Raw genomic sequence first — 72,089 nt, forward strand, 5'->3', positions numbered from 1 at the left:
TTTTTTTTTTTTTTTGGCTGTTGTTGTTGTTGTTTGTTTGATTTTATCTTGTTTTTAAGTGACTTTTTATTTTTTAATTCTTATTATTTTTATATCCCTCAATTCCTTATGTTTCTCTTCTTTTCATCCTAGTGTTATTTTAATAGTATTGTTACAGGGTGCAGCCAAGAGGGGGGCCCCCAAATAGGCATTTGAAATGGGGTCCAGAACTTAAAGTGTCCAGGAGATTTTGGGATGTCTCCATACCCCACCCCAGGGTGTGGGTTGGGGGAAGGTACAAATGGAGCAGGGCCATTGAGAGCTGTTTAGCATAGCAAAAGCCTTGCAGCTAAGCTCTGGCGTGGTCATTTAACATATCTACAGCCTTTGGCTGGTTGCATAGATATGTTAAGTAGCTGTGATCAGCTCTAAGACAGGGGAACAGAAGTAACTTCCCCACCCAGAAGTAACTTCCCCATCTAGATGTAACTGGGGGCGGGTCCCCTGCGTTACAGTGCCTGCGTGGGAGCTCAGAGAGGATTGGCTCCAGGACATGGGGCCACACCTGCCCAGATTCATGATGGCAGCCCAGTAAAGCTGGAAGGACACGAGTTCTGGCATGTGAAGCCGAGTGTGGGAGGAATCGGAAATGAGGCTGCAGAAGAAGATTGGCGCGGGGATTTAAAACCCAGACTTGGCGGCCATTGAGGAGGAGAACCATGTGGCTGTGGAGGTGCAGAGAAGATCACGGCCATTGAAGGAGAATCAGGCTGCTTTAGAGAGGAGAACCATGCTGCTTTAGAAAGGAGGAGAACCATGTTGCTTTAGAAGGAGAAGCACGCGGACTTGACGGAGTGTAGACTTCTGCAGCCCTGAGAAGAGAACCACGCGGCCTGGCAGAGTGGGGACCCCCACAGTTTTAGAAGGGGGAACCACCACCTGGCTTTAGCAGAGACCCCGGCGACTCAGCCGAGGGTGCCGGGAACCCAGGGAGATCTCCCAGTAGAGATGGAGGACTAACTGGGAAGAACCAGAGGACTGCCTGAGCCATGGACTTCTATTTCCTTTCCTGAGATACGGTACTCTGGACTGGGCAAAGGGGGAAGGAAGGAAGGACTGTGTCTGTTTGTGGGTGTTTTAAGGGACTTTGGGATTTTGGTAAAGACATTAGGTCACTACTTTAAGTTAGTGTAGCATTAAATAAACATTTCCTTTCCTTTTCATGAATCTCTGGCATTGAGAGACGTCTTTCCTCTGGCGGCGGACATAACGGACCCGGGGCCTTCTTTCAGTAATAGTATATCATCCCAGGCCCCCCTTGTTGTGTGTTCTGTAACAGTATTTTGGTATTATTTTTTCTCTCTGTATAATCTTCTTTGCTTGGCTGGTTATACTGTCATTTGATAGGTTCCCCCTCTTATCTCATTCACAGTGTGTTGATAATTGACTGTCCTTCATTTGTGTTCCATTAGTACACCACTCAAGGTTCTATACTTCTTATTCTTGTTATCTAGATCCCATAGATTGTGCCACATGATGGTTGCTTTAATATTACTGTAAATAAGACCTAGTTCATACAATTGTAAATACTACACAACACCCCTCCCACAACTCAGCCCATTTCGCTATTTCCTCAACTCTATTATTGTGGGGGTTGTCTCTATTCTTTTACACACTACTCCTATTTACTATTCTTTATTCCCACCCTACCTCAGAATCTGACCTCCCACAGCCTCACAACTTGCTAGATCCAGCTAACAATCCTTTCCTCTCCAATAAGAGTCTTACCTTCTTTCCATCCTTTCTAAAATGTTGCTAATGGGGTAGAAGATCACGGTTAACACTATACGTAGCCAAAGGATCTCCAATCTCTTCTCTACTGGCTGCTACTGTGAATATCATAGAATACTGTCTTGCTATCTTAAACCATTTTGCCTTACTCCTCCAACTGATCACAAAAAAGAGTAAGGAGAAGCTGTGAACACCAGGATACATGAAGGAGACTGCACCACTGAATCTCACAGGTATTCTACCACAGAAGTTCACACCATAATCACAGGGAACCAGAACAGATCAAGTTAAGAAACAGAGGCTAACAAGAAGAGTCTCACGAACAATGAGAAGATAAAGAAACAATCCCCAAATGAAGGGAAAGGAGGAAGCCTCAGAAAGAATGCTAAATGAAATAGAGGCAACTCAACTATCAGGTATTGAGTTCAAAACAATGATTATCAGGAAGTTCAATGAACTCACAATGAGCTACCAGAAACTAGAGGGAAGCTACAACGATGTCACTGTAAAACTATATCAACATGAAAAAGGAAATAGAAACTATCAACAGGGCCAAGAGGAAATGAAGAATACAATTTATGAACTGAAGAACAAAGTAGAAGGAATGAAAAGCAGGATCGATGAAGCAGAAGACCAGATTAGTTAACTGGAGGACAAAGTAGAAAAAACCAGCCAGAAAGGGCAAGAAAAGGAAAAGAGGCTCAGAAAGAATGAAGAGGGATTAAGAGAAATGTAAGACTACATGAAATGTAATAATATCTGTATAATAGGGATACCAGAAGGACAAGAAGAAGAGCAAGGGATAGAAAACCTATTTGAAAAAGTAATGATGGAAAACTTCCCTAATTTGATGAGAGAAAAAGTCACACAAATCCAGGAAACACAGAGAGTCCCAATCAAGAGGAACCCAAAGAGGCCCACCTCAAGACACATCATAATTAAAATGGCAAAATTTCAAGACAAAGAGAGAATCTTAAAGGCAGTAAGGGAGAAACAAGAAGTAACATACAAGGGAGCCCCAATAAGGCTAACAGCTGACTTCTCAATGGAAACACTTCAAGCCAGAAGAGAATGGCAGGAAATACTCCAAGTAATGAGAACCAGAGGTCTGCAACCAAGGCCACGTTACCCGGCAAGGCTCTCAATCAAGACAGAAGGCCAAATAAGAAGCTTCCCAGACAAAAGAAGTCTAAAAGAATACACCTCCACCAAACCAGCTCTGAAAGAGATTCTAAAGGGACTGCTTTAAGGAAGGGAAGGAAGGGGGGGGGGGAACACTCGTACATAAAAGACAATGAATAAGTACCTATCAATAATAACCTTAAATGTAAATGGATTAAATGCTCCAATCAAACACATAGAATAGCTGAATGGATAAGAAAAAATGACCCACATATATGCTGCCTACAAGAGACCCACCTCAGGATAAAAGACCTGCACAGGCTGAAAGTGAAGGGCTGAAAACAAATCTTTTAAGCAAATGGACAGGAAAAAAAAGCCGGGGTAGCAATACTCATATCAGACAAAATAGACTTCCAAAAAAGGTCCATAAAGAGAGACCCAGAAGGTCACTTCATAATACTCCAGGGAAGAATCCACCAAGAAGACATAAATATTGTAAATATATATGCATCCAACATAGGAGCACCCAAATACATAAAGAAAATCTTAGAGGACTTCAAGAAAGATATGGACAGCAACACAATTATAGTGGGGGATTTTAACACCCCACTATCAAAAATGGACAGATCTTCCAAACAAAATATCAACAAAGATATTGTGGCATTGAACAATACCCTTGATGAAATGGACTTTACAGATATATACAGAACCCTCCATCCAAAAGAAGCTAAATACACATTCTTTTCAAATGTACATGGAACATTTTCAAAGAGAGACCACATGATAAGACACAAAACAAGCCTCAAGAATTTCAAGAAAATTGAAATCATACCAAGCATTTTCTTGGACCACAAGGGACTGAAGCTAGAAACCAACCCCAAGGGAAAAAATCCAAAACACTCAAAATCATGGAGATTAAACAGCATGCTATTAAACAATGAATGGGTCAAAAATGAAATTAGGGAAGAAATCAAAAGGTTTCTGGAAACAAATGAAAATAAACTCACAACAACCCAAGATTTATGGGACACAGCCAAGGCAGTCCTGAGAGGGAAGTTCATAGAGATACAGGCATACCTAAAACAGACAGAAATATTTCAAACAAACAGCCTCCCTACATCTATAAGAACTTGAGGAACAACAACAAAGGCAGCCCAGAGCAAGCAGAAGGAAGGAAATAACCAAGATCAGAGCAGAATTAAATGACATAGAGACTAAAAGCACAATTCTAAGGATCAATGAATCCAAGAGCTGGTTCTTTGAAAAGATAAACAAAATCGACAAGCCTTTAAGCAGACTCATCAAGAAAAAAAGAGAGAAGACCCAAATAAACACAATCAGAAATGAAAGAGGAGAGATTACAACTGATAACACAGAAATACTAATGATTGTAAGAAATTATTATGAAGAGCTGTATGCCAAGAAATTTGAAAACCTAGGTGAAATGGACAAATTTCTAGAAAAATATAATCTTCCAAAACTCAATGAAAAAGACGCAGAAAGCCTGAACAGACCAATAACAACAAAAGAAATTGAAGCAGTAATCAAAAAACTCCCAACACACAAAAGCCCTGGGCCAGATGGTTTCACAGGAGAATTCTACAAAGCATTTAAGGAAGAGCTAACCCCTATCCTTCACAGACTATTCCAAAAAATCCAAAAAGATGGGAGACTCCCAAGCTCTTTTTATGAGGCCAACATCATCCTAATTCCAAAACCAGATAAAGACACAACAAAGAAAGAAAACTTCAGGCCAATATCACTGATGAACATTGGTGCTAAAATCCTCAACAAAATACTGGCAAACCGCATCCAACAATACATTAAAAAGATCATACACCATGACCAAGTGGGATTCATTTCAGGGATGCAAGGATGGTCCAATATTCACAAATCAGTAAATGTAATACATCACATAAACAAAAGCAAAGACAAAAACCACATGATCATATCGATAGATGCAGAAAAAGCATTTGATAAGGTACAGCACCTATTTATGATAAAAACACTTGGCAAAATGGGAATAGAGGGAGCATTCCTCAACATAATAAAGGCCATATATGAGAGACCTACAGCCAACATCATACTCAATGGCAAAAATTAAAATCTTTTGCACTAAGATCAGGAACAAGACAAGGCTGTCAACTTTCACCACTTCTATTCAATATAGTACTGGAAGTTTTAGCCACAGTGATCAGACAAGAAAAAGAAATAAAAGGCATCCAAATTGGAAAGGAGGAAACAAAACTGTCACTGTTTGTAGATGACATAATAGTGTACATAGAAAATCTTATAGACTCTGCTAAAAAACTGCTTGACCTAATAAATGAATTTGGCAAAACAGCGAGATACAAAGTCAATATCCAGAAATCAAAGGCATTTCTGTACACCAACAATGAAACAGCAGAAGCAGAAATCAAGAAAAATCCCATTTGAAATAGCAAAAAGAAAAATAAAATATCTAGGAATAAACCTAACCAAAGAGGTAAAAGACCTGTATTCAGAAAACTACATAACACTGAGGAAAGAAATCAAGGAAGACACAAACAAATGGAAACATATACCGTGTTCATGGATTGGAAGAATTAATATCATCAAAATGTCCATACTACCCAAAGCAATTGCAGATTCAATGCAATACCTATTAAAGTACCAATGGCATATTTCACAGACATAGAACAAGCACTTCAAGAATTTATATGGAACCATAAATGACCCCGAATAGCTGCTGCAATTTTGAGAAAGAAGAGTAAAGTAGGAGGGATCACAATACCCAACACTAAACTATACTACAAGGCCACTGTAATCAAAACAGCCTGGTACTGGCATAAAAACAGGCACATAGACCAATGGAACAGAACAGAGAGCCCAGAAATAAACCCAAGTCTCTATGGTCAATTAATATTTGACAAAGGAGGCAGCAACATAAAATGGAGTAAAAATAGCCTCTTCAACAAATGGTGTTGGGAGAACTGGACAGCTACGTGTAAAAAAATGAAACTCAAGCACCAACTTACACCATATACAAAAATAAATTTGAGGTGGATAAAAGACTTAAATATAAACCGTGATACCATTAAAGTCCTAGAAGAGAACGTAGATAGGAAAATCTCAGATATTTCACACAGAAACTTTTTTACTGACATGTCCCCTAGAGCAAGGGACATAAAGGAAAGAATAAATAAATGGGACCTCATTAAAATAAAAAGCTTCTGCACAGCTAAAGAAAACAGTATCAAAATAAAAAGAGAACCAACTGTATGGGAAAACATATTTGCCAATGATACCTCAGACAAGGGTGTAATCTCCAAAATATATAAAGAACTTACATGGCTCCACTCTAAGAAGACAAGCAACCCAATTAAAAAATGGGCAAAGGACTTGAACAGACACTTCCCCAAGGAGGACCTACAGAGGGTCCAGAGACACATGAAAAGATGCTCAGTATAAGTAGCTATCAGAGAGATGCATATTAAAACTATAATGAGATACCACTTCACACCAGTTAGAATGGCTATCATAAACAAAGCAACAAACAACAAGTGTTGGAGAGGTTGTGGAGAAAAGGGGACCCTAGTGCACTGTTGGTGGGACTGCAGACTGGTACAACCACTATGGAAGACAGCATGGAACTTCCTCAGAAAACAAAAAATGGATCTGCCTTTTGACCCAGCAATTCCACTGCTGGGACTATATCTTAAGAACCCTAAAACACCAATCCAAAATAACCTTTGTACCCCAATATTCATAGCAGCACTATTTACAATAGCCAAGTGCTGGAAGCAACCTAGATGCCCATCAGTAAATGAATGGATCAAAAAACTATGGTACATTTACACAATGGAATTCTATGCAGAAGAAAGAAAGAAGGAGCTCCTACCCTCTGCAACAACATGGATGGAGCTGGAAAGCATTATGCTAAGTGAAATAAGCCAGGCAGTGAAAGACAAATACCATATGATCTCACCTTTAACAGGAACCTAACAACAAAACAGAAGAAACAGAAGAAACAAGCAAAATATAGTCAAAGACACTGAAATAGAGGACAGGCTGACAGTCACCAGAGGGGAGAGAAAAGGGAATTTCAGGGGAGAATGGGAAGGGTTTACAGGAACAAATTTAAAGGATACATGGACAAAAACTAGGGGGAGGGTGGTAATGGGAGGGAAGTGAGGAGGGATGGGTGGGCGGGCTGGAATGGGAGAAAAAGGGAGAAAACTGTACTTGAACAATGATTAATATAAAATTTTAAAAATTGATTATAAAGAAAATAAAATAATTTTTTAAAAAGACTGTACAATATATGATTAAATGGGGGAAATAATTTTGGCAAAGATTATGATAATAGGCTTTATAAATGAATATGACCAACTTCTAAATCACTGGTTTTCACCCTTGTTTCACATTAGCATCAAATTGGGATACTTTAGAAGGACCTGATGCTTAGATCCCAATCCCAGAAACTCTGATGTAATTTATCTGAGGTGCAGTCTGGGGTTCAGGATTTTTAACAGCTTTTCAGGTAATCCTAATATGCAGGCAAGGATGAGAACCAATGTTTTAGAACAGTGCTTCTGAGGCTTTGCCACTCATACAAATCATCTAGGGACCCTGCTGTACTGTAGACTGATTCAGTAGGACTGGGGTGGGGCCAAGGTTCGGTATGCCTTCCCTTTGCCTATGTGCTGAAATGGAGGCTTGCATAAAGTACTTACAAATAGAGGCCAAAGAAGGAGATGCTATGTACTGCCTGGGAAGAAACTGGATGAAGCCAAATAACTGGTTTCTCTCTAGCCTGAGTATCGGTTTTAGAGTCAAAATAATCTGCTCTTTCCATATCAAAGAAGATCTTTTCTTCCATCAAATTTAACTACCCTTTGGAATGCTCTATCTCTGTAATCCCAGTCTTTGCTACTCCATGCACCAGCTACTACTTTAAACTCAAAATTCCCCCATTATACCAATTCTTAGATTACAGACAGAGTGCTGATCCATCATTCCCAAGACTCTTTAATCTACCAGTTGATCAATCAATCTATATATCAATATCTATTACTTCCTAAAGCCTTTCCTTCTTGCCCCACAAAGATTCCATTATACATCATTGCAATCACTTTCTGGTGAACAGCCTCGTTTGCCCCTCTCTCTGGGTGATGTTCATCCTTAGTTATATCCAACTATTTTTTCCATGTTTGTATTCTCCTGTCTGAAGGTTTCTTGAGAAAATCATACCACTCTGCCATCTGGGCCCACTTTAAATTTATGACACAAACTGAAAATGAGCACTTAGCCCTTCTGGCAATATCACAGTCTTTCCTCAATCCACCTTCTCACTTGCAGAAGATACCTCTGCCCTTCTTCACATTCCTCTAACCACTAATACCCACTTTTTGCTTCACTTTCAGCTGAAGCTCTCAGCTCACGTTTTATTAAGAAAATTGATGTGTTCCTGTAGGAACTACCCTATCATTTTACCCACATACAAACCATCTGCATCTGAATTCATCTTTTGTCTTTACCTCCTGTTAAAAGTATGGAAATCTGTTTTCTTTTCAAAGGCCCATTCCATTCTAATGCTTTGGATCCATTCCTTCATCCTCCCCTATAGTTTCATTCCTGTAGGTATTCCCCTTTTCTCCAACATCAACTATTTTTCCTTCTGTACTACATCATTGCCACCATAATATAAAGTTTTATCTGCCAACACAACATCAACATCAAAAAACTTCCCTTGCTTTACTTGAAACACTTTAACCACCAACCTATTTCTCTTATCTCCCCATCTCTCACCAGCCCCCCCAGAAATCAACCAAGAACAGAAACAAAACCTCAAGACTCATCCCTGCATGTACATACATCTTTTGTTCTTAAACACACTCTGTCTTTATGCCACACTACACCTGAAACTACACTTTCCAGAGGCTCTAATGATTGCCATGTTGCCAAATCCATTAGTTACTTCTGTGTCCTCATATTTGACTGCCATGCAGCATTTGCTATTATTGACCACTTCCTTTCAATTGCAAAACTTTCTTCCTTTGACATCTATAACATCACTGTCTTCCCTAACAGGTTGCTTCTTCTCAGTCTTTTGTTGGCTCTTCACCCTCTGACCAAATTTGAAGTGTTGGAAATTCTTATAGTCTAGTTCTCTATTTGCAACCTTTGCTTAAATAATCTCATCTAGTCCCAAAGTTTTAGGTTTCACATATAAATTCATAACTGTCAAATTTATGTCTCCAGCTTAGCCTTCATTACAAATCAACATATTTGTCTCTTTACTTGACATTTATCACTGAGTACCTAAAAGGCATGTAGACTTAATTATTGTCAGTGCTCTCCAGCCAAAGGCCACTAGGAACACAACTGTAGTTGAATAAATTGGTTTATTACTTGTTTCAGTTAAGAATGCACACTGTGGAGAACCATGGGGCATTGCAGTAAGAGGGTGTTAGGAATTTGGGCTTGTGTTAGATGATTTAGGAAACGGATCAAGGAAGAGGGATTTTGCTCTGGATTGGAAGCTGTGGGGAGGCAGGGGTAACCCCATAATTTGGTATTTTAATAAGTATTATCTAGAAGGACTGAAGCTAAAATTGTAATTGAGGAAGAAACAGCAGTCACTCTATTAGCCAGGATAGGGAAATGTTTGTTCATTTGGGTAGGGGGCAGGCTTGCACAAACATTTGTTTTCGTCTATGTTCAGACATGATTACAGAGTGTTCTGATTCCTGTCTTGATCCATCATGGTCACGAGCGGCCTTGCCTGATGTTGATGTTCTGTGAACGTTTCTTCCCCCAAACGTACCAAGCTCATTTCTGGCTCTGCACTTTATCCTTTACCTGGTACCTCTTTCCCTATAGGCTCCCATCTTGGTGCCTCCTTCCTAGTCACTATCACATCCTTCTTTTGCAGCACTAATCAATATCTGAAATAATATTGTTCATTTATTAATTTATTTATCGTCACTGTAATTTAGTTTTATATAGAAATCTGCCTCATAACCAAGGGCTTAATAAATATACACTGGCTGACTGAATGACACCAGGCTCATTTCTGTTAATACAATGTTAAACAGCCAGCAGTTTCTTTTTCTGTGTTTTTTAATGGAGAAGTAGGGCATTCAACAGAAAGAAGTAAAAGCAGGGAGTTAAAGTGAATCTCGTATGGAGAGTGCCAAATGTCTTGTGCGACCACTGTTATATTGGGATGTATTATGACTAGAGGACCTGAGACCCCTGTTCTTGAATTATCGTCTTTCTTGAAAATTGTGTAGGATAATTAACTTTACAGTTCACTCTACTTTTCAGTGAAGGATTACTCAGGGTTTTATTTCTGTAACCGCTTTTGGCTGGACACTGCCTCGGGGAAGTAACCCAAACCCTTTGCGCAAGCGCCCAGTAGCGTAAATTGGAGCCCGCCATCTTCACACTGCGCATGAGCAACTAGAAGCAGCCGGGCGGGAAGTGTTGCGCAGGCGCGTTTGGCAGACTCACCAAGTGGGGCGCTCTTGGAAGCGGCTACCCAGGCATCTGGGGAGCCACAGAAGTCGTATTCCCTTAAACCGTGAGTTTCCAGTGGCGTTCCACGGCGCGAGATTGTGAGAGATTAGGAATGGATTATGGATCGTGACTTCGGTTTTATCTCAGCGCAGTATCCCTGACACCCCTCCTAGGATCCCGCTGGCCTGCGGCGGGAAAGTCTTGCGCCTGCGCACTAAGCATCCCATACAGTCTCGGGTCTGAGAGTGTAGGTCCTTTCCAGCTGATCTCGCGGTCTGCGCGGCCGTAGGGATCCCATTCATTCCCACTTCCTTTTTTCCTTCCGGCGCTCGTGACCGGTACGGTATGAGTTCTCCATCAGCTTGCATGGGGCTTTGGACCAGCTTCCAGGCGTTCCTTTTCAGTAGACAAACGATTTCCTCCTGTCCTCTTCCTCAGGTCAAACCACTCTTCCCACTAAGGGCCTATCCCTGGCCCCCAAGGGCCAGAAGCCTGGTGCTGGCGCAAGGATGGTTCCGGACACGCACCCGGAGGCTCCCCCGACTAGAAATTTCCCTTAGGGCCCTCCGCCGATATTTCTGGAAGATCAAAGTGAATTAAATGGAATCCTTAAAAACGGCCTAGATTTTTCTTACTTTGGGGGGTTTAACATATGGTTCATTTTTAAATGTTTGCCTCTTTGGGGGCAATGGCATATTTTAGTGCTTGGTTCAGTGAGTGATTTAAACTTCTGTCTTCTCCGGTATTCTAATTTTTACAGCTGCTTTGCTTCCCCTGTGGACATGACCCCTTAGCTGGCATTTTGCATACCAATTGTTTTGTGATGGAGTCGTCTTTGGGAATTCAGGTGGATGAACCCATGGATTTTTCTCCCCTGTCTGACCATTTGCAGGCTGATGGCTCGTTAAAAAAACATGAGCAGAATTCTAAACTATCAGGTATGTATGTAATTTTAAAGATAGATGTACAGGCAATTCTGTAATTTCGATTATTTAAAAAAAACCACACAGAACTTCCTGAATCTTAAAGTGAGTTGTATGTATAAATAAAAGCATTTTTACAAATCATTAATGTTTCCTAAGATCTAGGTTTAGAAATGACATGGATTGTAGTCCAACCATGTTATTTTTACAGAGGAAGTTGCTTCTAAATATTAGTGATTGTCTAAGAATGCAAAATTTTGTTGATACCCAAACTAGAAGTTCTCTCCTTCTAGATCTGTGTTCTTATGTCTACTCACCACATTACATTAAGCTTGGATTTAGAAATTGACATTGGAGGGATTTTCACTGAAGTATTCAAAAGCAATATTCAGTGACAAAAATATATGAAAAGTTTACATCAGTAATAAAGCACTATATCTCAGTGTACATCATGCAATGTTATTTGGCCCTAACCCAGACCTTGAAGTGAGGAGAAGGTCAAATAATTCCTGATCTTAATACACTAAAACATACACCTTTATTCCTGCTCCAGCACAGTGCCTGGGACATAGTAGATATTAAATATTTGACAAATAGAGGAGATCAAGTTAACTACATTTTTTTCTAAAAGGTAGCTAAATTTTCTTTTCCATCTTTTTCTTAAGCATACTTAGTGCTTGTCCAAAAGATATTAATTTTGAGTATTTGTCCATTTGTCCTTATGTATTTATATACACACACATGCATACATATACATACACTACAAAATAGACTTTGACCCTATCCTAGAAAAATAGGATATCACATGCTTTTGATTTCTGACTAAAACTAAACAAACTCCCTTGTCAACATGAGTACCTTTTCTGATGTCCCTATTTTTGGTGATGAAAGCCACTATTACCCCATTTATTTAAGCTTGAAACTTTAGAGTAGTCTTCACCTTATGCTTTGTATTAGCTTCCCATATCCAGTCACTCAAATTTATCTTTTTTTTTAAGTGTGTGGCATTACCCCTTCTTCCCAATCCCACTTCTAACACATTAATTCATTCCCTTACACTTTGCTCTTGAATTATGACAAATTTTCTTACCTAAACTTCCTGCTTTTACCTTTTTTCTATCCTGTAGTGCATCTTGTACATTGCTGCTAGACTAATCTTAAAATGCTACTTTCATCCAATTTCATAGATGATGTCCCTCTTCCCTTCTATTTTCTTGCAATTACCTGTTTTTCATGGTCCAGCTTTCCCTTCTTTCATTTGACACATAATATAGTAATACAGTTGTATTATTTTTCTTGTATTGTTCAGCACTCTGTGTATTTTGTCCCTTGAATTATACTATGAGCTCCTTGAAGGCAGTTAACCCTGTAGTTCATCGTATATGTTGTGCATTAGGCAGAATGTATGAATGGTCCTAGCATTATGTTCAGGGGAAAGCTAGTATTCTGTCACTTATAAGATGTTGAAAAATTTTTTATACGGTTGTAAAAGCTAAGGTTATATCAGAAACATAACTTCGGTGAGGAGAATAAAGCTGACGGGGTCCAGGTATATAACTGTCACCTGATCTAATGTGATTTACTTTTCCTTGATGGAATTACTTTTGAATGATGGGACTGTTTCTATATATTCTCAGAACCTGACAGTCTTCAGCATACATGGCAGGTGCTTGAAAATATTGAATGAATGGTTTAATGCAAGGATATAAAGTAAAATACTTACTACAATGGGTGAATAGCATGGCCCTTTGTTTTGGAGTATTTATCAACTTTTTATAACTTTCTCATAAAAATTATACATCCTTATTGAAGAAAATTTAGAAAGTGTAGAAAACCAAAAGGAAATACTATCATACTATCCAAATATTGCCACCATTGTATATTCCTTTTAACCTCCTGTGCATACAGATATATATACTTAAAAATTTTTTTCTAATCACAGTTGACTTACAATATTATATTAGTTTCAGTGTACAACATACTGACTTACAATGTTATATTACTTTCAGTGTACAACATACTGGTGAAATATTTGTATAATTTAAGAAGTGAATATCCCAGTGAATCTAGTACCCATCTGACACCATAATTCCCTATGCTGTACTTTATATTCCCATGTCTATTTTTTTTAATGTTTACCTGAGGATATGTTCATTGATTTTCAGAGCGAGGAAAGAGAAAGACAGGGGAAAATCAATGTGGGAGAGAAACAGCAATGGGTTTCTTCCATATGCACCCTGACCAGGAATTGAACCCACAACCTACGTATGTGCCTTGACTGGGAATTGAACCCTCTGCCTTTTTGGTGTGTGGGACAATGCTCCAACCAACTGAGCCACCTGGCTAGGGCCATGACTGTTTTTATAACTAGCAACTTTTGGGGATTATAGCCCGCTTATTTTTAGTCTCATTTTTTTGCTTAGCAATATGTACCTTGAATGTGTGTAATTAAATATTCTGCAGCTTGATTTAGGATGACTGCCTATGTTTCACTGCATAGTATACTATAATTTATTTAATTGCTTTTTCTTATTGAATCACCACTAGATTGTTTCCCTGTTAAGAAAAATACTGCAATGAATAAAGTACCTGGTGGAGTATTGGACCAAATGTTTTTTTCATTCTTCTAGGAAGCCTTTAAAAAAAATCCATATTCCAAATTTAGCAAGTGCTAAAGATCTACTCAGTGAAAGAATGAATTATAATGAACTACACACGCATACTAGGTGTCTCTTCCATACTGTCAAACTGTACTGGAACACTTGCTTTCATTGTGTAGTATGCATACTCTTAACCCATGATTCTAAAATTGGTTATAGGTACTACTTTGGTTTGCCTGGAACAGATGTAGTTTATGCTTGTTGTTATAGTATAATTATTATCAGTGCCCATCTTAACTCCCAAGAGTGTCTCAGTTTGGGCTAAATTATATGACCCCCCTAGTTATAGGAAGTATATACATCAGGCAGTACAGGAAGCCCCAGAATAAGCATGATATACATTCCTGGAGTGTCATGGTAATTGAAAGCATTTCATTTATATCATAAATATTTGTTAAATATCTACTATGTGCAAGTACCCTCCTGGATGCTAGGAATAAATTATGCATAAAACAGACAAAAATTAATGCGTGTAATCCAGCGGAAAGAGAAAATAAAAGAAATAGAATGTTCAAAAGTGATGAATGCTTTGAAGAAATTGTAGAAAAGAAGGGGAGACAGGAAGTATTGGGGAAAGCGATTCTGATTTTAAGCAGTTGGTAAAAGAAAGCTTCGGTGTGGTAATATTTGAACTAAGACTTGAAGTTGGTGAAGTAGTGAGCTTTACAGTTATCTGGGGAAGAGTATTCCAGATAGAGTAAATGGGAAGCTCAAAGGCCCTGCGATGGGAGTGTGACTAACGTTTAGGAATAGCAAGGAGGTCATTGTGGCTGGAAGCGATGCCAGTGAAGAAGTGTGAGGAAAGGAGTAGCTGTTTTGCTTTCGTGTGGAGCAAGCTGTGAAACTATTAGTGGGTTTGAGCAAAAAAATGATATGGTGACTTAGTTTTAACAGGATCACTTTGGTGGCTATGTTATAAGACTAGGCCAAAGGCCAACAATGATGAAAGCAGGGAGCATAGTTAAGGAGGCTATTGTGATAATAAAGCCAACTTGGATACATTATGTAGCAGAAAAAACAGAAGCCTAAACCTTCATGTATAAAATACACTTAAATGATTTTTTGTAGCTTGTGGACTGTTTACAGTCTTTCCTCAGTCCTCAAAGTATATATATTTAGCGGTCTCTGCCATTAGTATTTTCTGGCTTTTGACATGAATGTTCTCTTCTGGTGTCTGCTTTCATCTCCTTCAGAATTTGAGGATTTTTTGCATTCATTTTGATTGTCAGGAAGTATTACTGTGGTTTAATAGTGTCAAAGTTTTCTGTAGTAACAAGAAACCTTAATATAAACATATTTAGAGTTTTGTAAAGGTAGGTAAGTACATAGTGAGTAGTTTTATGGAAGCACATTAAGTTTACATAGTCATTCATGTGACTTATTAAATATTCTTATTACATTTTCTTTTAATTTTTAAAAGATTTTATGTCTTTCTTTTTAGAGAGAGGAGGAGAGGGAGAAAGAGAGGGAGAGAAACATCAATTGGTTGCCTTTTGCAAGCCCTCAACTGGCGAGCTGGCTTGCAACCTTAGCATGTGCTCTGACCAGGAATTGAACTGGTGACCTTTTGGTTTGAGTGATGACTCCCAACCCACTGAGGCACACCAGTCAGGGCTTACTGCATATATTTTCTTTCTGGTGATTTTAACAGCTAATCAGTATCTCTAATTGCCAGCTCATGCTTATGCAAGGGGAAATTCCAGAATATGCAACTCATAGGAAAACTGTAGACTCTTATAGCTAGAAAGTAAAGCTCATCTAATCTAAACCCTTTCTTTTACAGGTTAAGAACTGAACACTCTGTGGTTTAATGATAGGAGTTAAATCCAGATTGTTTAGATCCCAGGCTTTCAGGCTTTCTTCTATATCAACGCTGTCCAGTAGAAGTTTCTGTAGTAATAGAAATGTAGAGTAGAATAGAAGTTTCTGTGTTGTCACATGTGGCTAGTGTGACTGAGGAAACTAATTTTTAATTTTATTTAATTTAAATTTAAATTTGAATAGCCACATGAAACTAGGGGATAGTGGCAACTCTGTCATCCTACTACAAATCTTTTGGTGTGGTTAATCATTGTACACAATAACAACACATGCACATAAACACTTCAATACCTTTAATAATAAAAAACACTACAAACAAGGTTCCTAAAATATTTCATTGTATCTAAACATCACTGAGTGTTAGGTACAGCATTTTGTGTAGTACTCAGAAATGCTGCCAGTTGTACTATGGCACATGACTTTCCTATCACCTAGAATTTTTTCTTTTATACTTTTTTACACTTATATACTTATTATTTTATACTTATTTTCTAGTAAAAGTTTTTTTTGGACCTAATTAGACAAATAATTGTATATCTCAGGTATGGACTTAAAAAGGAAAATAGTTCTGGCTGGTGAGGCTCAGTGGATTGAGTACTGGCCGGTAAACCAAAAGGTCACGGGTTCTGTTCCTGGTCAGGGCACGTGCCTGGTTTGCAGGCCAATGTTTCTCTTCCTCTTTCTCCTTTCCCCTTTCTTTAAAAATAAATAAATTAAATTTTAAAAAAATTAAAAAGAAAATAAACTTTCTAGCTGTGTCTCTTCTGGGTCACTTTTTGTATGCTGAGTTATTGATTTATTTTGCCCCTCACAATATTCTCTATACATTACTGTTTCTGAATTTCTTTTGATGAATCCATTTTTTTTTTTTAAGCCATTGTTAATGGGTCCTTAAGAAGAGCCCAGTTGTTTGGAGCATGCCTACATTTGATTTCTTCTTCACCTCTACTGCTCTTCCCTACCACCATTTGGCACATAAGGGATAAATATGAATGTCCTGTATGGCATTTTGGATTTTTTGAGTCACAGACACCTGTTTTGTTAGTTTTGATGCTAGCCAACAATTTTAAGTTCAGAGTTGTTAAACTGTATCTTAGAATCAAAGAAATGTACTATAAAAACTACTATCGAATTGAAAGACACCCATATACTACCTTTCCTGTGGCTGGAATTTGAAGCTGGTTGAAACTGACATTCATTAGGAAAGATTCTAATGGACGCTGGCAACTGTGACTGTTACAAAGCCTACTTTTCCCCCCCAGGCCATGGTTTTGGTTTCTTGAGTCAAGTAGTGTGGTAGCTGATAGTGAGGTAGCTCCTACTGTCCTAGGCTTCATTCTACGTGACATCTAAACTTTAGGGTCTTTTTTTTTTTTACAGCTATCTCTGAATTGCCATAAGGATGGTAATCATTCATCCATTCAACAAATGTGCCAGGCACTGTGCTAAGAGCTGAGTGTACTGTGGTGAATTATATAGACAGGGAACTTTTATTATTGGAATTTATATTCTAGTGGAGGAGTCAGACAGCAAACAAGTAAACAGGGTAATTTCATAGTAGATAAGTATTCCGAGGACAATAAACAGAAAGGTGTGAATAATGGGAGAAATGCTAATTTACATAGGATGTCAAAGGAGACTGACAACTGAGCCAGCCACATGAAATCATAAGGGAAGAGGATTTCAAGCAGAGGGAATAAAATGATATGAGCAAAGCCCATTATGAAGTAATAATGTTGATAACTACTAACAACAATGTGAATTATCATTATCATTTATTTGATATTTACTATGTGCCAGACATTGTGTTAAAAGCTTCTCTTACATTATGCAAGTTAATCCTCACAGTATCTCAGTGGCATGGATACTGTTATGATCCCCTTTTTTATAGATGGGGAAACTAAGGCTTACAGAGATAAGCTGTGTGCTCAAGGAATGCCATACTAGCTGGTAAATAATGGGACCAGAATTTTAACTTAAGCTGTCCATCTCCAAAACTAGTACTCTTAATTACTGTTATATTGCCTCTTGTAATGAAACAATGAAGCTTTTCCAGACCACCAATGAAGCAGAGGAGGGGATTGAGGGTAATTTAAGTAAATTTTCCTATTTTTCTAAGTGGGCTGATATAGTGGAAAGAACATTGAACTAACCTATTTATTCCCCAGCTCTTAATGTTCTCCTAATCTCTCAAATTATCCACTTGTCATCTTCCTCTTTAAAAACTCTATGTGGAAACTTGGATTCTCTGCCTTTCCTTTCCTTGGCCGCATTGAATTTCATTATCTACCCCATGCTACTCTGCCAACAATAATCTATGCCTTTTTCCTTTTCCATGTCTTTGCAAACATAGTTCCTTCCTAAAATAAAATGCCTTCTTCCACATTTTCTACTTGGTGAGTGCTTCAAAATACAGCTTAAGTTTCTTTGTACCTTCCAGAGTATTCATTTTTCTCCCCCCTTCTACCTAGTAATACATGTGTTCCTCTATTATTACATTTCTCATCTTGTATTAAGAGTAGGCATTTAACATCTGTCTCTTCACTAGAGTAAGCTCTTAGAGAACACGGGCTGCACCAAATTTGTTCATTTTTCAAAATATGGCCTTTGCAGAGCATTGTTTAAACACAGTGTTTGTTAAATGAATGAGTCGAGATTTCGGCTATACCTCTGAGAATTTGGGCATTGTGATTTAACTTCCCTGAAAGGGGTTTCTTTGTCTGCAAAATCAGGGTAATAGTTTCTGTTTTGTCAATATCGCAATGCTGTTGTGAAGATCAGAAAAGATAACACATGTAGAAGTGCTTTGAAAATGTCTTTAACTGTTACACTGTGTGGAGTATTATGATAACTTAAAAAGTAGCTAATGCTTGGCCTAGATACTGAAATAAAATCTGATGACTCAAGCATATAAGTTCTCTTTTGTGTCCAATAGTTTTTTTTTTTTTAAGATTTTATTTATTTATTTTTAGAGAGGGAAGGGAGGGAGAGAGAGAGAGAAACATCAATGTGCGGTTGCTGGGGGTTCTGGCCTGCAACCCAGGAATGTACCCTGGCTGGGAATCGAACCTGGGACACTTTGGTTCCCAGCCCACGCTCAATCCACTGAGCTACGCCAGCCAGGGGTTTGTATCCAGTAGTTTTTTACATTCTAGTAGACTTACATTCTCTATTATTGCCTCTCCTTATTTTAACTATCTTTTTGTAAAAAGTTTGTATTTATTTAAAAGTAGCAATTTATTTGCTGTCAAGGGTAGAGGATACTGTTGGTAATAGGACAATTTTTTAAAAAAATATTTTTTGACATTCCCAAAAGTCTTAGTAGACCATCTCTCCAAGGGAATATGGTGAATATATAATATGTAAAACTTTCCCAAGCCGATAATGTTTTATATGCTTGGGGGAAGGAAATAGTTTTTAAGAAGATTGCATTGTGTCCTTGTCATGCCATCTAGTGATCATAGCACACATTGTTTAGTTATTTTTTTTTAGTTTAGTTTCTTCATTGTGTTGTACTGCAGGTAACGGCAATGTATCTGTTAGGATGTTGTAATTCCAGGGTAGTAGAAATTCTGTGCGTGTGATTCTGGGACTTACTCAGTTTTGTCTGTTAGTTCAAGAGGTATATGTGAGTTATAGTGACTTGATGGGCTTTTAATTATTCTATCATGATTGCAAGGCTTCTGCCTGTTTATTTGTAACAATTCATGTTTTAGAATTTATTTAATTGAGTTGTAAGTTAAAGTGTAAAATATTCTCTCATTAATTGTAACTATAAATTCTTTTTTCCTTGGTAGGTGTTAAAAAAGACATTGAGAAGCTTTATGAAGCTGTCCCACAGCTTGGTAATGTGTTTAAGATTAAGGACAAAATTGGAGAAGGTAATTGGGCATATATTTTATTACCTTTTTAACTTTTTTCCCCCTTGGTCTTTTTTCCATGTTTAATTTTGATATTTATTATTATTATTTCTTATTAAAAATATACTCCTTTTTAAAATACTAAGACCATGTTTATATTACTATATTGTTATTAGTAATATAATGGTAACAGCTCCCCCCCACCCTCTGCCCCCAGAAAGAATGACAGAATAAATACAGTAAAATGAACAGTCCTATTTTAATCTTTATACTTTTGTGTATATTACTAATGATAATTACTAAAAATGAAAAACTTAAGGTTCAAAATGGGGAGATTTGATAAAAGCAAGCCAGATTTTTTCCTCTTTCTCTATTGCCATTAGGTAGAATTGTACATTGTAACATACATGAAACCTAAGATGGCAAAATAATTAAAATAAATTGGTATAATATTTATAGGATAGTCAGTATTAACATAATACCATTGATTGAATGAAGGGTGAATCTGGCAGACGGACATGAAGGGAATGAGAAGATAAACGATAATAGAGTTTTTTGATAGTTATGTAGAGAAATGTCTAAATATTAAAAAATTTCCATATACTTCGTTGCTTGCTTTTCACAAGGAAAAATACCAGAAGAGAAAAGTCAGTGGTGGCAGAGAAATTAGATGAGATGATTTGGGATATAAGAAGTAGGTCTTCAAACCATTTTTCCTTCTCTTTTTTGAACACTGACTTAGTGTGCAAAAACTTTTTTCTGGAAAACAGTGGTGCCCTAACAAATTGATAACTGTTTCTGAAATGGGGAGAGGAGGAGTGTGTCCTAAGGCTAAATAAGTTTGGGGACTCTGGTGTGTGTAGTTGTTCCCTTTTGGTTATTCACGATGAACACATTAAAGGCTCTGGAGAATTTTGTAATAAAAAAAATACCATCAATGTTTTTAACTCAGTATTTCTCCAGTTTAATTGATCACCAGATCTTTCATTTTTTCTCTTTAGTTTAATGCTAAATTTAAAAAACCAGGTGTTTTTGTAGTTTTTTTCCCCTAAGACTACTGTCATCTCCCAAATCTTAAAAAAGCAATTCCAAATGACAGTATGACGGAAAAATACTTGTTGGAATGGGTCAGGACATGATGCTAACACACTCAAACATTCACGTTAGAGCTTTGGTTTAATTAATGCTGTATCCCTTACACAAATGAGGACAACTAAGACTATTAAAAATTGAAAATAAGCTGTATTCACAGATGTGTTTGCTCTTTGTGTTCATTGTTATTAAAATATGGGTTCTAAACAGTTTTTATTTTTTTGGCATTGTTTTAACAGTTTTTAAAATCAAATATTGAGAAACCTAATAAATTGTTTTACAGGCACGTTCAGCTCTGTTTATTTGGCTACAGCACAGTTACAAGTAGGACTTGAAGAGAAAATTGCTCTAAAACACTTAATTCCAACAAGCCATCCTATAAGAATTGCAGCTGAACTTCAGTGCCTAACAGTGGCTGGGTAGGTAATTTAAAGACATTTTAATGAACTGCCTGTATATAATTTTTAAGGTTTTTAAGTAGCTACCTAATGGGGATAGTAATGTTGTCCATTAATTAAACATATTCCTCAGTCAGGTGTTTGCAATTTGCTAGTACTTTTCCTCTAACCTTGGAAAGGTTAGTTAAATTAATACTAATTTTGGTGTTGATTTTGCTTGAGGCTGAGCTTGACTTCCTGTTACTTTTTTTTACCATTTTTTTCCCTGATCTTCCTGCCAAATCATAAACCTTGGCATCGTGGACTAGATATTTTTTAAAATGCAGAGAACTCATGTTTCACATCTCCTCTGCTATAGACAGCCACACCTCATCATTTATTTTGAGCAGCAGAATAAATTTTAACTACATTTTCTGGTGTGTCTTTCTCATTGGTCTCTCTGCTAGTTCATTTTTATCAGCATACGGACATGATCAGGCATCTCTTATCCCCCTGTACTGCCACCCCACTTCCAGCTGCTCCATCATTTCTTTGTTCCCCTTGGCAGTTGGACTTCTCAGAAATTATCTCCATGTGCTGTTTTCACTGCCACACCCCCCTTTCGGTGCACTTAGATGTGGCTGCTCTTCTCTGAGCTAAACTAAAACTCCTTTAGGTAGAGTCAACCATGACTTAATTTGGCCAGTTCCCATTTCTGTTCACATGAACTCTAGGCAGTGTTTAACGTAATTGATTCGAACCTGTCTTTTGAGTTCTATACTGTCAAGTCTTTTTTTCTTCCTGCTCTATTTGGACTTTCAATTTCAATATCCTTTGCCAGTTCTTCCTCTGCTACCTGGCCCCTAAATGTTGGAGTTACTAAGTGCTTGGTCCTGGGCTTGCTTCCTCTAGACCCTTCCCTTCCTGGACTCCAGGATCATGTACTTCCACATGACTTTAAATATGCAGTAATGATTCCCATAAGTATATACCTAGACTCAGACATGTAAACTGTGGATTTTTATATATCCACCTGCCTATTTGACATATTCCACTTGGATACCTAATAAACACCTCAAACATAATATGCTGAAAACTAAATTTTAATCCACCTTTGCCTGCTATAAAAAAACCATATTGCAGCAATTGGTATTCACATGCCCATCGAAGTGAATGGCACCACCATTTCTAGCCAGTTGCTCAAGCCAAAAACCTTGTGATTATCCTCAGTTTCTCCATTTTTCTTCTAAACCACATTCAACACCAAGTCTTGGCCATTTTGCCTCCAAAATATATCTAAAAACTTATCCACATTTTTCTTTTTTCTCAACCACTATTTCAGGTAGTAGCCTGCCACTCTTTCCTCCCTTAATCTCATGGTTACAAAACAGCCGGAGTAATCTTTAATATATAAAAATATGTATGTGAGTAATATAAATTGGATACTGTTATTTCAACCACTTAAAATCCTTCAGTGGTTTCCCAGGGTACTTTGAAAAAAAATCCAACCTTGTGTCATCCCAGTCTTCCTACCACCCTCACTATGCTTCAGTTTTTTTAGTTTCTTGCATTTGCCTCAAGGGCTTTCTTACTTCAGGGCCACTACTGCCCATACTGTTTCTTCATCCCAAAGACCTCACAGTGCTGACTCCTCTTCTGAGCCAGAGTGGCACCACTTCAAAGAGGTCTTTTCTGAATTACATTAGATTCTGTTTTTTGTTGTCACAGCACTTTTGATCTCATTTAAAACTCTTATAATCTGTTGTTATTTGTTGCCTTGTTTATTATCTGATGGTAAACTCAATGAGGACAGAAGTGTTCATTTTAATTCACCATTGCATCCCTAATATCTAACATAGTATCTAGCAACTAACAGTGCCCATTAAATATTTATAGAATGAACAAGCTTATTTCTTTGTTTCATCCTTCCATTTATTATAGAAGACAAGAGAATGAGGTGGCCTTCCTAAGGCATGATTGCATACATTCCTATACCTTGAATAAAATCACTTCTTTTTCCACACTTTAAGTATCTCCCTCTACCACTTTTTCTTTCCCTGTACTTGCACGCCAAAAAAAATCTTTATGTGATCTTGCTTCCCTTTCATCTTCCACACTGATTTTTCTTCTTTTCTTTGCCAGATATTTCAGGCAAATTGTCTTTATGTTCTAATTCTTTTGTATTCGCGTTTCCCTCCTTAAATCCTTTTTTACCTCTTCCTTTCCACTTGACTTGCTTTCTGAAAAGTTACTGGTTAATTCCTCTTTGCCAAATTAAAAGCCCCCCCCCCCCCCCCTTACTCTCTTTGACCTCCATGCTGACCACCCCTTCCTTCAAAACTCCTCACTTGGCTGACATCACTGTCTGGGCTTCTGCCCTTTCCTCCTTGCTTTGCCCTCCAACTTGAGTCTTTTCCAAGGTTCAGTTTTCTCTTCTCTAGTCATTTTCACCATTTTATGTATCATTTTTCTGCAGTTAATGTCATTGACTTTTCACTTAAGATTTAGTCCTATATCTAGAAATCTTTATCAACATGATTAGGTCTCGGTTTTGAAACTTCTTTTTCTGATTTCTTTATGTTTTTTATTGGTATTCATGTTTTACTCACTCAGGCTAAAAGCCATGGGAATCAACTTTACCTGTTTTCCTCATCTTCTTCCTCTTCTAATGAGATGCATTGTAGCATAGTGGTTAAAAGAGCATAGATGGAGCAAACTTCCTGGATTCAAATCCTGGCTCCATGGCATACTGGTTTAATGGGGAGCTTCCGTAACTTCTCTGTGCCTCAATTTCTTTAGAAAAAGGGGAGGAAATGATAATCACCATTCTCTTAAGGTTGTTGTGAAGATTAAGTGAATTTGTTAGTGGATGTGAAGTGCTTAGATTCAGAGCTTGGCATATAGTGAATGCTTAATAAATGTTAGTTATTTCAAAATTTACTTATTACTCATACTATCTTATCTGCTACTAATCTTGTTCTTTTTTAAAATTATTTTTAAAATTTATTTTTAGAGAGGGGAAAAGAGGGAGACAGAGAGAGAAACATTGATTGGTCGCCTCCTGCACGCCCCCAACTGGGGACCTGGCCTGCAACCAAGGCATGGGCCCTGACCAGGAATCAAACTGGTGACCTTTTGGTTTGCAGGCTGGCACTCAGTCCAGTGAGCCACCAGTCAGGGTGTTAATTCATTTTCATTCATCTTTTTTTCACCCCTCAATTAAAAATAATTATGTCATGTTTGAATTATTATAGTAATCCTATAAATGGTGATATTTTTGTTTTTAAAAAAATCTTTATCTTGTACAAGTCAGTTAAATATATATACTATCCTATATGATGATAGTTTTAAGTTAGTCTTCTAGCATTATTTATGCATTGCTAGAATTGCATTTTAAAAATACAGGCACAAAGGTTTTGGTTTATTTGACCTTTCCTCTAAAGTTTACTGTGGTTTTTTTTCACTAGGGGGCAAGACAACGTCATGGGAGTTAAGTACTGCTTTAGGAAAAACGATCACGTGGTGATTGCCATGCCATATCTGGAGCATGAGTCCTTTTTGGTAGGTTTTGATACTTCTTGGATTTTTATTATCTAAATATTTGATTGACAAAAATTTATGACCTTATTTATAACTTTATTTTAGGACATCTTGAATTCTCTTTCCTTTCAAGAAGTACGGGAATATATGTTTAATCTCTTTAAAGCCTTGAAACGTATTCATCAGTTTGGTATTGTTCATCGTGATGTTAAGCCCAGCAATTTTTTATATAATAGGCGCCTGAAAAAGTAAGTATGGAAAGTTACCAGAAAATACTTAACGCTTGAATGAGTTTGTGCTGTGGGATCCATCTCCTACGCATAGAATATACTTCAACAACCATGCACAGATTTTTTGCCTGTTTCAGATTTTTGTTGTGGTCGGGGAAGGGAAATACTGAAGAAGATAAAGTATTAGTAAAGCAGTGTACATCATTAGAGGTTCCATGGCTTAGTGGAAATGGTACTCAGTTAAAAGAAACTTAGAAAGGGTCTAGTCCTTTTTGACCTCACATATTTCTTTTTATCTCTGGGCTTCATTTTTGCTTTCTGGTGAGTGAGGGGATTAGACACAACATAGCCAAATTCCTGTTTTAACACTAAGTTCTGTGTTTATATCTTTTATGATGATTATATGTATACATAGAGGCATTGAAAACTTATGTATTGCTGTTCATTCACTGGATCATATTAAGTGTGGTGAGAAGAATAGAACTATAACTTATTTCCTTAGGCCTTTCTACTCCTGAGTTGTATCTTAAATTTTCTTTAATTAAATCAGATTTTAAATCTGTGGTTTTAATTTTTGTCTTTTAAGCTTGTTTAATTAAAAAATATTTGCTATGATAACATCTCTGGCACCTTCAAAGAAGAAAGGATTGTGTTTATATCCTACATTCTTTGTCCACCTTATCAGTATGAGCCACTAGAAAAGACAAAAGATTCATGTGTGTGTGTGTGATATCTTTCCTTAGTTTTTAATTCTCGTTAGCTATTAAATTTTTACTTTGTTTGTAAAATTTATTTTTATTTTCTTTTTTCAAGAACATTATAAGTTCTTGGTCACCAAAAGAATTATAGTTTCTATATGATTGTAGACTGAGTATATTATGATGTTACTAAGCTTTAGAGAACTAAACACTTACTTTTGTTTCTTAGGTACGCCTTGGTAGACTTTGGCTTGGCCCAAGGAACCCATGATACAAAAATAGAGCTTCTCAGATTCGTCCAGTCTGAAGCTCAGCAGGGAAGTTGTTCACAAAATAAATCGCATGTAATCACTGGAAACAAGATTTCGTTGAGTGGCCCAGCAGCACCTAAGGAGGTGGATCAGCAGCCCACCACAAAAACTTCTGTTAAAAGGCCCTACACAAATACACAAATTCAGATTAAACAAGGAAAAGATGGAAAGGTTCTACCTCTTTTATTTCTTAAGTAATAACAGGGTTTCAGAAATGTACTTCTTCAACCAATAGAGGGAGATATAATACTAGGACAATACTTGCAATTTAAAATAATTTTTACATTTGTTAAATAGCAAATTGGTTATATTTTTTCTAAGATTTATAATGGATTATTTTCCTGTTTTATTATTTTTTTTTTGCTTTCCTATTTTAAAACTGAAGTTTACCTGGTAGATTTGTGATGTCTTTGTCATTACAATTACATTATATAACAGAAATGGAAAATAATAAATTTTCCCTGCATGTTTTAAAGTTCAGATTAATTATCTTTTTATAAGAAAGCATTAGTTACAGGGGAAAAATTCTGAAGTGTCTATCTCCATTTTAGCTGCACAGCAAAATATAACATCCATGCAGGTGACTTTTGCATTTTTTTAGTTCTGTATATTGGTGGACTGTGATAACATTGTATGGGTGTTAAGAATTCTGTCTAGACTATTTTCTCCTTTCACAGAAGTGTTTTGGTGCCTGAGAATGACTTGGATGCAGCTGTTTTTGTTTCATGTCACTTAACTCTTTCAAAACTATGGCAGAGTACAGCTGGCAGAAAGTGTTACAGATATAATCCTTATTTTCCTTGTTTTTGTTGGTATTGTAGGATGGATCTGTAGGCCTTTCTGTCCAGCGCTCTGTTTTTGGAGAAAGAAATTTCAATATACACAGCTCCATTTCACATGAGAGCCCTGCAGTGAAAGTAAGTAATGTAGCTTGTTAGTGCATTCATCAGCTAGTCATACACTGAAGAACATTCAGGGAGTGGCTAGATTAGCATTTATTAGGAAATTTTTAAAGTAGAGTGTTGCTTTGGCAGAAGGTATTGCTTACTTTGAGTATCTAGTCAACACTTTTGTCCAGGGTTTTGGGGGTTTTTTTCCAAAAACTTCTGGTAGAATTTTTCATTAGCTCACTAGTGTTGCTCTTTGTCTAAAGGAACATTTGGATCATTAAGGCCTTCCTCTCACTGGCTAGAATGTGAGCTCCCAACAACTAACACATTTCTGACACAGTTGATAGTGTAAAGATGTTTCTAAAGTTTATAAATTGTCACCAATGTTGAATTATTTTAAATTGACTTAAGATATCCTGTCATGGCTAGCTAGCATGAGCAACAAATTACAATTCTCATTTTAGCTGATGTAATTGTGCAGTTTACAGTCCTGAAATGGAGTTAGACACTAGAACGTAACTTATATAAGTCAAATATTTACCAAACTTGGAGTAATTAGTAAATTTTAATACATTCATTCACCAGGAAAACCTAAAATACCTTAAATGTTTTAATAGACAAGTATTTGTTTATAATCCAATAGCACATTCAGCAGTTTTAAAAGTTATGCATTTTGCTCTACTAGCATTTGAAAACATCGTGTTAAGTGTCATGAAAATATAAAATATGACTTTTCTTTTATAGCTTATGAAGCAGTCAAAGACTGTGGATGTACTGTCTAGAAAGTTAGCAGCAAAAAAGAAGGCTGTTTCTACGAAAGTTATGAATAGTGGTGTGATGAAGAAAAGCACCAGTTCTTGCCCAGCTAACCAGACCTGTGACTGTTATGCAACAGATAAAGTTTGCAGTATTTGCCTTTCAAGGTAATGTGCTTTGATGGTGCTGTAAAATCACTACCATGCTGCTAGACAAGATTAGAAATTGCATTGATTTTGCTAGTTGATTCACTGAGGAAAGTGAATAACATGGTCCCATGAACTACACAGGCCCTGACTGAGGAGCAGCACCTTAAAGAGCAAATGATAACTGTTGTCATATATGGTTCATTTGACTGCATGTGCTCTTTGGAAAACATACTTGCCCTTATATTTTGGTGGAGGAATAGTCTTTTTGGAATCTTAGAATTGTACAGTTTTCTTGTTGGTTTAATTTTTTGTTTTCTTTCTTTGTTCCTGCCATTGTAGAATAACCATATCTGAATAATAGATCTCTTCTCCAACTTCCATCTCCAACTCTTTGCCACCTAAATTTTTCTTTTCCTTCAGGACATGGCTTTCTTGAGCCTTTCCTGATTAAATCAATAAATGAATTAATAGAGTATATTAGTGAATAAGTGTATTACTCCAAATAGTGAATTTTCATACCTCTGAATTCCTATTGAATTCTGTTTTTCTATTATGGCTCTTATTATCTATTACCTCTTCTTATACCTGGGAGTGACCTTAAAACCTTTCTGGAATAAGGCCTGGGAACTAGTAGAAGATGGTGGAGAAAGATTCATGGAAGCAAAATTTAGGATATTCATCGCATCGGATTATCAACTTTATAATAAATTCTAATTATATAGATATCAAGGCAGAATATACTATGAACTGAATGGAGAAGTGTTAGTTTTGGTCTTAAATAATTTAACATAACTAGAAAATTCTTCATTTTGTCATTAAGGCGGCAACAGGTTGCCCCCCGGGCAGGCACCCCAGGGTTCAGAGCTCCAGAGGTCCTGACAAAGTGCCCAGATCAAACTACAGGTATGCTGCGCTGGAAATACAGGACCCAAATGAAACCTATATTCTATTTTATGATCTTATCTGCTTATGATTAATATTCTGAGCTCTTCCGCTTTTAATTATGTAAGTGGTTCTACAGTGCAGTATTCACATTTTTAAGGACAATACTGTTTATTGAAGTTTCTAATCCTAATTTTTTAACGATTTTTAATAGATCACATTTTTCTTATCTATTTACAAGATGATTTTACTAGGAATTTTGTTAACATCTTTGTGGGGGAATAAATTGTGTTTAGTAGTCTTTGCTAACCTAAGATTTGGCAGAGTTTTATCTGTTTGCCTAATACCTGAGAACTTTTCTGTGATGTGCATGCAGTTGTGTGTTTCATTTAAATTATTTTTTGTTATGAAAACATAATAGCATTAAAGATGTTTTTGAAAAATAAGAAAGTTGTCATGGAGCTGATACCCAGAAGCATCCTATTGAGTAATGAATCCTACTGTTCACTTGGATTATGGATGTTAAAGAAATGCTTGTATTCATTGTATGTATTCTGTGTTTGGTAGTGATAGAAAAAGTGAGTGAAGGTGTCTGCTTGTACTCTAGTTAGGACACATTGTCAAGTAATCATAAAGTAACCCAGTGAGTGTGGTTAGAAAACTTTATACAGTATTTTAGGGCTACCTAACATTCCTTACCTGAAGGAGTTTTGGGAGAAAGTTTATGAAGAGGGAATCTCTGAGAAGACAGTGTAAATTGGGATGGGCCTGGTGTTGAGGCATGAGCAGAGGAACCCATTAAATAGCACAGGGTAGCCACGTGGGAATCAGAAGTTTAGTGTGGTTAGAATGTAATGCAGAAGTGAAGGAGTGATGAGAAATAGACCTGAAAAGAGGCAGACAAGGTCAAGTCACCCTTGTCCAATGGCTTGGACTATATCCTGTAGGTGTTAGGAAGTTATGAAGGGAAAGAGATGGTCATTTTTCTAGGTGGATTGTTCTGGCATGTGTGCAGAGAGGATAGCTTTTGGAGAGTGGTGGCCTGCAGTGGTCCAAGTGAGAGGATTAAAGCCTGAGTGAGACCATTAGTAATAGGAATGAAAAGAAGAAAGTGAATAATTGGAAATGCAGAGCCTAGTAGATAAGTGGGCATGGGATTTGGGTGTGGGGTAGTCAGGGGAAAGGCATCCAGGATGTTTTTTTTTTTTTTTTTTTTTTTTTTTTTTTTTACGAGAGAACTTTTTTTTTTTTTTTTTAAATATTTTATTTATTTACTTTTAGAGAGGGAAGGGAGGGAGATAGAGAGAGAGAGAGAGAGAAACATCAATGTGCGGTTGCTGGGGGTTATGGCCTGCAACCCAGGCATGTACCCTGGCTGGGAATCGAACCTGGGACACTTTGGTTCCCAGCCTGCGCTCAATCCACTGAGCTACGCCAGCCAGGGCGCATCCAGGATGTTTATCAGACTCTAAGCCTGGGGGACTTGTTAGGTACCAGTAACCAAGATGGAGAGTAAAGAAGCAGCAACTAATTTATAGAGAAGTATAAAGTTGGGGTGTAATTGGTTTGAGATATTTTTGGGATATCCAGATAGAGATGCCTAACAAAATGAAGGTAAATCTTAAACTCTGGGAATTCTGCTTTGGAAATTCATCTGGGGGTTGTCGTTATATAAATGGTAGTTGAAGCCATGAAATGGATGGGCCAGTAAGGGAAAGTGTAAGGGGAAGAGGTTGGAGCTCTGGGGACCTCAGCACTTAAGGCTTCCGGAAACCTCAGAAAGAGTAGGCAGAGGTGCAAAGAGAACAAGGAAAGGCAGGTGATATAGTGGCCAAGGCAATAGAGAGCAAATGTGGTGACACTGGGAGGCCAACAATTAGGAGAGATGTCCCTAAAAGGAAAAAAAAATATTTTTGAACATGAGGCTGAGCTGGTCTTAATTTTAACTGCCAGAATTCTGGAGAATCAAGTTTCTGTAGTGAAAGGGTTAACACCTGGCTGAAGAAAACCTATGACTGTTCAATACTTTTCTCCAAAATGTACCATTTTTACTACTGTGATGTATAATTTTTAAGGAGCATCTAGATTTTTCCCAACATAGGTATTTTTGGATTATTTTGATCTTCTAAAATGTTTTCTAATGATGAACTTTCTTTTAAATTTACCAAGAATGTGCTCTAAGGAAAAAAACCCATTGTATTATGTATTAAAGATATTTCTGAATCCTGAAATTACATTAAAAGCATCTGGGGAACTTTGAAAAAGAATGGATGCCCAAGCTCTACTCCAGAATAATTAAATCAGAGTCTCAGAGGGATTGGGCCTGGGTATCAGAATATTTTTAAGCTTTCAAGATGATTTGAATGTACAGTAAAGGTTGAGAACTATTAATGTAGATGATAACATTTTAGATTTGGGGATTTTTAAAAAGTTTGTTTTCTGTTACAGCAATTGACATGTGGTCTGCAGGTGTCATATTTCTTTCTTTGCTTAGTGGACGGTATCCATTTTATAAAGCAAGTGATGATTTAACTGCTCTGGCTCAGATTATGACAATTCGTGGATCCAGAGAAACTATCCAAGCTGCTAAAACTTTTGGTAAGCAGTTTTATATTATAGAACAAAACAAATGCCTTTGATTCTCTCCTACAAATTACTGTGCTTAATAGATTATTATGAAATTCTCTTTACAGATAAACATTCGTATTCATAAAGTTCTCTCATGTTAGATAGAAATTTTCTCAGATGCTTAAAAATTAATTGCATTGTGTAAGAAAATTTTTCATCACTTCTATGTATCTGATTATTTAATCTTATCAAGCATACAGTGCTACACTTCTCCAGTATTTAAAGTTTAACTGTATAATCTTAAAAGCAGTAAGGAATAAAATCTTAATTCCCTGTAGTTGTGATTTGACTTTATTGCATAAATATTTTTAATACTATTTTTAGACTTATTTATTGTGTCCTTTTAAGCATCGGGTGTTTGGGGACCCGCTTTAAACAATCTTAGTCTATACTAACAAGTAAACTTTTAATTTATAATACTGTGTAATAAGGATGATAAAATGTGTGTTAGTTGTCAGTTTTCTTGGGGTTAGTGTAGCAGAGAAGAAAATGAACAGAACACCTTTACTGATGTAGTTGTGTTGTAAGTATACCAGGCGGGGGACCCCAAAAAACCCCAGAATTATCTTCTGGAGGGCAGGCCCCTTGTGGTGCACACTTACCCCACTAGGTGAGTGTTCTATGAACCTACCTGTATCAGTGTATCAAGCAGCTGGCATTGTTGTGAGAGGCCATGTTAGGCTTCAGTGAATTTTTTTTGAAGACTTCAGTGTGCTTGCCTGTTTTATCATGGGTGATTAATGAGCACACTTGCCCACACCACACTGAGTGTTCAGTTTTTGACCCAAAAAGCCATGCTCCCATGCCCCACCCTCCCTATTCATCCAATCTTGCCCTGAGCAATGAAAAAAGTCCCCAAAGGGAAATGTTTTGCCAATGTGGAAGAGGTTAAACAAATAAACAAACAAATAAAACAGAAGCACTAAAAGGCATCAAAATCCATGAGTTAAAAAACTGTTCTGAGCAGTGGAAAAAATGTCTCTAGGTGTATTGCATCAAATGGAGAGTACTTTGAAGATGACTGAAGTTTAAACATATAACAGTAATTTTTTATAAATAAATTCTGGGTTTTGGGGGTTCCCCTTGGTATATTGGACACGGGAAGTCATCTCCTTAGCTACAAAGTCTTGTAGCTCAAGACTGGAACATACAGTGTACATAATAGGGCACCTGAGAATTATCTCAGCCTTGCTCTGGTCAAAACCCTGAACTCAAATGCCCGCCTTGTGTTTACTCTCCATGCACAATCACATTAATACTTTCCAAAGTGGATGGGTGTGACTGAGTCAGCATGTCACCACACAATATAAAACACCCCTGTGGGACAGAATTTCAATCAACCCATTTCAAGAGTAGCTTGGCTGCTTTGTGCCCAGGCCCAGGATCATCGGGTTTTAATCAGGGGTGCAGTCAGAATGATCTGATTCTGATTCAAGAAATACATATGTTTGGTGAAAGAACAGATGAGTGGAATAACAAATGTATTTCTTTTTTTCCTCTAAAATCAAGTTTTAAAAATTACAAAAAAAGAAAAAGAAGTACATGTGCTTATCTCACCCCATCTGTTCCTGGAAAATATGACTTGGAAAAATATGATACATAGGAAGGATCCAGGCTTGTTAGTTTAAAAACAATTTTTTTAAAAAAGTAAGAGATTTGGACCAAGACCCACTTCTAAGAAAATAATTGTCCCTTAGGTACCAGTGCTGTGGTTTAATTTACCAGACAAGCCTACTGGTGGTTTTAAAGAAAGCCTTGTAATAGAGGCTTATCAAGAAATGTTTCTGCAACAAAGTCAATCCAAAATTACACCTTTATTGCACCTGTAGAAGAAAAATTATTACTTTACCCTCTTCTGTGTCTTCCCACCCACCTTTCTCTGTGGTAATCACCTTAGAGTCGCCTGCATCTATGAGGGTATGGTTGTTTTTGCTTTTTGCTTAATTCTTTTACCTTTTTTACCCTGCACCTGCCCTCTGACAGCTGTCAGTCTGTTCTCTGTATCTCTGTGAGTCTGTTTCTGTTTTGTTTGTTAGTTTATTTTGTTAGTTTATTTTGTTCATTAGATTCCACATATGAGTGTCATCAAATGGTATTGCTCTTTCTCTGATTGGCTTATTTCACTTAGCATAATGTTCTCCAGGTCCATCCATGCTGTTGCAAAGGGTAGATTTTCTTCTTTTTTATGCTGCGTAGTACTCCACTGTGTGAATGTACCACAACTTTTTTTATCCACTCATTTGCTGATGGACACTTGGGCTGCTTCCAAATCTTGGCTATTGTAGATAATACTGCAGTGAACATAGGGGTGCCCATATTCTTTCAAATTAGTGTTTCAGGTTTCTTTAGGTAAATACCCAGAAGTGGGATCACTGGGTGAAAAGGCAGATCCATTTTTAATTTTTTGAGGTATCTTCAATACTGCTTTCCACAGCGGCTGCACCAGTCTGCAGTCCCACCAGCAGTGCACTAGGGTTCCCCTTTCTCCACATCCTTGCCAGCACTTGTTGTTTGTTGATTTATTGATAATAGACATTCTGCTGACAGGTGTGAGGAGATAGCTCACTGTGGTTTTAATTTGCATCTCTCTGATGATTAATGATGTTGAGCATCTTTTCATATGTCTGCTGGCCATCTGTATGCCCTCTTTGGAGAAGTGTCTATTCAGGTCCTTTGCTCATTTGTAAATTGGGTTGTAAAAGAAAATTTTAAGGAAACTAGGGTGAAGTAGTACATACAAGAGAAAAGTGATCATAAATGGAAAGCAAGATTGATACCTTGGAAATTGTATTCTTATATGAGTTTGTTTATTCTCAACTGATTAAGAAAATTTTTATTTACTATTGAATAACTCCATGAGAAATTTTTTAACATGTTTATCAGGGAACACCGAAATATTTTGTTGAAAAGCTAAATCTCCCCCATCTGTAGTCACAGTTATAATGAGGACCAACAGTGGAAATACAGCATCTGACACAAAAACATTCCAGGGCTGGTGTCACCTACCAGGCAAAGGCTTTTAGAGATGTATTGTGGTGGTGCTTGTTCTCCTATTTAAACAGTGATGCTGTGTAGCATCATTGCTTGTCTTAGTTTGGTTGGCATGACTTCTGTAGTTATGTCAGTCAGATCTTAGTATCACTTTTGAATGCAGGACTCAGAACTTTAGCAGTCTACGATTCAAAGAAATGACTTGCCTAAGATTAGCAGTGACAATGCTTCTACTTACTTCTCTTGTGTGTAACCAGCCCCAGTGTTCTCAACCATTAGACCGGGCCCCGTGATAGGTTGTCATTAAGTACCTGTTGAGTTGTGTCAAATAAATTCAAAAGTTGGCTCTGGTCGGGTGGCGTGGTTGGTTGGAGTGTTGTCCCCACACCAAAGGGTTATGGGTTTGATTTCCAGTCAGGGCACATACCTATCCAGGTTGCAGGTTAGATCCCTGGTCAGGGTGTGCACAGGAGGCAACCAGTTGATGTTTCTCTCTCATGTCAATGTTTCTCTCTCACCCACTAAAATTAATAAGCATATTGGGTGAGGGAGGATTAAACAATTTTTCAAAAGGCAAAGTATTTTTTGATTGAATATTTTAGTTTAAATTATTTTCCCTGAATAATGAGTTCATTCTTTGGATATATAAAAAATAACTTAGGCATATTGTATACCTTGGGGAGATGCTGTAACATGTAGTGTTAATTATTTTATTACTTCAGAGTAGCCTATAAACTAAGGAATAAAACTATATGACTCTTCTCCTCTGGCTGTAATTTTCTAGAGAGAATATAAATGATAAAGTAGATTTAAAAGTAAAAACAGATTGGCATGTATTCTCAACCAATGTAGTTTTTGGTAATTTGTTTCTTGTGTCTCGTCCCTGCCTGCCATGCCACCTCTCCTTTCCTCCTGCCTTAGTCCGCCAATCCAGCAGTTAGATCCGAATGTGTACAAGGAACTTCATCTCATCCAGAGCTAGATTAATTAATTGCTTTAACAGTCAACATTGTTAACAAATACCCCAAAAAGGAACCTGTATGCTGTGCTACTCATTTAGAGCCACATTTCTAAGGGAATATAAGGCAAATATATTATTGCCTATTTGCATGCTTAACCTGTTTTTGCCTAATATGAATCCTGTTGGGAAATTGTTTCAAAGACATTTATATATTTAAAAACTGAGATCTTGTTTGTGTATTCATTTATTCAGAAATATTTATTGGGACTTTATGTGTACCAGATGTTATTGCTGAGTCTCTGTTCTCTTAGTACTAAATTCTAGAAGGAAAGACAAACAAATATAACTATCATGTATATCAGTAGTATTGAGAAAGATAAAAGGGGAAACGGAGTGAAGAGGGTGCAGCTATTTTGGATAGGTTGGTCAAGGACAGCACCTGTAAGGATGTGGTATTTGAACAATGATGTGAGAGGCTGAACAATGCCTCTTTGTCCAGGCCAACAGTCATTAATTGAGAACCTAGTATGTGCCAAACTTGTCTAGGTTATGGGGAATCAAAGATAAATACAATGGTTGCTATCTTCAAAGAGCCCACAGCCTACTAAGCAAGACAGGCAAACATTTTATCAATTATAACACAGGATAGCAAAAGTAGTAGATATCTTCACAGGATGCAATAGAAGTTGAAAATGATTAATTCTTTGAGAGGGTGAGGCCTCACAGAGGTAATTCTTGAGCTGAGTGGAGTATCCTGGGAACATGGGGAAGAGCAGGGCATCCTGGCCAAGTGAGGAACCATGTAGTCAAATTCATATAGAAGCTGCAGCTGATTAAAGACTACAGAAGGATACAGAAGGACGAAGCTGGAGAAGTTGGCAGAGTCAAGTGAGTCCTTATCTTAGTAAGTCACTCCTTTGTCTTACTGCCTACCACTTTATGATTTGACCTTCACAAAACACAACTTAACATAGCATGTGGTGTTCTCTTGCATACTCACTATAAATATATCCACAAAGCAATGGTTGGATTTGTGTAATTCATAGGAGAGATACTTCTGGTTTATTCAAATAATATGATACGTGTAAATTTCTCTTTTAGGCAAATCAATATTGTGTAGCAAAGAAGTCCCAGCACAAGACTTGAGAAAACTCTGTGAGAAGCTCAGAGGTATAGAGACTAATGCTCCCAAACTAACAGGTGATACACAGGGATCTGCTCATGACCCAACTGTTTCAGAGAAGACTGACCATAAAGCTTCTCACCTCAAACAAGCACCTCAAGCACCGCACTCAGGAAATTCAGTGTGTAAAGCACACAGAAATGGCTGTGGGGGTTGTTTTGATGCAAACACTACGAATTTAGAAGGCTGGGACAAGGTACCTGATGAAGCGTACGACCTGCTTGATAAACTTCTGGATCTAAATCCAGCTTCAAGAATAACAGCAGAAGAAGCTTTGTTGCATCCTTTTTTTAAAGATACGAGTTTGTGATTATTGGTCTTCATTTAATATTTGCTATTGGGTATTGTGAAGTGGAGTGAAAGAGTTCTTTGTATAACATAAGTTCTTCATTAGAGAGCAGGGTAAGATGGGTAATTTATTTTAAAATTTTAGTATTTGCTCTCTTGGCAGATTATAAACGTAGATTAAGACTACTTGTGCCTGGGATAGTTCTTTGGACTAACAACACGATCTTTGAGTTAGATCTACTCAAGGAGAGTCAGCACTTTAGTTTCACTAATTACTTGTCATCGCCATATGCAGTTTTAGCCTAGTACCTAGGGCTTTAAGGTGCAAGTCTGAAAATTAATGGGTGTGTTAGGGGTTAAATGAGCCAAAAGACTTGCCTTACTGGTTTCTTCAAACAATGAGCTGGTGCATTCCTTTGGAAAACTCAACCTGGTACTGGTACGGTAACCATTCTGTAGGTTAAGATCATTTCCTCTTCTAGGGGCATATATTATACCTGTTATGAACACTAAAACAATGAGAAAATGTTGGGGGGTATCACTTGAATTGAATTTATCCATTTTAAAAAGTATTTTGTGAATTGCCATTTTTCAAAAATGGTTTCTCTCTTTTTTTTTTTTTTTTTTGCCTGCTCTGCCCCCAGCTTACACATTCCCCTTGGAAAGTATATGGTGCTTTTCATAAAGTTTCTGGTGCTTTGTTAAATATTGCATATGTTTACAGTTGGACACTTAAAATAACGCATATACTAGTTGATAATGGGAAGCCATAGGATCAAGGTGAAGATTGATAGTCCAAATTCTTTTTCTCTCAGTGTATGCTTTTTTTTTCTTTTTTACACCATCAAAAGTATAATTAGATAGCTGCTAAAAGGAAGAGTGAAGGCAGAATTGAGAATATTACTGCAGATTTTTCCTCTGCCTAGAGCCCTCCAGATCTCTCTTTTGACTAAGTTGGTCCTGCTCAGAAAAGGTTGATTACTGGAGTCTTGACTAGGATGGAGAGAGACAGATAATGGAGTAGGCAAAGTAGAAAAAGACCAAAGATAGAGGTTTATGTATTACTACATTCCAAAATGATATAGCAATGCTAGCTTATCCAAATTTCTATAGGAAATAAGTCTGAGGATGTGGATTTGTTGAAAAGTTTTCCATTATTAGAAGTCATAGGGTATAAAACCAGCTTAGGGACATATAACATTCATTTTATTTTGAATGTTGAAGTTAGTATGTCTACCTACTCCATTTGGTAAGTATGGTGTATATAATATGTAAACCATTACCATTGACTTGCTGTGTGTTATGCTGTAATCTTAAAAACAAAACAAAAAAAACTAATGTTTTTTTATTTTGTGTGGTTAATAAAGTTATCCTTTTATATATTTTATGTCAGGCTACTCATTTGAAATATAACGTTTTTAAAAAAAGTATTGACTACTGGGGGTATTTCCCTTCTCTTTCTTTTTGAAATTATATTTTACTGATTATGCTATTACAGTTGTGCTGATTTGCCCCCTCCACCCAGCACTCCCTCACTCCCTCAGGCAGTCCCCCCACCACTGTTCATTCACGTCCATGGGTCGTGGTATAAGTTCTTTGGCTACTCCATTCCCTATGCTGTACTTTACAGCCCCATGGCTATTCTTTAACTACCTATTTGTACTTCTTAATCCCCTTACCTTTTCACCCATTCCCCTACACCCCCTCCCATCTGGCAATCACCAAAATGTTCTCCATGTCTGTGATTCTGTTTCTGTTGTTCTTGTTTGCTTTGTTTTTTAGATTCAATTGTTGATAGATATGTATTGCCATTTTATTGTTTGTAGTTTTCATCTTTTTCTTAAATAAGTCCCTTTCACATTTCATGTAATAATGGTTGTTGGACCTGGCTGGTGTGGCTCAGTGGATTGAGTGCCAGCCTGCAAACCAAAGGGTCACCAGTTCAGTTCTCAGTTAGGGCACATGCCTGGGTTGTGGACCAGGTACCCAGTAGGGGGCGCTTGAGAGGCAACCACACATTGATGTTTCCCACTTTTTCTCTCTTCCCCTCTTGAAAAATATTTTTTTTAAAAAAAAGATCTCACAGAACTTAAATAATAATAATGGTTTGGTGGTGATGAACTCCTTAATTTTTTTCTTATCTGGGAAGCTCTTTATCTGCCCTTCAATTCCAAATGATAGCTTTGCTGGGTAGAGCCATCTTGGCTATAGGTCCCTGCTTTTTATTACTTAGAATATTTCTCACCAATCCCTTTTAGCCTGCAAAGTTTCTTTTGAGAAAGCTGACAGTCTTAAAGAAACTCCTCTGTAGGTAACTGCTTTTCTCTTGCTGCTTTTAAAATTCTCTCCTTATCTTTAATGTTTGACAATTTATGTGTCTTGGAGTATGCCTCTTTGCATGCATCTTGTTTAGGACTCTGTGCTTCCTGGACTTACACGTCTATTTCCTTCACCAAATTAGGGAAGTTTTCTTTCATCATTTTTTTCAAATAGATTTCCAATTTATTGCTCTTTCTCTTGTCCTTCTGGCACCCCTACAATACGAATGTTGGAACACTTGAAGTTCTCTCAGAAGCTGCTTTCACTCTCCTCATTTTTTGGGATTCTTTTTTGTTCTGATCAGTTGTTTTTTACTTCTTTCTGTTCCAAATCATTGATTCGATTCTCAGCTTCAATCTACTCTGCTGTTGTATCCCTGTAAATTGTTCTTTATTTCAATTACTGTATTCTTCGTTTCTGACTGGATCTTTTTTATGCTGTTGAGGTCCTCACTAAGTTCCTTGAGCATCCTCATAACCAGTGTTTTGAAGGCTGCATCTGCTATATTGCTTATCTCCATTTTGTTTAGTCCTTTTTCTGAAGCTTTGATCTCTCTTTTGGGCCATGGTGTGTGTTTGTTTGTTTGTTTGTTTGTTTTTTGTCTCCTCATTTTGGCATCTTCCCTGTGTTTCTATGTACTAGTTAGAGCTGCTGTGACTATGTGTCTTGGTAGTGTGGCCTAATGTAGTAGGTGTCCTATAGGGTCCAGTGGCACAGCCTCCCCTGTCACCCAAGCTGGGTACTCAAGGTGCACCATTCATGTGGGCTGAGTACACCCTCTTGTAGTTGAGTCTTGATTGCATTTGACAGGTCAGTGGGAGGGATTTACCCAGGGCAGTCAGCTGCAAGGACTGGCCATGGCACCTGGCCACCAACCTCTGCCCTCCATTCAGTGTTAGCTGTGCAGGGGCAGGGTGGTGGTACTCCAATGTGGTCTGTAGCCATCTGTTGGGTGCACAGGCTCTGGGGTTTCCTGGGTAGTGTAAGCCAAGGTCAGCCCCCACCTTTGTGCCGGCTGAGGCCACCCTGCCTGAGCTATAAAGCAATCTGGCGATGACTACTATTTAGCTTAGAGATTCCCAAGTGAAGCTCAGCTTTGAGTCTATGCTGACTGCTGTTGGTGCCAGGCCTGCAGCCACATAGCAAGAGTAAGGGGGGTGGGGGATCACTGAGGCAACTATTGCTTGTTTGACAGGGTTTAGGAAAGTTGTGAAGCCTGAGCCAAAATCAGGCATTCATATGGAAAAGCCACGGTTAACAGGGTGGGTGGGTCCCTGAGCTGGGTGGGACAGAGTCTCAGGGGATCTCGAGAGCAAGGCAAACTTAGCCAGGTTGATGGAGTCTCACATATGGCACTGGCCTGCCAGCTCTGGCTCTGTGGCTCTGTTGCGGGAGGGCTCAGAAAAGGGACAATGGCCTCTGCCTGCCTTTCTGTCTGGGAGAAAGCTGTCCCCCAGCTCTTGCCTTGATGCTAGACACTTTACTTCCTCCCTGTAGGCCACTGGTGTCTTTCAAGCAGCTTCCCTTGAGGTGGAGCCCAGAGGGAATGAGTAAGTCCATATGTGGATTCATTAAGTGGAACTGCTTGGGACTCCAGAAGTGCAATCCTCAATGGTTTTTGCACCCAGAAGTTATGGGGACTTACCTTCTTGGCACAGGAACCCTGGGCTAGGGGGCTCCTGGTATGGTTCTGGGACTCTTTACTTCTGAGATATCCCTTTAAATTTTTATCCACCACACATGGGCGAGGGACCAGCCCATTCCACATCTGTGCCCCTCCTACCAGTCTGGGTGGATGTGGTTTCTTTAATTTTGTAGTTGTCAGACTTCCATTCAACCTGATCTCTGATGGTTCTGGGTGATGGTTGTTTTATAGTTGTAACTTTGATGTGATTGTGTGAGGAGGAGAGCCATGTTTACCTAAGATGTCATCTTGATCGGAAGTGAAGTAGTATTTTCCTTCTGAGATTGATAAATGCTCTCCAGCAAGTAGTAGGCAATACATTTTTTTTTAAATTTTTTTCTGGCTCAAGTAATATATGAAAGATAGAACTAGATTTTTTTAAATAGAAGAGGTGCCCATTGACTTCATTTATAGGATATCTGTTGCAAATAGTAAAGGAATGAACCATCTCAGTAATTAAAATGAAGTCTTAGCTAAAAAATAAATGCTTATTGTGAATCAATCAAGTTAACATATTTCTCGGAAAATTAACAAGAAGAAAAATTTAATTACCAAAAGTGCAGGGAAGAAGACATTCTCTAAGAAAGTTTAATCTTCAGGGCCGTTTGAACTTTCCATTAATGTTGCTTTTAGAATAGAACTTGGTTCTTGTGTAAGGGGAGGTAAAGGGAGCGCGTGCCTCAAAAGACACCGGGTGTTACAGATTGGTTCTAGGGAGATTTCAGTCCCATTAGAGAATGTTGCTTCACTTTGGGGTGCCACACAGACAAAAATTAGCAAGGAGCTTCCATATGCCTGTTCTTCAGGGGGGTTTTGGCCGCCTGAACACAATTTTATAATGGTATAGATCTCCCTGAAAGATTTTAGTTAGGCAAAATAGCCATTTTTAGGAAAAGATTAAGAAGGTAAGAAGTTATATTACTATTGAAGTTACCAGAATATTCAGCTCTTTTTCATTTTTGGCTTTTTAAAATTCTTACTGCTTAAATTCTTGAGATAACACCATTAAGGGTGTTTTCATTTAATAAGCTTTAGACATTTAAAACTACTAATATAACAAGCTACATGTATTGTTTTTTGAAATGGGCTGCAGCTCTCTAGCATTTTTTTCACTTATTTGTTTATTATTATTATGTCTTGGTTTCGGTTGTACAGCCTAGGGGTTAGACCAGTGTACTTTACATAGTGGTCCCCTTGGTAATTCCAGCTCCCCATCTTGTATTTTTAATGAAATGTTTCCTTTTAAGGAGATGATTATGGTTGTCTTAATGACCTGAATAAAAATGTGCCTCAAGAATGGTTATTCTAAAGAAATTAAACTTAGTTTATTTCAACATCTGAACAAAAGTCATCAAGTGATGTTAATTGCTTATGTTTCTGGCATCTGCATCTTGGGAACAGAATGGTGTTACAGATGTCAGAATATTGATTGCATAAAATCTTGAAACCACAAAACTCGTAGGCTGAGATCTTAGTAATTTCTGCTGTTTATGTAATTTCAGCCTTACTCGTCACAGAAAAGCTATTTATCTTAAACTGTGGCCAAATTTGGCGGGGACTGCTGTCTGCCAGTGTCTGCAGATGTATCGTTTCCGCCCACATTTGTGTGTGCTAAAGAACACCATTTAACGCCGGGCAGAAATGTCAACTATGCTCAGATTTTTTTGTGTTCTTAGAACTGATATGGCTGCACCCTAATTTTGTCCAATTGTGTTTGAACTGTCTGCCTTTCTTGAAAGGTGGGTATTATCACCCTTGTGCTAGATAAGTAATCAGAAGTAGTTAACACTGTGTAAAATTATAGCAAAATTTTCAACAGAGTAACCACAGGGGTCAGTGCTAAGGCAAATGTTTAGCAAATAATGACATTTTAGATATCTGAAGTGAAAAGACATGATGTTAGGAAAGAAATTACAAGTTGGGTGAGAAAATTATAAAGTTCGGTAAAGCACTTGCCAAATTGTTTGAGCTCAGTTTGACCTGCTAATTATTTTCTCAGCAGAAGAAAGTGAACTAAAAGAATACATTGTCCTTGATATCTCTTTTGAATACTTTAAAAATGTAACAAAATAATATATGGAAAAGAATCCAAAAGGATAAGCAAAATCTTACTTGGCAAGTGTGTACATAGCTTTTATAAGGCAAGAAAGATGACTAGAAAACAGATGTCAATGGTTTAGAATTTCGATTGCACCATGCATAAAATTTGCTTTTAAATTTAACACATTATGCTGTCCAAGCCTTAAGCAGATTCTATCTTGGACCCTACTGAAGCAATTCTTTCAGGAGAGTAAAAGGTTTAGCACAAGAAAATTTCATGCTATCTTATGAAGGCAAATAGAGAATAAGATGTATCTATCTAGAAGCTATTCTAGATGAGTTAGGTTTAGAGGAGGCCAAGATCACTCACACTAGCTGGGAGTCAGGGATGAATCAGACATGGGTTCCTGACATCCTGAAAGCAACAGTAATAACACTGTCAGCTGTCGGGGGAGGGTGGGTAGCGGGTAAGTAGCACAAATCAAAAAATGAAAGCCATCTAATAATTTCTAATCATAATTTTTGCATATGTTCCTTATACACATTCTGTTGGGGCATTTTTATATGCATATATTTAATATGTTCACCTTTTGTATAAAATCCTTCTGTAACTTCTCTGAAGGTTGTAGCATATGATCTAGAAATGACTCTGAGTAGGACAAGACCAAGACAGTGAATCAGAAACAGATGTGCAGCTCTGTGGCCTAAACTAAAGGAGCAGGGGCTTAGAAGTCCAGCCACCTCCGAATTTCTCCAGACACTCATCTTAATGCTTTTTACCCAGTAGAAGGTTATTCTTCTTGCGTGTTGCTGGTCTTCCTGCACTCAAATATTCTGATTAAAAACCAAACCAATAACACTGTATTTGTATGCATATGAGTAATCCTCAGACAAGTATTAGCAATGCTCCTTTACACGTTCCCCCAGGTTTGTGGTATGAGTGCCTGGCATTCTGTGAGCGTCCTCGGTGTCATTTTTATTTCTTGTTTTAAAACTCCACAGATGAATGCCCACGTCAAACATGTCCTCATAAAAAAGGACACACGGTATCACTTTTATGTGTAAAAATAAACACCAGCGTCTTACACCTCTGCTGTGTGTGTTCTGAGGAGGTGCCTGCCCTGTTTGTCCCTGTAGTGACTAGAGTAGTGCCTGGAATTTATTCAGTGGATGTTCAAAGAATATTTGTTGAATGAATTCATTTAAGATACATTTAATTAATTTACTTTCTTGGCAAGATATTAAGCCCAAAACCTGGTAATAAGGGTGTCCATTTTCCTAAGTTTGGTACAATGTACCAAAGTTTTCCTAAGTTTGGATAGAGATTGACACGAAAAGGTGAGAAAAATGAAATGACTCATCGCCTTTTCACATCGTCTTTTCCCAGTGGCTGTCTTCTCCCCTCTCCTCCCCACCCCTGTAAATACATAATTTAAATGAAACGAAATTTTGATGCCAGGCTTTAGATTCAGAAGAGCCCTAACAGGGTCTTTCTCTGGACTTTTAATTGCTGTTTTCTACAATTCCTTTTCCTCCTCTCTGTGCGTCCCTGATCACTCCAATCTGAATGATCATTTCCTGGATTTCCTATATCCAGATTGTAAACTTCTGGAAGGTAGAGACTTTCATGCTACCCTGCCCCCCTAACACACACACACACACACACACACACACACACACACTTCTTATCACTACATTAGAGGACTCAAGTACTCAGTTAAAACTTTGGTTGACTAGGAACCTGACACCAGGGAGGATTTCAAAACCTCACCAGGATGATCCCAGCCAAAGGACAGCCTGTTTACTCTTAAACATCTCAGGATTGTGCTGTTTTCCCTCTGCAATCTGTTTTAAGATTTCCCAGCTCCCCACCCCCATCCCAGCCATATCAATTGTAATTCCTCTCCACTTGAGTTTGCTGGTGCTCCTTGCCCATTGCTTTGACCTCAGTGGAGACAGAGCAGCTGGTGGACTTTCTGTTGAATAAGGCTTCACATCCTTGTATAAGAGGCAGGTGAGCAAAACTTTCATAATTACTACAGTCATGTTTTTAGCTCCTACTGTGTGCTAAGCATCATAAAAATAAAATCAATTTGCCTTAAGGGCTTAAATGTATGTATAAAGTACTATGAGAAAGCATTATATACACACAATTATGCTTTGCTAATTCAATTCATCTTCATACATGCCGGGCCCTATCCATCTTGGATTTTTTTGAGACAGCTCCAGTTCAAAAAATGTCAGTCCTCATTGATGTGTTGTGGGATTCCAACATTTCTGCACCAAAACTGCATTTCTAAGAATGTCTCTCAACCAGAAGTAGTGTGAAATTGTTAGGAATGTGTTCCAGTTTTTTAACTTTGAAAATATGTCTGTTGTAACATGTGGCATTTGAGGCCTTCTCTGCTGAGTAAAGTGGAGTCTTCCAATGTCTCTGAACACCAAATGGGGCTTTAAGCATTTTCATTGAGGGTCTCGTACTTAAAAGTATTACATGTAACAACTGGGAAATGCCCCTTACTCACCGTTATTGATTAAAAATAAACCCTGACTACAGGCAGTGTAACATAAAGAACTCAGCTAAGCCTGGCTCTTTCCTGCACTGCGAGCCGTGGTTTCCTCAGCTGTAAAGTGGGGTTTGTATGCCTCCCTCATTGTTTGGAGGAATAAATGACAGCATGCTCCCTAAGTATGATGTTGACAGAGTGCATAATTATTTTTCTTCCTTTCTTCCCCTAGTTTCCCTTCATCTACCATCTACAAGGGAGCATGACTTGAGAATATTCCTACGTATTTCTTCCTTAACTGTTTTTTTAATATATAGCATATTAAGGCTTTTAAACCACTGAATGGAAAATTCCCATCATCTAGGGTGTTGTGATTCTGACACAAGTAGTGCTCACTTTCTACTCATTGTTATGTTCTTTCTGTCCAGCAGATGGCAGGAGTTCCTTTGGCATGTTCTGTCAGCTGTCTACCCATTTGGACTGGTGTATCAGTCAGGCTACAAAAACAGAAAAGAAGGTACACGAAAATACAAGCCATTACGCAATTAAAACAATTTTACCAGGCAAAAGGGGAGCTAGTGATCATCTACCACATCCTCATCTTTTCCAGCCACAAACTTATACTGTATTTTGCCATGTATAATGTGCACTTTACCCCCAAATTTTTGAAGGGAAAAATAAGGATGCAGGTTATACATGGGTAGTACTAATTCTGTACCTATATAAATGTTTTTAATTCTTTTATTTATGATTATGCATTAAAAGTGAAACTCTAAAAGGCAGTCATAAATGCGTGCAAAATAATACCCTGGAATATGATCATTGGTTTTGTTTCTAAATATTAATTAATTAATTAATTAATTAAAAGGAAGGATTTTTTTTTCTCCTGAAAGTTTTGGCTAAAAACATGGGTGCACATTATACATGGAAACATAGTATACATGGTGAAGTGAAATATGGAATGTTCTGATCCTTCTGCCCTGAGCTTTGCATATCCTGCTTCTGTTGCCTAGAACACTTCTTCGCCAAACCCCAGCCTCTGTCACCTAGATTATTCCTGTTCCTCCTTCAGGGCTCAGTTCAGATGGCACTGCCTTTAGGGCATTTCCTTGACCTCTGTTTGAGTTCAGTGCACCACACCCTTCCTCCTTGATCCCCAGATCCTGCTCATCATTCAGTGCCCTGCTCAAATGTTGCCTCCTCAAACAAGACTCCCAGTTTATTTATTTATCATCTCTCTCTAGAATCTAGAACAGTGGTAGGAACAAGTAGACACTCAAAACTTTGTGGTAAGGAATGACTATTCTCATAGCACTCTGTAGCTTCCTGTGTGGCACAGCATGTATTATTGCTGTCAGTGGAAATTTGGGTCTTTCACAGAATCTCAAGGAAAGCATTCCCAGAGACCCGTGCATGGGGGAGGTTGTGGCATGGTGAGATTAGAAGGCTGCCTCTGAGTGTCCAAGGTCTCATTTATGTTCATCTCACCATGGAAGAAGTCCATCTTGTCTTCATCAAGGCCAAAACAAAGGCCGGTGTCCAAAGATTTTGTGCCATATTAAAGCTTAGTACCCACTCCAGCCTTAACCTCTTCCCAGGCTACTTAACCTCTGGCTAGCTTAACCTCTTCCCAGGTACTCTTGGTGGCTGTGCTGCTGCATGGAGCCTGCGTTTGGAGTCTGTATGGCTGCTAGCGCCATGTGGTTGCTAAGGAAAGAGAACATGTGAATAAGCAAATGCATGTGCATGTTAGAGAGAGAGCTAGCTCTTTGTTGGCTGTGATTATATTATCTCAGGCTTGGGAAGGACTAGCCACTTTTTCAAAATAACCAATCAACTTCCCAAGCTTTTGTAGGCTTCTGATGAGTCCACCCGCTAACCAAGCCATTCCTCAGATCTTCCAGCGTCGTGTCTCTTATTCAGTCCAATCCTTTCCCCAAGCTAAACTGACAAACCTCTACGGTCACCCTCTTGCATTCTACTGTGCATGTGCTTACCTCTTCCTTTATTGTTCTATCCCTTCCCCCAGTGATCTGCAGGGAAGGGCCTATGGTTTCCTGGGGAGTGTGTGAAGCTGTAACTTCCTGGTGAAGAAAGCAGACTTCTGCTCCCTAATTTATTATGCTTAATAATGTCTGATTTCCTTTGCTACCTTTATTAATATTTAGCTACTCATTCTAACATTATCAGTGTCTCTTAACTATATCACCTACTAGATTGTAAACTTGATGAGAAGAAGAATCATGTCTACTTTATACACTGTTGTATCTTCAGTGTCTGGTACATAATCAGTCCTCAAGTATTTGTTAAAAATGAGCGCCCATAATGATGTGCACATACTCATGGCACAACCACAGTGAAGAAAATGATGTTTCTTTTGTTGTTTTTTTGAGGAGCTCAATGAAGCAAAGGAGAAATGGTAGCAGGAACATTATACTTGACTTTTCTTTTTCCTACAACATCTGTATACTCAGAGTTAGCCAGGTGTATTTTTTGATAGCAGCCTCATTAAATAAATAGGTTGTCCTGAATTCTTGAACAAGTTTAGAATTAACATCAAACTTTGTGGGCAATTAAACACAGTTCACAGAGAAAGAGTTTGGGAGGCCACAGAAGATTTCAGGAGATAGAAAAGGTATCTGTGAACCGTCATCTGGTGACCAAACAGCTATGATGATATAACACTTGCAAGAGGAGAATCATGTGGATTTAGACAGCTATGAGAAATGAGGCTGAGGTGCCACATTCAGAAAAAGAAAAATACATACTTGAACATGAGAAGCACTTCTGAAGATGTGCTCTGGGCCTTGAGCAGCACGTGATGCTCATATGCACACGTGTCAGAGGCCTTCTCCAGGAGGGTCCCAAGACAAAGGTAGAACCCGACTTTAGCTCGAGTCAAGAAGGGCCTAGGCCACTTCCATTTTTCTAAAGATACCAATATAATACTTTAAAAACAATGGCAAGATACCAAAGGTTTACAAAAATGATTATTTAAAAATATTTTTCGAATGAATTAACATCTTTAACATATAAAATTTATAATGTAGATTATGTATCAAGTTAAGCCACATGAAATTGCCAGTACTCAATTATATTTTGACCAAGAAAACCAATTATTTCATATAGTTCAGCCTAATACAACCTCACCTGGAATAAATGTCAGAAGTCTAAATCTAAGGCCTCATCATGACTGTGACGACTAACTTAAGTGCACACCTGCCCATTCTGACTCCCCTAATACTGACTATGGCCTAAAGGTTGAGGACGTCTCATCTGTGTGTGAGCATGAGCTCTCAGCCTCCAAACAAGAGCATTCTAAACTCTTGGACGCAAGGGCAGAAGCTGAATATTTGGCTTTAAGAAAGCTACATTCTAGATGTGAAGCCTATGTGGGTATTAAGTGGACGAGATGTCTGCCATATCTTTGTAGTCTTCCAAGTACAAATACTGGAGCCTTCTCTGTTCCTAAGTTCCCAAATCTAAGAAAATATAGCAATGCCTGCTGCGCAGTGGGTCTACAGAAATATTAATTGACTGGTTCATTTTTCTCCCTTAACTATCACTTCCTCGCTTTCTACTGCTAAAGGTGAGGCTGATTTCATTTTGCTTAGTCTCTCCCATTTCAACAGTGAAAGCTGTGCTAAGCGATTCCAGTCTTTCTCTTTCCTCATGCTCCCCAGTATATGCATTCTCCTCCCTCTTTAATCCCCCTGCTCCCTGCTTTCTTCCCTTCCTCTGAATCCCCTGTGCCCCTGCCTCCTCTGGTTACCACCCAGTAAAAACAGGCCAAAATGACTAGTAGTATGTGAAAAAGCCATTGCATCCCTCACTACCGTATCATCTTCCCTGACCCGGGGGGTCATGAGGTGCAATGCACTTGGTGCTCTCAGTAAGGCAGGTTTTTTCAGTAATCCCAATGGGATCAAGATGTTTAAATTCTTGTCACTCTCTCACCATCACAATGTGAGATGGAGCCAGATATGTTGGGACACATGGCCTTGGGTCTGCAGCTCCTGAGTAAGGAAAATGTTGTGGCAAACTCTCCTTGTACGGTCATGTTTTCAGCCAAGGGCCCTGTCCTTATCCTCTTGCTAAGAGTTCTAGAGGGCTTTCCCCATGTCTGGGCTCAGATTTGCAGAATTGCCTCCCCAATGGAACAAACATCTGAAATCTTCACCAGAGTGTAGGCAGGTCTCTTCTGGTAATTCCCTTTCTCCTTCCCTGACACCAGGCTTACACAGTCCACCTAAATGGGGACTTGGCAGGAGCACATGAGCCGCCAAACCTGATGCTTCCCCTGAATGCACATTTATAAGGGTACAGATGTTTGAATTGGCAGCTGGGCTGCACTAGGTGGAAATAAGAACACTGTGTTCCCCTTCACGTGCGGTCATGTATAGCTTCTCCAACAGATGATGAAGTGCCAATAAGAAGGAAAATCTGGACTTGAGTTTTTTGGTTTCCCTCTGGATATAAATTTTAGGGAATCTCTTTATACTGTGAAACCTCAGAGCACTCGTCCCTCTTGGAGCATCACTTCCTTTATCCTGCCTTGCATTGTCATGATTTATATGCCTCTCTTATGCTGAGCCAGGTCTTACTGATTTTCACATTCCAGTCTCATCCCTTTCCCCACCCAGCATCTAGCATAGTACTTTGCACAGACTAAGCATTCAATAAGTCCTTGTTAAAATGTTAAAGTTGCTTTGGAGCAACTTTGGAGCTGTTTTCACCCAATCCTTCCTTTACCCAATTGTATTTGGGGAACTAAGTATTGAAAATATTAAATGGCTATAGGAGACTCAAGTAGGGATGTATGCCTAGGTCTCAACAGTTTATTTTTCCTTTGGGAAACTCTAATACACAGGAGTGGTCCCCCAGTGATCACATCAGTGTTTGGCCATCCTGCCTCCTCCCACACATATTCCACCACAGCTGATTGGTCCAGGGCTTACACCTGACCAGGCAGGGCCCTCAGATTTTCACTTCCAGGCATTTGCAACTTTAAGGGAGTGGGCTTGAGCTGACTCCGTGAGCTGAGGGAAGGTTCAAAGATATATCGCTGGCACTGCCCTTGTTCCCACTTCACCTGGCCATCTGGTCCTTCAGTTCTTCCACTTACCTGAGTTACCCCAGCATCCTTTCAAAAATATCTTTTTTTGTGTTTCAGCTGGCTAGGGTCATATTCCTTGCACATACTCAAGGGACCTGAGCCAACGCAAGGATTCAAAAGGGCACAAAGGAAGCCTCCTGGGCTTTGAGGCCTGAAGCTGCCTTCCACTTGCTGTGTGATACAGCACAGGTCACAAACCACCCTGAAACTTGCACACTCATTTTGAAGTCACCAGTGATTCAAGTCAATGTTGATAAGAGTACACTGATCGATGGATAACATTTAAGATGCAGAAATGTCAGAGGAAGTTCACTCTAAGAATGAGGAATAGTACAAGCAAAGACCTGGGTGCCCAAAATCAGGGCCTGTTTGGGAAGCAGAGATCTCCTCTGGAGCATGAGGTTCCTTGTTTTAAAGGATAGGTTTTATTATGATTTAGGTGTGGCGAGGTCAACAGATTAGGAAAGGATTGCCATTGAAAAGATAGTTATACTCACGGATCCCAGGAGAAGGGGGCACATCATGCCACAGGGGGCTGCACGGTGAAGTATCAGAGTTGGTCAGGAAGCAGAAGGAGTGGGGAGAACATGAGTAGAGCCTTTATTGTGGTTTCCATGGGGCAGAATAGGCAAGGCAGGATAAGCAGGTTTAGGGTGGATTAGTTTGAATAATTTCAGCGAGCTCAGGGGCATATGGGTTGTCCCTAATTGTCTGGTACCTGGCTCTGGGGAGCTCCCAGCAGGGGGAGAGTGGCCCTGTGTGTGAGAGCCCCATGGAGGAAGTGGTTGGGCATGTGGGCTCCGGTTTGGTTGGTTTGCCTTTGAGAGGAACATTCAAAGACTAGTTGTTTACTGTCTCTAGGAATTGGCTACCCTGGGACCCGCAGTCCTGTCAGGATGAGCAAGGCCCCAGATGTCAAAGAATCAAAATACAAAAACTAAAAGACATGGTTGATACATTCCTGCAGAAAAGTGGCAGGGCTAGAAGGAGGAAGTGGGAGCTGAGACTAGATCATAAGGGACCACAGATGTTAAGCTAAGGAGTTTCATTCTACAAATTCTTCTGCAGCATCCTGAAGGGTTTTGAGCAGTTGAATAATGTAAGAACTGAATATTGGGAATATCACCCTGGTGTCTTTGGAAAGGTTGAGGTAAAATTTAAGGGTCAGATCAACAGAGTCTAGCAATTAACTAGATGTAGAGATGAGCAAAAGATGGGAAGAAAAACTAGTTCAATATTTCAAGCTTTTGTGATTGAAAGATATTATTCCCATTAATAGATACAGGCATCTGAGAAGGCACCTCCAGTAGGAGCCTTGGGAGAAAAGTGGGCAGAAATGATGATATGGATCTCAGAGATGTTGAGAGGAAAGCAGCACCGCACACTTATGTGACCATGACCAATAGGCAGTTCGCATATGCTGTTGTTTTGTACGATTAGATGGTATTGTGTGTGTGTCAGCTCCCCAACCATGTCAGGAGAACTCTAAAAGACTTACTGTCTTTGCCCCTCTCCAATATCCAGCACAGAGCCCTGCTCACTTGGTCCTTCTCCACTGGTACATGAACCTAGAGTACTTCTCAAGGTGTACATTCACCAGGATTTGTTCTCATGGCTCTTGCACCACTGAGCAGATGTCTAAAGACATCACAAAGTTACACACACACAGTATACAGATTCTTATCTCATTAAGTCTCTTGACTTAAATCCAGTGTACTCTGGCTTCCTCATCTGTAAACAAAGGAGCCTCCTAAATGTTCTCTAAGGTCTTTTCTGGTGCTAACATTCTGTGAATCATTTTTGAGATTCGTGATGAAGAAAGGCACCTAATGGGTCAGGGAAGTTGTCTGCTCTTGTCTTGCCAATACAGCTTTAGGCAAGCTTCCTCCCTCTTGACTCCTACCAAACCTTGTTAGCCTGAGAAGCAATTGATTTTAAATTGTTAGTGCCTTCTTATTGTCCTCCCCATACCCTCACTGTTCACCTCCCTTTATGCCTGGGGTAAAGCTTTGTTCCCCCATCAAATTGGCCCATGTGTTGGGATGAGAGACTTCCAACTTCTGCTTCAAACATAATAGGCAGATGTTCAGTCACTGAATCAAATCAGGACTTCTCTGAAGTGTCCTAATTCTCCTATAAGTACATGGATACAAGTAGGCCAGTTGGTGGCAAAGGTACCATGATGAAGAAGAAAATAACTAGGATAAAGAAAGGGAAAAGGAATTAACATTTATTAATGGCCTCCATATGTAGCCTTCTACTGGATTCCTTGGATCCCTTTATTATCAATTCTTATAATGCCTCGAACTATTATAACATCATCAGACTTATACATGTATGTTCAGTGTATCTCTTTCCATCAGAGTGTATGCACCATGAAGACAAGGACTATACCACTCCTGTCTTGTTCACTTCTCTATTTGGATTCCTCACAGAGTGCCAAGAAAATGAACAAATGAATAAATACATTTAATCCTGCAAAGTAATAGTATTCCCATTTTACAGAAGAGATTGGGGCTCAAAGGGATTTAGGGACTTGCCTGTCTGTGGCCAAGTGGTGCCAGAGTTCAGGAGTCAGCTTACTGGCAGTGGGTGACAGAGGTTGGGTCCTTTCTACTCCGTTGCATGTCCTCTGAAAACTGCCCCAGCGGACTGCCACAGCCATGCTCTATGTCTGTTCTTTGAAACAGAAATGGACCACAGCTAACTTAGTCAAAACAGAATTTATTCAAATGATATTAGGAGCTTACAATACAGAAGAAGAGTTGAGAAACTGGGGCATAAGAGATGGTATGTGGGGCAGAGCTGAGATTCAAGCCGCAGTTGCAAACTGTGGACAAACAGGGGCCACACACCTAAACCTGACAAGTTCAGGGGAGGCCTGCACCGTGGCCTTACAGACTCAGAGACCTAGAATAACCACAAAATGATGTTCTGAAAATAACACTTTCTAGCTACAAATAGGTCATGGCAGGTAGTCAGGTCATAGGTCATGACAAAGGCCTATCTTCCCTGACAAAGATCAAATCTTAAAAAAAATTTTTTTATTTATTATGCTACTAAATTGTCCCAGTTTTTCTCCTTTAGCCCCCATTGACACAGCACACCCTGCTCCCTCAGAAAATCCCCCCACCATTGTTCATGCTCATGTGTCATGTGTGTAAGTTTTTTGGCTACTTCATCTCCTATACTGTACTTTACATCCCCATGGCTATTCTGTAACTACCTGTTTGTACTTCTTAATCCCCTCACCTCTTTATCCATTTCCCCACAGCCCTCTCCATCTGGCAAACATCGAAGTGCTCTCCGTATCCATGATTCTGTCTCTGTTTTTCTTGTTTGCTTAGTTAGTTTTTTAGATTCATTTGTTCATAGGTATTTATTTTGCCATTTTATTGTTTATAGTTTTGATTGTCTACTTTTTTCTTAAATAAGCCCCTTTAATATTTCATATAATGATGGTTTGGTGATGATGAACTCCTTTAGTTTTTTCTTTTCTGGGAAACTCTTTATCTGCCCTTCAATTCCAAATGATAGCTTTGCTGGGTAGAGCAATCTTGGCTATCGATGTCTGCTTTTCATGACTTAAAATATTTCTTGCCAGTCCCTTCAAGCCTGCAAAGTTTCTTTTGAGAAATCAGCTGACAGTCTTATTGAAGCTCCCCTGTAGGTAACTTACTGCTTTTCTCTTACTATTTTAAGATCCTCTCTGTGTCTTTAATCTTTGGCATTTTGATTATGATGTGTCTTGGAGTGGACCTCTTTGCATCCATCTTGTTTGGGATTCTCTGTGCTTCCTGGACTTGCATGTCTATTTCCTTTACCAATTTATGGGACATTTTCTTTCATTATTTTTTTCAAATAGATTTCCAATTTCTTGCTCTTCCTCTTCTCCTCCTGGCACCCCTATGATGTGAACATTGGAATACTTGAAGTTATCCCAGAAGCTGCTTTCACTGTACTCATTTTGTTTTCTTCTTTTTCCTTCTTGTTGTTCTGGTTGGTTGCTTCTTGCTTCCTTCTGTTCCAAATCATTGCTTTGATTCTTGGCTTCATCCACTCTACTGTTGTTTCCCTATAAATTGTTCTTTATTTCAATTAGTGTATCCTTCATTTCTGACTAGATCTGTTTTAGGCTGTTGAGGTCCTCACTAATTTCCTTGAACATCCTTATAACCAGTGTTTTGAACTCTGCATATACTAGATTGCTTATCTCCATTTTGTCTAGTTCTTTTTCTGGAGTTTTGATCTGTTCTTTCATTTGGGTCATGTTTCTTTGTCTCCTTGTTTTGGTAACCTGCTTGTGTTTGTTTCTATGTATTTAGTAGAGCTGCTATGACTCACCGTCTTAGTAGCATGAGCTAATGTAGGAATGTCCTGTGGAGTCCAGTGGCACAGCCTCCCCTATCACCCAAGTGGAATACTCACGGTGCACCATTCATGTGGACTCAATACATCCCCCTCTTGTAGTTGAGCCTTGATTGCTGTTGGCAGGCCAATGGAAAGGATTTACCCAGGCCAGTCAGCTACAAGGAATGGCTGTGACCACTAAACAGCAAACTCTTGTCCTCTATGGAGGATCAGCGGTTCAGCAGCAGGGTGGTGTTGCTCTGACACGGACTGTAGCTGTCCACTGGGCACACAGGCTCTGGGGTTTCCTGGGTGGTGCAGGCCAACGTTAGTGACAACCTGTGTTCTTCCCAAGGCAACCCTACCTGAGCTATAAAGCACCTGGAGATGGCTGCTACTTGACTGGGCTTGAAGATTCCCAGGTGAAGCCAAGCTGTGAATCTAGGCTAGCTGCTGCTACTGCTGGGCCTGGGGCCACTTAACAAGAGGTATGAGGGGCTGGGCTTCAGAGGCCAACTATTGCTTGTTTGAGTGTTTAGGAAGTCATGAAGCTTCCACAAGCCTTTCCATGAACTTCACATGGAAAAGTCATGCTAACAGTTTGGCTGTGCTGGTAATTGGGTGGGGTGGAGTCTCCATGGTTCTGCAGGGCAGGGCAAACATAGTTAGCCAGGTTGATGGATATGATAGACAGCCAGATATGGCTCCCACCTGCCAGTTCTGTGGCTCTATGGGTGGAGGGTTCAGAAAAGGGACAATGGCCTCTGCCCACCTTTCTGTCTAGGAGAAAGCTGTCCCCCAGCTTTTGCCTTGATGCCACTTTATTTGTCCCTGTAGGCCACTGGTGACTTTTAAGCAGCTTCCCTTGTGGTGGAACTCATAGGGAATGAGTAAGTCTATGTGGGTTCTTTAGGAGGAACTGCTTGGAACTCTAGAAGTTTCTTCCACCAATTCAATTACCCCTGGTTTTTTCACCCAGAAATTATGGGGACTTTCCTTCTTGGCAAAGGAACCCTGGGCTGGGGTGCCTGATTTGGGGCTGGCAATCCTCACTCCTGAGATACCCCTCTTGAATTTTTATCCACCACACGTGGGTGTGGGGCCAGCTGGTTCCACATCTGTGCACCTCCTACCAGTCTGAACATGAACTTGGAAAAAAAAACGGTGTTCATGCTGCCCATCTCATATGGAACCCAATAAGCAGAGACAGGCATTGAATCTTTATGGGTGCTTTATTCAGATGGCTAGTGATCTCAGAAGACAGCAGGTTTATACCCTCGCAGACAGTCTTATGCTTCCTTCCAAGCCAGGCTTTTTATAACGGAGAACAATGTATGGCAAGGGGTTTTGAAATTCAGGGAAAATTAGATTTAAAAACTGTAGCACTCTTGCCCTGGGAAGTTAGCTGTCTTGGACAAGCGGTGTCTGTCTCTCCCTGGAACACAATGGCTGGGATGTCTCCAGCTGTGCCCCCAGGAGGTCAGCTGTCTCTCCTGGGAGTGGTGGGCCATACCTGCAGCTCCTGAAACAACAGCTTTAACATATGCATTACCTCCTAGGCTTATTAACTAAAATTTTCTAACTCTTGAGTCCCATATCAGATGGATGTGGTTTCTTTAATTCTGTAGTTGTCAGACTTCAACTTGAATTCTAACAGTTCTGGGTGATGGCTGTTCTATATTTTTGTTGTTATTTTGATGTGATTGTGTGAGAAGGCAAGCTGTGTTTACCTCTCCTGCCATCTTGACTGGAACTCGTCAGTTAATCTCTCTCTCTATATATGTATATATAATTAAATGATATATTTATTATTAATAAATAATATATTTATTTATTATTCTATATATATTTTAAAATATATATATAAATTTAAAGGTCAGTCTTTACTTTAACTGAGCCTGTCCGTTGTCCTTTTGCATTTACAATAAGATACCTTTGGAATGTCAGGGTAACTTTCTTTTTCTTCCAGACCCCTCAAGACACAACCACAACACCAGACTACAAATCCCCTCGTTGCTATTGTTACCATGTTAATTGTTGACTGTTAACTTTTCACCCAGAGAATCCAAGTGATCTTACCAGAAAAATGTAGGAGCCTGTGGTGGGCATCCAAAAATATAGCGAGTGTCCACTACAAATTGTTATGTGGAGGACTGCAAGCATCCTGAGGCAGAAATGAGTTGTCCCACTAAACTGCTACTTTTCCCTCTGCTCCTTCAAGAGGTGTTAATGGAGGAGGGGAGGGGAGGAATCTATCACCAAGCCATCTTTGAATGCCAGCTGGACTCCTCCTTAGAAGTTACTGAAGTGCTGAAGAAAGTGAGAACTCACTTGTCTCCCAACCCAGCACCCCCTCTCAGACCTGGCCTGGCTGGATTTGTTTGTTGCTTCTGTTGTTATTCATACCTTCCTGTGGGATCATTTCAAATCCCCATTTCCTGATGACCCAACATCCTTCGGCAATCAACTGGCAGAGGGGGAAGCCTGCCAAAACCTCAGGTAGCAGCCCTACCCAGGCACCATTTTCAGCAACATCCTGTGTTCACAGCTTTCCAGTTCAGCTCTAAATGCCAATTTTGGTTTGTGAAAATTTCCATGGCCTCCTGCTAAGCTGATGTTTACATATCCCAGCTCATAGGCATAGTGGCCTTAGCCAGATTATATTCCTCTCACATTGGGCCCCATGCCCAGTCTCTGCTCTGTGCCATTATTACCTACACAAGACACATTTAATGTTGGCAAGAGCTCTGAATTCTGAAGCATCCCAACAATCCCATTTGGGATGTGGTGCATATCTTAGAAACCCAGAGAGGTTTAAGGAACCCCAGTGTAGTCATATGGTATGACAGTGGTAGAACCAATTTTGGAAACCAAGGCTTTTGGTCCATAAGTCTTCATTAATAAAAGTGCTAAATCAGGTCAGTGGGAGGCTTGTAATTCCACTACAATACACCAAGTGATCCCACAATTCTGTATTTACAACAAAGCTCTGAATTTTCTGTAGAAATAATTGGTCTAAAATTTTCCTTTAGCAAGTACCTACAATATTGTCAGGCCCTGGGCTAAGCATTTAACATATTATCTATGATGCTCACAACTGCCTCAGTATTTACTATTATCCCCACTTCACAGATGCTCAGAGGACTTGAGTAATTTCTCTCAGGTTCGTACAGATGGTAAGTGCTAGAAGCAAAATTCAGACCCAGCAGTCTGCTTCCAGAGCCCTGGTGTTTTTCCACTGCACTTAAACTCATTAACTGTCTTCCACAGGTGTTTTCTCTCTTCCTGTGACATCTATTCTCTCTTTCTCCATCTCTCTCTCTATCCAAAGACCTCTCTAGGAGTCTCCCTGTCTTTTGTTTTAATGGCTTTGTTGATATATAATTGGCACCCTATAAATTTCACCAATCATATGAACAGTTAGATCAATTAAGTAACTTTATACAGTTGTACAATACCACAATTAACATAATAATCCAGTTTTGGAACACTAACATCTGTCGATGTAAGAAATGCCCAAACCTGCAGGGAATTTTTATGATGTTAACGTAAGAAACGTCCAAACCTGTAGAGAATTTTTATGAGTTTATCTGAGCCAAACTCACAACAATTGCCAGGAAGCAAAGTCTCAATGAACTGAGAAAATGCTCCAGAGAATGGCAGTTTTGCGCCTTATTTTACACATTACAATCAACGGAGGAAACATAAGGAGAGGGTCATGAAATCCTTTGGTGGTGGTACATTAAAGGGGCAGGAGAACACAAAGTGCGGGGATATCTGGGGCTGCATAAAAAGGCAAATTAGAGAAATACAACCTTCTTTTACACTGGTGGTACAAAATAGTAATTAGCATTTACAGCACATAAAGGTGATATTTAGGGGGAAAAGATAAGAATGAGAGTTTCTGTGGTCTCCTGCTCTGGTGTGCAAAGTTGTACCCTGAGGGGTCTGGAAAAGACTGACATTTCAAAGGTTGTTATCTTACATGCAAAAAGGCAATAAACAGGCCCTGGCTGTGTAGCTCAGTTGGTTAGAGCATCGGCCTAACATAACGAGGTTGTGGGTTCAATCCTTGGTCAAGATGCATACAGGAATCAACTAATGAGTGCATAAATAAGTGGAGCAACAAATCTGTCTTTCCTTCTCTCTCCCTCCAACCTGGCTCCCTATCTCTCTATCTTAAAAAACAAAAACAAAAACAATAGACACATTCACTTAGGTAAGGATTGACCTTTGTCAGGGAAGCTACTGGCCTAGGACATGACTACCCACCATGACTTGCTTTTGACTAGGAATTTTTATGTTCAGATCCCCCTATGTGGTTACTTTCAGTATGAGTTTGTATAAGGCCCATCATGCAGGCCTCCCCTGAGCTTGTCAGGTGTAGCATGTGGCCCCCATTTTGTTCACACATTCCACTAGAAAGTTCTCTCCTGTTCTTATGCAGACAATCCCTGTTCCCACCTCCACTCCTCTGATCTGCTTTCTGTCTCTAGACTTTGCCTTTTCTAAAAATTTCATATAAACAAAATCATACAAAATGCTCTCTTCTGTGTCTGACTTTTGCTACTTTCCATGGTTTTGAAGTTCACTCATATTGTTGCATGATCAGTTCACTCCTGTTTTTATTGCTGATTAATAAATAGTCCATTGCATGGATATATCAGATTTTCTTTACCTATACCAGGGGTGTCCCAATTGTGGCCTATGGGCCACATGCAGGCCAAGGTGGCCATAAATGCAGCCCAACCCAAAATCATAAATTTACTTAAAACATTTCTTAGTTTTATACTAAGGTTTATTACTTAGATATGCACCTTTTCTATATTAGTGATCACAAACATGGGACCTGCTTGACAATTTTAAAAGATTATCAAAAGGGCAGCTGCATAATTAAGATTATTTTGTGAGGACTTTTTTGCTTATCTGTAGTGGCAGATATCACAAAAATTATGGACAGAACTTTTTCGTGCTCATTGATTTTTGTTAATGTTTGTGTATTTAATGAGGCCCAAGACAACTCTTCTTTCGATGTGGCCTGGAGATGCAAAAAGTTTGGACACCCCTGCTATACACCATTTCACAGACATTTGGATTATTTCCAGTTTGAGGTTTAAGGGAGGAAAAATAATTTTACCTCTACTCTTCTGAGTTCTTAGCTGAGACTCCTGTAATAAAAGAGAGATTAATCAGAGGAAAGCAAACAAAAGTTTATTGACATGTATACATGGAAGATACCCAGGGAAAAATGTGTAACTCCCTGAGGTGGCCTAAGTTTTGTGTGTGTGTGGGGGGGGGCACTTATAAGTGATTATGGTTACTGGGAAAAGCATAATAAATAAGGTAAGGTTTATTATGCAGCTGTAAATCAGCGTCTGACTCGATTGAAATGATTCTCTCGTTTTTTCAAGTCATACTTCTCTTCCTTGTAAAGAAAGGGAGACACCCTCATAAATAGAGATTTTGTTTATAAATGCAAATTTTCTTTACAAAAGGTTAACACCTACTCTGCTTTCAGAGCTTCTCCTCTGTCTTCTGTTTCTCAAAATAATCCATGTGCCAGAGAGGCATATTTTGGGATAGCATATTCTGCTCCCTTTCATGGCTACTATTACTAATGCAGCTATGAACATTTGCATATAGGTGTTTATGTAGATAAATGTCTTCATTTCTCTTGGGTAAATACTTATCAGTGAAATGCTTATGTGTTAAGGTAGAATGAGTGGCCAGAAGGGAAATAAAGGCAGGGCCCTCACCATTGCAATCTAGCAAAGAACTTAATACAGGAGGCTAAAACCAAGAGAAGTAGCTTATTAACACCTCTGTGTATTCACACCTCCACCCCAAAGCTGGCACCATGGTTTACCTGTCAATCAATATGTTAACCTCCTTAACCCCCATCCTGCCGACTGTGTAAGTCCTGAGAACAGAGGACCAGGGGCAGGATTGCCACCCTGGCCTTTGGCTGCCCTTACCCTGCTTTGCTCTGAACCTATGCCTTCCCCCGCCCCCACCTCAACAAGGCCCGTTATCTTGCATGAGAATATATCATCAATAAACCCTGCTTGCCCACTAATAGATTTGCTGATCTGTAATTTTTTACGGCATTGGCAAGAAGAACCAGGTCTCACTGGCGTTGTGGTATAGTGGTTAGCACAACTGCCTTCCAAGAAGAACCAGGTCTCTTCCAGCAATGGCTGGGTCCTTTGGTAAATGCACATTTAACATTTGGAGAAACTACCAAACCATTATCCAAACTTGCTATACCATTTTATAGTCCCAAAGACTGTATGAAAGTTCAAATTTTCACCAAACCTTGCCAATACTTGACATTGTTAGTCTGTTTTTACAGGCATTCTAGTAATGGATTGTAGTAGTCACTGTAGTTTTAACTTGTATTTCCTTATGACTAATAATATTGAGCATCTTTTCACGTGCTCACTGACCATGAATATCTACTGTAGCAAAATGCTTATTAAAATCAACTTATTTATATTCTTATGAGCTGTAAGATTTCTTCACATATTCTGGATACAAGTCCTTTATCAGATATATAACTTGATATATCTGATACATATTTTATGTATTTATCCATAAATGTTTTTGTATTTATTTATTTTATTTATATTTATCAGGTATATGAATAAATAGATTATTTTGTTTATTCATATATCTAATGAATCAGATATATAATTTGATATATCTGATAAATATTTTTATCAGCAAATATTATCTCCCAGTCTGTGCCTTGCCTTTTTATCTTTTCACTGTTCTAAAAAGAAGTTTCTAATTTTGATGAAGTCCAATTTATCAATATTTTTCTTTTAAGGGTCCTGTTTTTTTGGTGTCAGACTTAAGAAATCTTTACCTGATCCATGTTGATAAAGCCTTTCTTTCATGTTTTCCTCTGGAAGTTTTATAGTTTTAGCACTCAAATTTAGTTAACTGATTTATTTTGAGTCAATGATGTGAGGGAAGAAAATAAATTCTTTCTTTTTGCAAATGAATATTCAATTGTTCCAGCATCATTTATTGAAAAGACTGTTAAACTGCCTTTGCACCCTTATCAAAAATCAATTGACCATAAAAATAAGGATTTGTTTCTGGAGTTCATTTTGCCCCATTGATCTACATACATATCTTTAGGCAAATACCACACTGACTTGATTACTATAGTTTTTTTAAATAAATACTCCAGTTTTAATTTTTGCAAAATTATTTTAATTTCTCTATGCCCTTTGCATGTTTATATAAGTTTTAGGATTAGCCTCTCAAGTGCTACAAAAAAAAAAAGCCTGCTGAGATTTTGATATGTTAGTTAAAATGATAGATCGATTTGGGGACAACTTCTATTTTAACAATATTGAATCTTTTAATTCATGAACATGGAATATCTTCATTTGTTTGATCTCCTTTAATCTATCTGTAACCTATTTCAGTGCATGTCTTATACTCCTTTTGTTAAAATTATTCCTAAGTATTTTATTTTTTATGCTAGTGTGAATGGAATTGTTTTCTTAATTTCATTTTGATTGTTTGTTAACAGTGTGTATTATCCAATAACTCTACTAAACTTGTTTATTGGGTCTAGAGGACGTTTGTAAATTCCTTAGGCTTTGCTATATACAAGACCATGCTATCAACAAATAAGGACACTTTACTTCTTCCTCTCCAATCTGTATGTCTTTAATGTATTTTTCTTGCCCAGTTGTACTGGCTAAGACCTCCTGTATAATGTTGAGTAGAAGTGGTGCAAGCAAACATTCTTGCGTTTGTCTGCCCTGTTCTTTTGACAGATCCTGGATGCTCTCTTTTCAAAGGGGACCCTTATGTCTCTTCCAGAAAAGGAGAAGATATTACAGATACCCAGGGTCCCACAGTACAGCAACTTTCCAGCAGTGGTCTGAGACTCTTGTCATCTTCTTCTCCCGACCCGCACTCCCTGTCTTAAAGCCCAGTTTACTGCCCACAGCCATTCCTGTGCTCAAAGCCTTTCTGCTCCTATAGGGCATCCCCTCAGTATCTCCTCTTGATTTCTTGACTCCATGCCTAAAATACTCAACACACATAAGACACTTATATTTCTCTCTCAAAGGTCCCTCTAGACAACCTCATCCTCTCAGCACCAGAGTTTTAGAACGGTAGAGGAGTAGCACGTGCTTCTTCGTCCTGCTGCCATGGGGATTCAGCAAGGGGAACTGAAAATCAGCTCAAGAGCTTGGAATGTCTATGAAGGGTCTCTCTAAATCCCAAAAGGAGCTAAGGACAAGTCTCAAGAGAAGATCATAACAGCTGAGACCCTCCTGGGCCCTGTGGTGTCCTGCAGTGAGCTCCTCTCTAAACACCAGCTGCCTGTGCTCTCTCCTCTCGCCTGTTCTTCAGAGCACCTGCTGAATTCCAAACAGCCCTACCTCCCCGACCCCCCCACCCACCCTCATCTTCGGTTGTGCTGCAGCCTCCTCCCTCCTGGAATGCCTTTGCACTTGACTCTGCCTATTCATAGCCAGCCCATCATCCATCAGCACCCGATTCCAGTTCTCCTTCTTCCACAAAGCTTTTCCTGATCTCTCTTGCCCCTAGAGAGCTCTCCACAGCTGTACTCAATTGCCAATTTAGCATAGGATCACAGCTGGTTTGTACTACATAATTAGTATGGATTTTCCCAGACCATTGGATGTAAGAAATTTTACATCTATCTGTTCTAAATCATGATCTCTGGCTTGGCTCTGCCCATCAACACTGAAGAGAAGTCTAATACTGGCCATTAACAGGGATGTCTCCACTGCTGTGAGGTTTGTGTAGTGGCTGTAGGGGCGAGTCTTTAGTACACTTCAACTCCGCAGTCACTCATCATCTATACCCCAAAGCCCATTAGTAGTAGCCCATCTATGCACAAGGCCCATTAGTAAGCCAAATTCAGCCGCCATCTTGACCTCAGGGCAACTACCCAGGGAAGCCTTGTTGACCAGCTGGCAGATGGGGTGCTCTGGGTTCCTTTCTGCTACCCTCCTGACTTGTTCTTCATGCCTTCCCTTCAAACAGAGCATACTCCCAGCCCTCCTTAATGTTCCAAAGGACCCTGCAATGACCACCCCGGATTGGTTAATTTAGCCCCACATGATTTGGAGGTGGGTAGAGCTCACCCAGCCCTTTATACCTTGCTGGGAGATGCTACCAAAGCAGTAGATCCTGCGGCCTGCAGGAGCTGCCAGACCTCTCCCCCAGGAGCCTCAGTCTCCCTAAGGCTACGCTGAGTGTTGGGGAGCCCCATTGTTGACCTTGGGGCCTAAAATTATCTCATGGTTCATGCTCTTTCTGCCTACAGAATGCATGCCTGTCTCACAGGCTTGCCCAAGTTTCCATAGCACCAGAGGGCTGTGAATTACAAAAGTTGCTTTTCTCCAGTTAATTCAAGCCAGACTGGCATGAGTCCCTTATTCTTCTTTGTCAAAGAGGCAAAGAATCGGTTGTTCACCCAACTTTGTCTTGAAGTGAGGCAGCACTTTCCCTGACCTTCCTCTCTTCTAGGAGCCCCAACTGTGCATTTCACTTGACCCTCTCTGAAGTGTGTGAAAATCATCTTTTTTCCACCTTCATTTCTGCAGCTCTGGGATAGTTGGGAATGAGGGCAGGGAGGGGCAAAGTAGGTTGGAACAGTTTGCAATTGACAGCTCTCTAGTTGGGTGTTATTTTACTGCTGGGAAAAAATGATCAAAACAACACCGGCAGGTGGACTCTAAAAGCCCAGACACGATGTGGTGAGGTCCCAGACTGGTGCTACAGGGCAGGATGAGGTTCAGTCACTATCCCAGGTCTCAAGTTGGAGCTATTACAGGAGAGTGTCCTGTGGACCCTTGATAAATTGAGGTCTTTCTTTCCAATTTTGAAAACCGGATGGCTTTTAAGGGAGGCCCCTCCTAGAGCTTATTCCTTCCCTCCTCAGAACCTCCACCTTTCAGCTCCTCAGCTCAGTGACCCACTCCATCCACTTCCACTAACCCCCTGGGTTTCCCCTGAGAAACCAGCGTGAGGTTCACTTGCACCTGAAGTCTCTTCCTTTTAACCCCAGGCAGTTCAGTTCCCTGAGCTTTCCTTTCAGCACCCTGGGGTTCTGTTTGATTTCTTTTGCATGTGTTTAGTTGGGGCTTTGAAAAGCTCTGAAATCTTATCCCTTAATTTAAAATTCCCTAAAGCCAGAGGTTGCTTCTTTCTACCTCTTTTCCTCACCCCCCACAAGGCCCCGTTCAGTATTTGGCCAACAGTATCCAGGCAGACCTCATTTTACTTGTGCTTTGCTTTATTGTGTTTCTCAGATGTTGCATTTTTTACAAATTGGAGGCAAAACCCTTTACCAGGACAAAGTTTATGACTTGCTTTATTGCAGTGTTCAGAAACTGAATCCAAGATATCTCCAAGTACGCTTATACTGACCAACTCCCACCAAACCTCACATGTGCTTCACAACTAAGCCCATGGATGTCTGAAGGAAAAACTCAAGAGTGTCACCTTGGACCCAGAGGAGCTGCCACCCCTCCCAATTCCCCTCATCTCAAAATTGCCAGGTGCCCTGGTGCTGTCTCCTCTGTGTAGACCAAGGTGTGTGTTCAGTGAGGTCAATGGGTTGGTTTTCTGTTGGTGCTCTCTTAACCCAAAGAAAAGGTTTGGTGGAAAAGGCAAATGCAAAGTCCTGAAGGGGAACTATTTCAGAGCAGGACATTTGGAGTCCTTAAGCACACCAGATAAGTAGGTGACTAAGGCCTCAGGGTCTGGAATTTAAACAAACAGCCAAGGTGATGCTGATATACAGTATGTTTACGAGCCAGCAGTAGATCTTTGCTACTGAAAGTGCGGTCCTCAGGCAAATAACATCAGTATCATTTGAGAGTTTTAAGAAATGAAGACTCTTAGGCCTCGTCCAGGCCTAATGAATCATAATTTGCATTTTAACAAAATCTTCAAGTGATTGCTGTACACAAAAAAGTACAAGAACTCCTACTCTGTTGATTGCATTGGGGCACAAGCTTAAGCTCAGGCAACCTGGACCTGTGGTCACCCTGCCTGGCAGGCAGATGGTAGGTGGGCTGGAATGGGTGGAAGGGAAGTTTGAGCAGCCACAGCTCTGGTTTGGGAACATGATCCCAAGAGCCTGTTTTTCTCTTCCTAGCTCTTGCAATAGGCAACTATCTAGCAAATGAAGTGTTTGTTCTGCTAGTTAGTTGTGTTGGTATTCTTGTAATCAGTGATGACTGCTAGAAAAGTGGCAGAATATGTTTGTGGAGCAAGGAGTGTCAATACCTATGGGGATGGTCTGAGAGGAAGACCCCAGTACCCGTCACAAGCCTTTACTCCATGCTCGCTCACACATTCTCCATCTCCTGCAGACGCCTTCCCTTCAGTGACCATATTTCCTATGAATGTTCTCTTCCTACATCCTGTTTCTGATTTTTCTAGTTCTTGACATTTTGTCTTCTTTTTCCCTGTTCCAGACCCCTAGCTTGTTTCCTGGCCTCCAGTGTGACTCCTCCATTAACCTTCAAGCCTTCAACAGATAATTTTTCAGCCCCTTCTGTGTACTCCAACAAATGCTGAGGATTCAAAGTAAATCCAAGGCACAACTCCTACCTCATCAGGCTTACAGCCTTGTGTGGACCTCACTGTGCATTAGGAACTGTGCTAAATACTTGACTTATCTAATTTAACCTTATGTTCACAGCCCTAATTCTGAGGTTTCTAGATGAAAAAGCTGAGCTCAAAGAGTCAAGTAACTTCCTCAGGGTCACAGCTTATTAGTGACATTGGCAGGATTGAAGCCCAAGTCTAATTGCTTTAAATGTCTGCCTTAAACCAAACTATAAAATACATTTTTAAAAAATCTCTGTTTCTCCAGTACCCAGGACAATGCATGGGCAACATTTGTGGAAGGAAGAAAGTGTGGTTTTGAGCCATCTTTTTTTTTTTAAAATATATTTTATTGATTATGCTATTACAGTTGTCCCATTTCCCCCCTTCTCTCCCCTCCCCCCTGTACCCCCCTCCCACCCACATTTCCCCCTTTAGTTCATGTCCATGTGTCATACTTATGAGTTCTTTAGTTTCTACATTTCCCGTACTATTCTTGTCCTCCCCCTATCTATTTTCAACCTACATTCTATGCTACTTATTCTCTATACCTTTTCCCCCTCTCTCCTCCTCCCACCCCCCTGCTGCTAACCCTCCATGTGCCCTCCATTTCTGTGGTTCTGTTCCTGTTCTAATTGTTTACTTAGTTTCTTTTGGTTTTGCTTTAGGTGTGGTTGTTGATATTTGTGAGTTTGCTGTCCTTTTACTATACATGTCTTTTCTTTATCTTCTTTTCTTAGATAAGTCCCTTTAGCATTTCATAAAATAAGGGCTTGGTGACGATGAACTCCTTTAACTTGACCTTATCTGAGAAGCACTTTATCTGCCCCTCCATTCTAAATGAGAGCTTTGCTGGATAGAGCAATCTGGGATGTAGGTCCTTGTCTTTCATGACTTGGAATATTTCTTTCCAGCCCCTCCTTGCCTGTAAGGTCTCTTTGGAGAAATCAGCTGACAGTCTGATGGGAACTCCTTTGTAGGTTACTGTCCCCTTACCTCTTGCTGCTTCTAGGATTCTCTCCTTCATTTTTACCTTGGCTAATGTAATTATGATGTGCTTTGGTGTGTTTCTTCTTGGGTCCAACTTCTTTGGGGCTCTCTGAGCTTCTTGGATTTCTTGGAAGACTGTTCCCTTTGCCAGATTGGGGAAGTTCTCCTTTATTATTTGTTCAAATACGTGCTCAATCTGTTGCTTTTCCCCTTCCCATTCTGGTACCCCTATAATTCGGATATTGGAACGTTTAAAGGTGTCTTGGATGCTCTTAATCTTTTCCTCAATTTTTTGAATTCTTATTTCATCATGCTTTCCTGCTTGGTTGATTCTATCTTCCTTCTGGTCCACTGTATTGTTTTGAGACTCATATTCCTTCCTTTCACTATTGGCTCTCCTCCGCGTGTCTTCCTGCATCTGTTTTATGGTAATCTGCATTCTTTCATCTAGATTTTGTCCAAAATCCACCAGTTCCGTGAGCTTTCTGATCACCAGTGTTTTGAACTGCGCATCTGATAGATTGGCTAATTCTTGGTCGCTCAAAAGGATGAGTCCTGGGGGACTGATCTGCTCTGTTGAAAACATAGTTTTGTTTTTTTTCCCCTGTCTCTCCTTTTTTTTTTTTTTTTTTTTTTCCAGTCTGGTTGCTCTTGTTACGGTGGGGGGTGGAGCCTTAGGTGCTCACCGGGGCTGGGCACCGCGGTCGCTATATTGTGACGTTATATGTGGGGGCGGGGCGGGAGCGGGAGCGGGCGGGAGAAAACTATGGCGGTAGTTCTGCTCCCCTGGACTCAGACCCTTGTCTGGGCTTCTGGGCCGTGAGTTCTGCCCTGGTCCACAATCGCTGCCCCTCTGGGTCTGCCAGCCGCAGCTTGCGTACTCAGGGATCACTGCTGCCTTCTTACGCGCCCGATGGCTTTTGCGCCGATTTTGCGCCAAACCTTCCCCCGACCTCCGCACGCCGCGGACCGAGCCAGCCCCGCGCCCGCCGGCTCGTCTTCTCCTACCAGTCCGGATGAACGCGTCTACTTCAACTTCTTGGCTGCCCGACTTCCATTCAGATAAATCCTCTGCCGGCTCTGGGTGTTATTCTGATAGTAAATTATTGTTGTAAATTATTGGTTTTCTAATCTTGGTTGTACGAGGAGGCACGGTGCGTCCACCTATTCCTCCATCTTGCTGGAAGTCCTGGTTTTGAGCCATCTCTTGGCCTCCATCCTTCAGCCATGGAGCTTCCTCCAGCCCAGCCCTGAGGTCCTCAACACTTCTGAGCATCACAGTCTTCCCCATCCACAGACCCAGCCCATAGCCTGGGGTCTTCTTTCCCTGATTTACCTATGCCTCTCAGAGGCAGGCAGCCAGACCAAGACATCCCTATTTATCTCGTCTGAGTATGGAGTGAACCTGAGATTTCTGCTGAGCCCTGGCCAGGTAGCTCAGTTGGTTATAGCATCATCCCCATGTGCCAAAGCTCAGGGTTTGATCCTCGGATGGGGCACATACAAGAATCAAACGATGAATACATCAATAAGTGTAACAACAAAGCAATATTTCTCTCTCTCCCTTCTTCTCTCTCTCTAAAATCAACAAATATTGATAAAACTAAAAAAAAAAGATTTCTGCCTAGAAAACACCATAGAAATATTATCCTAAAGCTTTATAATTTATATAGTAGAGAATAAAAATGTTGCAGGAATTTAAGTAGTAGATGGATAGGAACTATCTGTGTTCTCCTGGCATTTTGTACATGGCCACACCACGCCAACTGCTTCCGACGAAGGCTGTGAGGTGAGAACCTGGTGTCCACCCCTCTTCTAAGTGACCTCATGCTGCCTCCTCAGCATAGGCTATAAGGCGTTTCCTTTTCTGTTTCTCTAAAGGGAGAAAGCACAACATAAGTCACAGAGAATGATTTAGGTTTCCTGTAGTACAGATGAGGTTTTGATTGTATTGTGATTATATTGTGGCATTCCTTTTTTCTGTGTGCAGCAAAAACAAGAAAAAAGCCCTGGAGGCTAAAATAGGTGGAAACTGTTTAGCCATCCTGAATTAGACTCCTTCCCTTGTTAGGCCTTTTAGGAAGCTTTTCAGGGCTGGGAAATATAGGACAGGGATTAGTCCCATGTGATAGACCAGGAAACTGAGACAGAGAGAGAAGACGAGGGAGGGACCTGGAGTCACACTAATGGTTAGGCAGGAATGAGGCAGGACACAGACGCTTTGACATGTGTTCCTCTCTCCACTACAGTACATGCACACTCAGGTGAATGTTCTGACCTTCATTATTATAGGAAGATGAAAATAAAATACATCTATGTTATGTGTAGCCCATGCTTTTGTATCCCATGCTTTTTCTCCCCACTCTAGAAGTGTTACCATTTTTCATGACATTCACAATAAATGTAAAAGTTGGCAAAGTTGTGGTTAAAACCTTGAATTTTAAAGACAGGAAAATCTGTCTGTACTTGGTCAAGTTAACTAACCTCAGTTTCCTGGCCATGGATAGAAATTACTAATCCCTCCTGCATTGGCACATGTCATGAGTAATTAAATGAGATAATGCATTTAAAGCCCTTGGTAGAGTGGGAGGCACACAGTAAAGCACGAAATAAATGTTAGTGTTGTAACTGTTACTGAAACTATTATTATGCAAGCCCAACTTGACTTCACATGAGACCACTCCTGCAGCCTCCGGAGGGGTCCTCCTGGTTGGGTGAACCAGCAAGGCCAGTCCTTGCGGTGCCCAGCTCCACACAGTTTGTGTTTGCCAGTACTTTTCTTGACCTATTTGCTGGCTGCAGCATCTAGCTCCAGGATTGCAACCACATCCCTTTAGTCTTTACACTCATTTCAGACATGACTTTTAAAACTGAGATTTTAGTAGATTGTTTGATGATATTAGGTCATAGAAAAGTCACCCTACATGTTCTTATAATTTTCTAATAACTCAGGTCTGACGTGCTCAGGCCTCAGGGTCCAGAGCAGTCGGATCGGGTGGAGGACGCCCAACCCCAGCATTCACACCCCTGTTGAAAGGGAGGTCTCGCTTCCTTCAGCCTCTACAGAAAAAATGGAATCCTGGGAATCAAATGCTGAATCAGTCTGAAATCTGAATCATGTTGCAATAAAGGGGTTTAATGTATGTAAATTACATTAGATTCAAAACTATTTACATCTTTGTCAAGTCCAAAGAAAGAATTTTCCAGGGATAGACTTGTGCTAATGTGTCATTTCATAAAGTTTTATTTCAAAGGAGGCTAGAAATTGACACCAGTTGACCCTGGATTTTCTCTGATGCGGAATGAAAAATATGGCCCCTCATAGTTCTCATTTGAGGCACATACCAAACTTAGCCATTCAGTATGTTTGAAAATCTGTTGCAAAATTAAACATTTGCTTTTTCATTCCTATTTGGCACCCCTGCCATTTGTTTATTTGAATTTATGGAGCTCCTACTATATTCTAGCCACTGTTCACTATGGTGGAGATAATGTTGAACACAGTGTTCTTTCCCCCATTCTAGTGAGGAGACAGCCAATAATAAAACAAGAAAAATTCATAAACTAGAAAACTATCAGACAGTGGGGAGCACTACAGAGAGAATTAGAATAGGGAAATTTAACAGAGTAACTGGACGTACTTCATATGAAGTACAAAGTGGTTTCTGAGGAAGCAAATGACAAAAGCCTTCCTAGAAGAGGAAAACAATTTAGATCCAAGCCTCTAGGACTTGAATGAACTTGATATTCTCTCCCTGCTCCCCTCTATTCTACCACATTACATTATAAACTCCAAATAGTCAAGAACTGAATGGTTCTTATGATGAGAAAGTGATTCCTTCAATTAAACCTTTACCTCCTTCAGCCTTATTAAAACTGTTAAAGTGTGCATCAGAATTCTGAGGAAATTTCTACCATCTCTGCTTTGAAGAATGCAACCACTATGCTCAGTTGCTCAAGCAGAAACCTGGGGTTCATTCAAGACTCTGGTATTTGGTCAAGATATTTTGTTTGGTAAGCTGGCTATTTTTAAAAATTTATATTTCTAGTTAGAAAAAGATAATTAAAAATGCTCACACTACCCAACTTAGCCTAGATAATTTCTTCTTTTCTATCAGTCTTAAAATTAGATCTCCCTACCTAGAGGTGTACAGGGAAACCTCATTTTATTTTGCTTCAGTTTATTGTGCTTCACAGGTGTTGCACTTCTTACAAATTGAAGGCAAGGCTCTCCACTAGCAAAAAGATTACGATTTGCTTTATTGTGATACTCACTTTATTGCAGTGGTCTGGAGCCAAACCCACAATATCTTGAGGTATGCCTGTATTCGTTAGGGTAAGCCAGGCTAGGTTATAACACGTAAATTCCACACCACAGTCCTTTCGTGACTCTCCTCCAATTGGTGACTCAGGGATCCACATTCCTTTCATCTTACATCGCTGCCATCTGGATTCAATGTGGAGGGGAAAATGAGAGCCTGAACAATTGCACAAGGAATTTTATGGCCAACTCTGAGAGCGGCACACATCATTTGTACCCTACTCTATTAGGTAGTTCAGTAGAATCCAGTCATGTGACTCCAACCTAATAAGGGTTTCCAAGGGTGTCCAGGAAATGTAGTTTCACTATGAGCTTGGGAACGAGAAGAACAACATGGTGAACTCCGGGTTAGGTTCCCTTCTTTGAGTGTAGCACGAAGTCTGATTTGCATGAAGCACTGAATAAATGTTGTTGGCTGGATGCAAGGCAGGATGGTTAGATTGTAACCTAAGGTCTTACAGCTCATAAAAGAGTGAACTACAATGAATATATGTTGAGTTGCTTAGCT

General features: G+C 39.4%; 1 protein-coding gene across 3 annotated transcripts; it reads left to right on the forward strand.

Annotated features, from left to right (window-relative positions):
- The first annotated feature begins 10,353 nt into the window (after positions 1-10,353).
- On the forward strand, positions 10,354-37,707 carry CDC7 (cell division cycle 7). Of its 3 annotated transcripts, none has more exons than XM_028513896.2 (12): positions 10,354-10,459; positions 11,156-11,333; positions 19,597-19,680; positions 21,035-21,170; positions 24,596-24,689; positions 24,774-24,916; positions 25,826-26,078; positions 26,729-26,824; positions 27,542-27,720; positions 28,523-28,605; positions 31,033-31,182; positions 36,266-37,707. In XM_028513896.2, exons 2-12 carry the CDS (start codon positions 11,219-11,221, stop codon positions 36,655-36,657), a joined length of 1,725 nt encoding a protein of 574 aa, XP_028369697.1. In that variant the 5' UTR covers positions 10,354-10,459; positions 11,156-11,218; the 3' UTR covers positions 36,658-37,707. The 3 variants fall into 3 exon arrangements, with proteins under 3 accessions (XP_028369697.1, XP_035882303.1, XP_028369698.1); XM_028513897.2 differs by lacking the exon at positions 10,354-10,459 and adding an exon at positions 10,514-10,733; XM_036026410.1 differs by lacking the exon at positions 26,729-26,824.
- The last annotated feature ends 34,382 nt before the right edge of the window (positions 37,708-72,089 follow it).

This window comes from Phyllostomus discolor, chromosome 5 (assembly GCF_004126475.2).
Source record: "Phyllostomus discolor isolate MPI-MPIP mPhyDis1 chromosome 5, mPhyDis1.pri.v3, whole genome shotgun sequence".
NCBI classification, from domain to species: Eukaryota; Metazoa; Chordata; class Mammalia; order Chiroptera; family Phyllostomidae; genus Phyllostomus; species Phyllostomus discolor.

Excerpts from the sequence above, each read along its gene's own strand:
- CDC7 (XM_028513896.2), top strand. The coding sequence starts at position 11,219 with ATGGAGTCGTCTTTGGGAATTCAGGTGGATGAACCCATGGATTTTTCT. Across the intron at positions 26,825-27,541 it reads ATGAGAGCCCTGCAGTGAAA|CTTATGAAGCAGTCAAAGAC; the intron begins GTAAGTAATGTA and ends TTTCTTTTATAG. Across the intron at positions 28,606-31,032 it reads GTGCCCAGATCAAACTACAG|CAATTGACATGTGGTCTGCA; the intron begins GTATGCTGCGCT and ends TTTCTGTTACAG.